The sequence below is a fragment of the Lactuca virosa genome, chromosome 4, assembly GCF_052849685.1.
Source record: "Lactuca virosa cultivar CGN04683 chromosome 4, Lactuca_virosa_CGN04683_v6, whole genome shotgun sequence".
NCBI classification, from domain to species: Eukaryota; Viridiplantae; Streptophyta; class Magnoliopsida; order Asterales; family Asteraceae; genus Lactuca; species Lactuca virosa.
In genome coordinates, this window is record NC_136429.1 from 217,369,682 (window position 1) to 217,441,770 (window position 72,089).

The 72,089-nt window shown below is 36.6% G+C and overlaps 3 protein-coding genes, 1 long non-coding RNA gene and 1 pseudogene across 5 annotated transcripts; 3 read left to right on the forward strand and 2 right to left on the reverse strand.

The window, feature by feature from the left end:
• Nucleotides 1–16,859: 16,859 nt before the first annotated feature.
• Nucleotides 16,860–23,424, forward strand: LOC145107998 (ABC transporter C family member 8-like). The gene is made up of 12 exons (XM_079044975.1): nt 16,860–17,078; nt 17,265–19,219; nt 19,299–19,619; nt 19,698–19,784; nt 19,868–20,452; nt 20,927–21,091; nt 21,193–21,487; nt 21,568–21,782; nt 21,945–22,250; nt 22,324–22,387; nt 22,461–22,700; nt 22,790–23,424. Exons 1-12 carry the CDS (start codon nt 17,054–17,056, stop codon nt 22,885–22,887), a joined length of 4,356 nt encoding a protein of 1,451 aa, XP_078901101.1. The 5' UTR covers nt 16,860–17,053; the 3' UTR covers nt 22,888–23,424.
• Nucleotides 23,425–24,901: 1,477 nt separating this feature from the next.
• On the reverse strand, nt 24,902–26,155 carry LOC145105599 (uncharacterized). The gene is made up of 3 exons (XM_079042695.1): nt 26,150–26,155; nt 25,512–26,058; nt 24,902–25,071 (listed from the first exon to the last, which is right to left on the reverse strand). The coding sequence occupies exons 1-3, from the start codon at nt 26,153–26,155 to the stop codon at nt 24,902–24,904; spliced, it is 723 nt and encodes a 240-aa protein (XP_078898821.1).
• A 2,314-nt stretch (nt 26,156–28,469) lies between these two features.
• On the forward strand, nt 28,470–30,209 carry LOC145168722 (uncharacterized). 2 transcript variants are annotated; one of them, XR_013742034.1, is made up of 5 exons: nt 28,470–28,692; nt 28,767–28,952; nt 29,410–29,531; nt 29,625–29,896; nt 29,959–30,209. It is a non-coding gene; the product is annotated as an uncharacterized LOC145168722 (long non-coding RNA). The 2 variants fall into 2 exon arrangements; XR_013742033.1 differs by having other exon boundaries at nt 29,625–30,209.
• Nucleotides 30,210–35,552: 5,343 nt separating this feature from the next.
• Nucleotides 35,553–36,631, forward strand: LOC145107999 (serine acetyltransferase 5 pseudogene; annotated as a pseudogene).
• A 6,572-nt stretch (nt 36,632–43,203) lies between these two features.
• Nucleotides 43,204–44,391, reverse strand: LOC145168723 (inorganic pyrophosphatase 2-like). Its single transcript, XM_079087446.1, has 4 exons — nt 44,204–44,391; nt 43,979–44,100; nt 43,690–43,891; nt 43,204–43,597 (listed from the first exon to the last, which is right to left on the reverse strand). Exons 1-4 carry the CDS (start codon nt 44,339–44,341, stop codon nt 43,250–43,252), a joined length of 810 nt encoding a protein of 269 aa, XP_078943572.1. The 5' UTR covers nt 44,342–44,391; the 3' UTR covers nt 43,204–43,249.
• Nucleotides 44,392–72,089: the final 27,698 nt, after the last annotated feature.

Genomic DNA, 72,089 nt, shown 5'->3' on the forward strand with positions numbered 1-72,089 from the left:
CATAGATATGAAGTATTTAATATAAATTACATGCTATGTGTGCATATTGTCTGTATACTTGTCGTCTATGTTGGGTGAAAGATTTCTATACATGTATTAAATGATTTAAACTGTATATGTATTTTATATCTACAAAATGTGTTGGGTAAAACATGGGTAGATGAAATAGTTGTTGTGTGACAAAAATAAAATGATGAGAGGTGATATAGACCATGAGATAAGGGTGAGAGGTGAACCATGAGAGAAGCCTTTTACCCAAGTGTTGGCCCCGTCATCTAGCAGAGTATGGATGACAACCACAGACTATTGTAGACAGTCCAGTGGAACACTAGCAGGCTCGCAACCTGTAGGTGTTATTTGAACTATGTATTCACCAGTTGTACTCTAAAAACCCATTGACATGTATTGCGAGTGGATTCACAGAAACGATATTGTCGATAAACGAGATAAAAACCCATTGACATGTATTGCGAGTGGATTCTCGGAAACGATATTCTCGATAAACGAGATAACCCTGGCAGCTATGGATTTAGTGTCTGATGAGCAAACCCTGGCAACTATGGATTTAGTGCCTGTTGAGTAGACCCTGGCAACGATGGATTTCGTGCCTATTCCTTAGGATAATCCTTAGGAAAGAATGAACGAGGAATAGCTAATTCTTAGGGAAAATCCTTAAGAGTAAAGAAGATAATGGGGATGGGTAACTGGGTTAATTGTTTGATGATTAAACATAATAATTATATTATTGTGGGTTGAAAACCCTATGTACTCACCAGGTTTCCCAAATTGACCCACTCAGTTTATTTGAATCACAAGTGCCGATACGAAGTTACATTACTTTGAGAGATTAAAGAGGTGTAGATCACTAGTGTAATTGAATGTAAGTTCTGTTTATGCTTATGTTTCTGTATTGACAATGACATCCCAAATGTTTTAAAATGAATAAAAATAATTTTCTTCGGAAATGCCTTGATAACATATTTATCATGTTTTACTGGGAACAAATTCTGCCACATTTTTATTAAAAGAGATACTCTGATTTTTATAAAGCATAAACAAAATCCGTCTTTTATGGCCGTGAAAATGGGGATGTCACAGATTGACCTCCTTTTGAGATGCTCTATGGGAGGAAGTGCAGGACCCCGATATGTTGGGGTGAGGTCGTCCAGCGAGTCATAGGGAGTATTGAGTTAGTACTCAAGACTACTGAGATGATTCAACAGGTTTGAGGTAGACTTCAGATATCACAGAGTCGGCAGAAGAGCTATGCCGACAAGCGCCGATCAGATCTAGACTTCCAGGTTGGGGACATGGCTCTCATGAAGGTGTCACCTTGGAAATGTGTCATCCGATTCAGGAAGATTGGCAAGTTGGGCCCCAGGTATATCGGTCCTTTCAGGGTTTTGGTCCGAGTTGACAAGGTTGCTTATCGCTTGGACCTACCCGAGGAGCTTAGTCAGATCCATAACACATTTGACGTCTCTCAGTCGCGAAAATGTTTGGTTGATGATTCCGCGGTAGTTCCATTGGAGGATATTCAGGTGGATGATCACCTAGATGATATTGAGAGACCGATTGCCATCCTTAACAGAAAGACAAAGGCTCTGCGAAACAAGACGGTGGTTCTGGTAAAGGTGCAATGGCAGCACCGCAAGGGTTCAAAATGGATGTGGGAGCACGAGGATGAGAGGAAGGAACATTATCCGGAGTTTTTCGCAGGTACGAACTTCAAGGACGACGTCTGATTCAAGTGGGGGAGAATTGTAACAATTGTATTTCAGGTATTTCCCATTTTTCCCTTAACTTAAAAACTCTTGCATTTTGGTCCGTGGCCAGTATGTTGGGCGTATGCTAGGAGTACGCTGGGTGCACTGGGTCGAAATGATGAATGTGGAGGCATCCACGCACGATGGGCGTACGTGGAGTACGCAGGGCGTATGGTCACCTGGGACAAACCCTAATTTTTAGGGTTTGTGCCATATTTAAACACCTTAAGTTGCTCTTGGACCTTCTTATGACCAGCCTCCACCTCTCCAAACCCTGAGAACGAAACCTTAATTGCCATTTGAGTGTTTTGAGCTTGGAAGTGACCCTTGAGGGTGTTTTTGGTGATCTTGAAGGAAGAAGAGCTCTTGGAAGTTGCGTTAGTGTGGTTGGAGCTTGTGGATCTAGAATCTTCACTAACTTGGAAAGCTTTTGGAGGTATAAAGCTCTTAACTTGATGGTTCATTATGATAGATATATTTAGGGCTTGTCTTTGTGCATTTTATGGTCCCTTAAGTCATGTTTGGGAGTATGAGCTACTCCAGAAGCTAGGAATGGTAGATCTTATCATTTTTGAGGTTCCTTGTGCATAAAAATGCAATCTTGATGTATGATATTGGACCATGCATGAGTTAAGGGCTCTTATTATGGGTCTTAATGGTAAAAAATGAGCATTGAGTCCCATTAAGTCATGCAAAGCCATAAGGTTGCTAACTTTACGTGTTAAGACCTTATTTTGTTGTAGATCTGATGTTTGGAGGTAAACGTATAAAGGGATTAGGACCCTAGGTTGGCTTTTGGGACTCTGGCCAGTACGTCGGGCGTACTCCTTAGTATGTTGTGCGTACTAGGTCAGCAGCCGATTTTTGGGTTAACGTACATACGCGGGGCGTACGTATCGAGTATGCGGGGCGTACGTCAAGCAGTGGGCTTCTATTTTGTTTTGGGCCTTTTTGGACGTGGACTTCCTTCGGGCTTTGGGCCTTAGTTGGATTTTGGGCTTTGTATCTGTTGGGCCATAGTTGGACGTTAGGTTTATGGGTTGGGCGATTATTGGGCCTTGGGCCACTATAGGGTTATTGGGCCAAGCTAGTTGGGCCAGTAAGGAAAAGGTAAAATAGTCTTTTATCCTAGAGGCTGAGGTTGATGGGTCGGGACCCTGATTATGAATTTTGATCTAATTTATAATTAGGGTATTGTTTGATGATATTTAGTGATGAGATTTTCCGGATCAACAATCCGAGCATTTATCTGATTTTTCAGCAGTTTGAGGTGAGTCTCATCCCAGTGTTTGGCGGGTTGAAGGCACCAATGTCGACCCATAGATTATGGTTATCTGTATGCTAGTTGTCTGTGTGACCTTGTATGTGTGTATGTATTGAATGCATGCTGGGCGGGGCCTGATGGGTGTGTTGGGCGGGGCCCATCACAAGATACAAACAGATCTGTTTTGAGCGGGGCTCGATGACGGGCGGGTCCCGATGGTTGTCGGGCATGATCCATTGTATGTTGATATATATGGTATGAGGTGTTTTGGGGAACTCATTAAGGTTCGTGCTTACGGTTTTCAGTTTATGTTTCAGGTACTTCCGGATCGAAGGGGAAGAGCTCGGGATGATCGTATCACACACACCACGATTTCCGCTTTATTTGACTCTGATGTATTGGGATGATGATGGACATACTTTGATTTTCCTTTATGGTTTTATGAACACGTTTTGGTTGATGATTTTATTATTATGAAAACAAAATTTTTGGTTTTAAATTTTGGGACGTTACACCAAAATAGAAAAAATTAAAATCACAGGTATTCAAATTGTCAATCAATGACAGAAAAGAAAAAAAAATTCATATGGACCAAATTTGCCAAGTACCTGCACCACCGACGTTAGAAATTTATATATACTTAATTTGTTAAAATTCAAACATATAATACAACTCTCCACAAAGGCTACCTTGGGATCATAAAAGTGTTGCCTTGGTCCCGAATCTAATGTATCATTTTAGAATGTGGCATTTTCACATAAATGTGTTCCGTGTATGTATGATTGCTTGATTGATTGCTATTATTGATGCCTTGTTTGATTTTGTAATGTTGGTGCATGCTTGCTTGATTGAATGATTTAAAAGAATTGTTGATTCATGATCAATTGGTAAAATTAGTAATTTATATACTTAACTTCAAAAAATCAAGCATGATTATGATGTTTTGCCTTTCAATTAGTGTCATGCTTGTCAAATGATATATTAAAATGCATGTTTGAAAGAATATCGTATTTGATCAAATTTAAGTGCTAAGTATGTGAATGATATTATTATTGATCAACTCATTATTATTTTTTGAAATCCCTTAAAGGGGGGTCAAGTATCTAAAAAAATCCTTCTAAATTTATATTTAATTTAATTATAAAATCCAGGCGTTCTATTTGAGGGAAAACTTATTTTAAGGGGTAACTTTCAGTTTTCCGTATTTTTGCTTCAGCAAAAAGGAAAAAAGTAAATGATCGTGTGACACTTATACACTTATATTTATTATTATTTGGTTTATAGCCTATTTCAGTAAAATCTTTTACCCTTTAGACGCCATAATGTTTGTCCCCATAAAAAAATGGGGAGATTGTTGTTGCATTTTATATTTGTGGCTTCCAATTGATGTCAATCTTGTTATTTGTTTTTATGATAACAAAAATTTAACGTAAATCTTTTTATAAAACTAACAATTTTACTAAGGGTAAAGGTTTAATTGTGATTATTATTATGAATAAAAAATAAACTGTTCATTTTACTAAGGGTAAAGGTTTAATTGTGATTATTATTATAAATAAAAAATAAATTGTTCATTTTACCAGGTCATTTTTTTAAAACATTGCAAAACACACACTATCCTCCTCATCTCCAATGAAGACTCCCCCACACCTTTTACTTATGCTAGCATCCATCTTACCGCCGATGACACATTTCTCTGTCCCTTTCATTCTCCTACTACGTTGTGAAAACCACCATACCCCCACACCCTTCTCCCGCCCCTTTCTTTTTGAATCATGCGGCACCATTAATCATATATGTCCATGGATGAGGTTTTACCATTGAAATATGAGTTTGAATTGATTGGAGATTTGAATCGATTTTTAGTTTGATTGTGAGTTTGAATCGATTTTGTTGCAAGTTGAAGATTATTTTAAATTGGTTACTTGGTGGTGGTGGTGAATGTTGGTTGTGGTGACAAATGGTAGTGATGGAAGGTTGAGGAGAATGGTGGCGGTAGGAGGTGGATGATGGTGGTGGCGGGAGCGGATGATGTTGGCCGCTAAAGATTGTCGCGGGAGCGGATGATGGTGGTGGTGGTGAATGTTGGTTGTGGTGACAAATAGCTCATATGAATTTATGATAAATAATGTAAAAGATAATAATAATAATAATAATAATTTAAGTGGTCATAAAAGTACAAAACGTTTTGTTCAAATTATTTTCGAAGGCATTTAAAGCCTTGTACAAGTTCTTATTTCTTCTTTGACAACAACTCAACAAGAAAAAGAACAAAATAAAACCTTTGTTGTGTATTAAGTTATACAAACATTTAATGCGTTCTAGCATTTCAAAGAAAATTTTGTGTGTCAAGCTATATGGGCTTCTAGTCTAGCGGTATCAGATGGTGTCCTCCCTTTTTAAGGTCAATGGTTCAAGTCCCGTCGTGGACATAGGTGGTATTAGGTGTTATTTTAGGAGTAGATTATATATTTGTATTTGCCGGTTCAAAAAAAAAAAACTATACAAACATTTAATTCGTTCTTTTACTTATTTAAGGCAAATTAATCTACGCTTAATCTACATCTTAGGCCTTTCGGTATGGGGTCTCACATTACGTGTGAGGTCCTACATGGCAAAGAAAATCATGCGTGAACACCACCCCAAACGTGGGTGTGTGGCTTAGTAACGGCAACATGCGAACACGTGAATTGTGATTGGTTCGTGGCTTTTTTTGACCGTTTTTTCTTTTGTGAACGTTGGAACAAATATTAAAAAAATCAAATTTAAAACTTAACCTATATATATATATATATATATATATATATATATATATATATATATAATATGAATAATTTTATGGGTTCAATTTCTTCTTCTTCATCTGATATGTTGTTGTCCGCAACACAAGATATGATGCATCAAAAAGACGAAAGTTCAAATGTCGAGAAAAAATGTAGAATTTCGATCAATCGGGATCGTATCGCGGTATACGAACTTTTGGTACGTGATTACTTTGCCCCTGATAGTTTATACGACCTATCAAAATTTGAATATCGTTTTCGTATTAATAGAAATTTATTTTTACGTATAGCTAGAGATTTGACAAACAATTATGAGTTTTTCAAATTGAGATGAGATGCTAGAGATAAACATGATTTTAGTACAATACAAAAATACACAACAACTCTTAGACAATTGGCATATGGCATAGTCGCAGACGCATCGAATGAATATTTGAAAATGTCTAAGAGGTCGGGTCGAGAATGTGCCTATCTTTTTTGTGAGTATGTTATAGAGCTTTACGGTGACATATACATGCGACATCCGACTAGGAGTGATGTCGAACAGTTGTATGCCGCACATGAAGCTAAACATGGTTTTCCAGGAATGCTTGGTAGCCTTAATTGTACACAATGACACTGGAAAAATTGTCCCAATGCATGGCGATGTGAATTCACGCGAGGTGATCATGACGTACCGACTGTTATACTAGAGACAGTTGTTTCACAGGACCTATGCTTTTGGCATGCATTCTTGGTACGGCGGGGTCAAACATCGACCTGAATGTGTGCTTGGAGCGTCTCCACTATTTAGCGACATTTTGCAGGGTAAAGCACCAAACATGTCATACGTTGTGAATGGAATTTATTATAATTATGGATATTACTATGGTGATGGGATATATCCAGAGTACGCTACGTTTGTCAAATCATACTCCTATCCGGCACGAGCATGGGATAAGGAAAAATTGACGAAGGTATTGACAGATTGTGTTATTTTACATAACATAGGCTAGGGCAATTTGTATGTATACTCCGGAAGACATACTTAATCCACCTGTAATTATACAAGTCGGCAACCCGACATACTTCACAAGACTATTGGAATTACAAATCAGTGAAACACATCACAATCTATGCCATGATTTGACTGAGCACATATGGAAAAGACAATCCCAACAACACAATGACAACAACGAGGAAAATGAAGACATTGATGATGAAAACGAGGCCGGTGACGATGAGGATGACAACGACGACGAGTAATATATTCTATGTTTTTTTAAATGTTTTTTAGTAATTTAGGTTTTAATTTTTAATGTTTTTAAGTAATTTAGGATTTAAATTTGTGTGTTGTTAGTTAATATAATGTTTTTTAAATAAATATTTATGTTTTATTTTTGTTTAAAAATTATTTTTTAATTTATTTTAATGTTTAAAAAAAATAGAAAGGAGTGGTAACCATTTCTAATGGCTAGTGATTTGGTGGTAGACATGTGGTGGAGCTGACGTGACGCATATGTGACACCACTTTTCTAGTGGGTTAGTGGTGACCATACCCCTTAGCCTTAATATCACTTATGTTTCAAATGAGATTTTAACGCTCAACCTTAAGAAGAGAGGACACACATCATACCATTTGACCAAAATCCTTTAAGCTACCCGCTACAAGCTACCCGCTACCAACTAATTTTGCCGAACACGCCCGATATAATTTTTAATTAAAATAATAAGAACTTATATAAAAAAATTAAAAAAGAATTATTAAGAACATATTCATCATTTTAGGTTGGATGTGGACCAAAACAACACAAAAATATCAACCATAGAGAGAATAATCGTACAAAGTATTTAAAATTAGACCATTAATTTAGGGGCAATTACTAATCTAGCTAAATTAAGGAAGTCATTAGCAATTTTTAGCCAAAAATTAGTAAATGTCCAAATATAGTCCACGAAACCGTAGGTTTCGAGATTCGTCTACTGTTTCGCCAATTCGTCTACTGTTTCGTGTTTTGTATAATTTTTTTTTTTCATTTTCAACATACAAAACCGTAGGTATCTCGAAACCTACGGTTTCATCTCGAAATCTACGGTTTCCCTAACCGTAGGCTACGGTTTTATGGGAAAAAATAAGGTTTTTTTTTAATCTACTACTTTGGGGGTTTTAACTACTGTTTTGTCAAAAAAGCTACGGTATTAATTTTTTTTTTTTTTTGTAATATAGAGTATAAAAAAGAGTGTTTATAATATGTAGAATAATTTTAACAATTATTTTGTTTAAATTTTAACAATTATTTTGTTTAAATTTGACTACTTTTTGGGTAAAATTGACTACTTTGTTGGTAAATTTGACTACTTTTTTGTTAAACTTGACTACTTTTTTGTTAGATTTGACTACTGTTTTGAACCTACCTTATATATATTAAGTATTTTCTATTTTTGGAAATATTTCATATCTGAGAAATTTTCTTCTCTGTAGCTTCTTTATTCTCAAAATTAAGATAATGAGTTGTAACGAGTATTTTGTATTGCTCATTATGGATGGCAGATGGGAGTTTGTTAATTCCCAATTATCATATGTTTGGCCACCGGGATACAATCCGAGAATGTTTTATTTAGGTGTTGAATTTTATGAAACCACGACGTTCACCGAATTTGTTCATTTGGTGAAGTGCAAGATGGGTCTTCCCGAATAATCAAAAGTTAGTCTGGCTTATCAACATCCAGAACAACTCTATTATTGTGGTATTGTTGATGATCGTGATATTAGAAAGCTGATCAAGGTAATAAATGCCGTTGGAGATAAATATGTGTTTGTGTATGTGGTGGTTGAAGAAGGCGTTTGGCGTAACGAAGTGGATGATAGAGGAAAGACATATGCAGCTAATTTATCAAGTGGAAAAGGGAGCAACAACCCATTAGGTAATTTTAAAAGTCCAAGTAAAAGTCAATATCATAGTGTGGCTGAAAATGTAAATGTAGTGCCAGAACCGATTATGTATGTTACACCGGAGAATTATAAGTATATCAGTGATAATGATGTTGGTACATATGTTAATGATGTTGGTGTAAATCATTACTCTAACAAAAAAAAGCAGTAGCCGTGGTGAATAAGGTTGGTAATGAATCTGGAAAACAGGAAGTTCCGTTTTTGCATGATGTTGAACTAAAAGGATATGACGAGTTTGCGGATTGTGACAAGCTGGATATATCCGGCCTAGAGAGTGATTCTAACGGAGAAGAATTTGATGACGAACCTAAGCTTATTTATTCAGATACCATGTTTCATGGTATACCCCCTTTGCCTTCGTGTCCTGTCAACGCTGATGTGAACATTCCATGTCAGATGGTGGATATAAGTGAAGAGATTAAGGTTCTAGACATTTTTGATGACAAAGAGTTGCTCAAGCTTGCAATTGGAAGACAATGCATGGAACAAGGTAAGCAGTATAAGACTAACAGATCGAGCAAAGAAAGGTTCGAGGTTGTTTGTTTGGTAAAAAATTGTTCATGGATGGTTAGGGCAAGGGAAATCCAATCGACTACTGCTTTCCAAGTCAAAAAAGTTGTTGACCAACACACATGTTGTGCAACAAACTTGGAGTCTAATCATCGACAATCAAAGAAAAAGGTACTCGGGCACTTTATCGCTGAAGTATTGGCCCGAGATTATAATAGAGTTTATCGGGGTAATGAAATTATGAGGGACATCAATTCGAAATTTCCAATCAATATCTCATACCAACAGGCATGGCGGGCAAAACAGTATTCGTTGTTGATGTTAAGAGGTACCAAAGAGGATTCATTCACCAAACTACCAGCGTATCTGCACAACTTGGTCAAGCACAATCCAGGAACTGTTACTCAGATAAGAACAGACGATGATGATCGGTTTGAGTTCGTGATTATCGCGTTGGGTTGCTCGGTAAGCAGTGATAATTTTTATAACAAATATAACATATGAATCCTAATTGGTATTTGTTAATGCAATAAAAAATAATTGTAGGTACGAGCGTTCATAAAATATTGTAGGCCGACCCTAATAATTGATGGTGGTCACCTAAAGGGTGAATTCAAAGGTACGATGTTGCTCGCAGTGACAATGGACGGTCAAAACCAAATCATGTCTATTGCTTATGCCATATGCAAAAGTGAATGTACGGAGACGTGGTCCTGGTTCCTTCGAAAACTACGTGAATGTATAGGCAACCTGGAAGACCTTACAATCATATCTGATAGGGCTCCATCCATAGCGACGTCAATTGCAAATATATTTCCTCAAGCCCATCATGGAATATGTCGTATCCATTTGTATTTCAACATTTCAGCAAAATTTGGAAGCAGCGATACAATACACGCATTATTTTGGGAGACATACAAAGCTTATACTATTAAAAAATTCGATAATGGGATGAAAAAAAATTAAAAATGTAAATAATCGTGTATGGGAATACCTACAAAACTTCAATCCAGAAAGATGGGTCAGGGCACATTTTCCTGGGTATCGGTATTTTCTTATGACATCAAATAGTGCGGAGTCGATAAATTCAATGTCAAGATTTGCAAGAAAGATGCCAATATTGATGTTGATTGAGTATTTTCGTGCAACAATGCAACAATGGAGTTTTCAGAAACGTAATATTGCAGGTACTAATATTTTATATATAATAGTACTTGAAATGTTATTTTACTATATTATGAAATTATGTCTATTTTTTTAGCTGAAACAAAAACAATACTCACCCCATGGGCTGAAACGATTATACAAGCAAATAAGAATGCTTGTAATAATTAGATGGTGTACCCTATCTCAAATAGCAGATTTGAAGTGAAAAGCTTTACTCACAAAAGTGTCATTGTTGATTTCCAACAAAGAACCTGTACATGTAGGCGGTGGCAAATAGATGGCTTACCTTGTGGCCATGTCATAAAAGTGATAACAATGAGCCGTTATGAAGATTGTTCGGAATTTGCTTTAAAAGCTTACTTTACAGAGACACTGAGGAAAACTTACAAGGAGTCTGTGAACCCCTTACCAAGTCCATCTGAGTGGGAGATCCCGGATGATTTGATGACCGTGAAGCCACCCATAATGGAGAGACATCGGCCGGGTAGGCCAAGAAACACTGGTCGTATTCCGTCGCAAGGTGAGCGTCCCATATGACAATAATGTTCTACATGCGGTCAATTTGGACACACGAAGGAACGATTGTACGGGTAGGGGATCGGGGAGCGGATCTGGTGGGAGGAAAAAATCTACACAAAAGGGCATAATGACTGATGAATTTGCATCGGGAAGCGGGTCACAGAACGAAAGCGTGTACCCTACTTTTGATTTCAACAACACATTTGATTTAAATTGTCCTTAGATTAATGTAGGAAAGTAATGAATTCCCGTATTTGTAATTTGTATTGCTTGTATTAAACTGCACTTCTGAGATTATTAATTAAATCTAGTACCCCACTTATTATCTACTTTATTCCATGAAAAATAAAAAACAAACATAAAACATTATTAGAAAAGAGATACACACGTAGGAAACATTACATAAGACATTTCACATAAAAGTGTCTTCTACATGAAATATTTGTTATTTTTAACTAGAATCCATGCATCCTCATACTCGAAGTCACTTCCCTCGTGCTCCAAAATGTAATGATCTTTAACCATTTCTAAAAGATCTTCGTCGTTGTTTGGATAACGATACCTGTTTTTAAGATGATGATACCATCGATTGAACCATGTGATTTTTTCCTTTAAATCCATCCACTTATCAACAATATCTTCTTGTGTTCGGTGTTTTCCTTCTCCCAACGAGAGGTTAAACATAGCTGTTATGCGGGTCCATTCGTCACCTTCAAAGCAATCAGGGTTAACCATGGTTACATCATCGTAAATGTTCATCCAACATCGTGTTACCACCATTACCTCTCTTATCGTCCATGGATGTGGAGTATTGGACGGAGCAGCTGCGTTGGAAGAAGTTGCTTGATTGGAGGCCATTTTTTAAATTTGTTTGTTAGTTTGTTTTAATTTTATAGTACTTAAATAAGAAAAAATACTGACATACAATTAGGTGGATTCCCATAAGTACTGTTTGAAACTACATTATGCAGGCTACAAAGTAGTAGTCAAAGTCTATGAAACCGTAGTCAAATAATGAAAGAAAGTAGTCCAATTGTCAGATACCTTACACGGAGATACTGTTTGAAACGACAAATATATTGTTCGAAAAGACAATACATTATGCAGGCTACGAAGCAGTAGTCAAAGTCTATGAAACCGTAGTCAAATAATGTGAAAGAGTATCTAATTGTCAGATACCTTATACGGAGATACTGTTTGAAACGACAAATATATTGTTCGAAAAGACAAGACATTATGCAGGCTACAAAGCAGTAGTCAAAGTCTATGAAACCGTAGACAAATAATGTGAAAGTGTAGTCCAATTGTCAGATACCTTACACGGAGATACTGTTTGAAACGACAAATATACTGTTCGAAAAGACAATACATTATGCAGGCTACGAAGCAGTAGTCAAAGTCTATGAAACTGTAGTCAAATAATGTCAAAGAGTATCCAATTGTCAGATACCTTACACGGAGATACTGTTTGAAGCGACAAATATACTGTTCGAAAAGACAATACATTATGGACCTTGCCTTTACAGCTCCTACATACATATGTATCTGCATGTGGTAAGGCCCTTACCTCCACAACCTTAGGCACACTAAGTAATTGGTAGTTGTCTCTTACAAGTGATTCGAAATAAGTTTCTCTGACAGTGACCATGAAGAAAGTTTTAACAACTTGCATGTTTACCTTTATAACCTAAGGCGAATCATCTTTTTTTTGGGTTGATGCGCCTCGTCCTGATCAACATCGAAAACATCGCAAACTTTCACCCAAGTTAACCTCCTAATATGAAACTAGCGCAATATACGAGGATATAAATAATTGCGTCGTATCGCAGCATTTCCCTGAATTACTGGGAACATCTCCCATATCCATATCTTGTAATAAATATATGTTAATTTATAAGTGTTAGCACTAACTAAAATTTTCAAAAAAATAAAAACCGATAAATTATTAAATATATTTTTTAATTACTTAAATATACCTTCAAAAGAATAACAAAACCCGATAGTGTGTACACAATCGCTTTTGTTGGATGGTTGGACATATGATCCTCAAATTTCTTAAACATACCCGACAATCTAGGGTATGTTTTAGTCCATAGATAACTCCCCCACGAGAACCTATATTATAAGAAAAAAGCATGGTTGTAAAAATCGGCCTAGGCGGTCGATTAATCGGCGCCTAGGCGCTTGGCGGCCTCTAACTGCCTACGAATAAGGGTTAGAGGGTAAAATAATCGGCTTTGGTCAATATCGGTCAAAACCGGCCCAACTCGGTCCAAATCGGACTAAATCGGTCCAACTCTGACTCCAAATCGGTCCAAATCGACTTGGCTAACTATAAAAGACCCACCAGCTCAAAGGAGCTGGCTAGCCTAAAGCTTAGCTGGGTTTGATTCTAAAAGGAGCTGGATCCCCTTTTTAAAGAATAAGTTTCCTTCATACATTATCCCACCAGCGATGTGAGAGACTTTAGACTTGTAACCTGTTATAACATTCATTGCCTTCATCTATTATCCCACCATCGATTGAAGTTGATTATGGTGCCTCTATGCTCGAAATCTCTAAGAACACATTCACGAATGAAGATGAACGACGACATTACTATTCTTCACCAATATCATCGACATATCTCGATCCAAATTCTAATCGATTAGGCCTCATCTTCTCCATCACGAATGAAGATGAACACCTTCACGAATGAAATTGAAATCTGTAAGTTCTTCAATCTCGACCCAGATTAGTAGCAATAATAGAATTTACATCTCCTCCCGTCACGAAGTTTCTCGGCTCACGATTCCGGTTCACGAAGTTTCTTGGTTCCAAAATCAACTCTTCTTCCGATTGGTGCTCCTCCCCTGCTTGACTCCGATTCCTGAAGCGATCACTGACATTTCTTTTAGCGCCGACTACCCCACAACTCTATTATCGACATCTCAATCGATCATCTGCTCCTTCACCGGTATCCCTTTAATCGATATCCCTCTAATGCACTTCTGTTTTTATTTGTGTATAAACCTTTAATCGATTTTAAAAACTGCAATTTGCATCTCGATGTGGTAATCAGTAGATGTTTTGTGATTTCGAATTGAATTCACAGACACTGTGAATTGTTGGTGTCGATAGTGCTTACTAGTTATGATTTTGGATTGGAATTACAGGTTAGTGTCTCGATTATCAGTATCAAGAACAGAATTCGAATTGTGGTTTGATGAGAAATGGAAAAATTACTAAAGCAGTCCACCTGTTCGATGAAATGCCTGAGTGAGATGTTCTTTCATATACCGCATTATTGATGGGTTTGTAAAGAGAAGCAAGATCATGCGAGGGAAACAGATGGTCCTCCATCACATAATGAGGCATTCAAAACATAAAGAAAGAGAATATTAACTCTGATTCAAGTGGAGAGGGCTCACATTTTCCAAATCTGAGTAGGTTGACAAGCATGAGTTTGTTGTAAGTGATTGTAAAATTTAATAAAGTTTAACAAGTTCTTTAATTCAAAACTTATATATTCAAGATTTGTGTGGATGTTGCAGGGTGTTGAATTGTAACATGTATTTGAATTGGCTTTATTTCACAAGAACACTAGAAAAAGAGTCAAACCATGTAGTTGAATTGTTCTTATTTACTCATATTTTTTATGATTAAAGTTATATTTATTAATATATTTTTAATAATTAATGGTCCCCGATTAATCCCCAGATTAATCCCCGCCTAGCCGATTAATCTCTTGACCCCAGTCCACCGATTAGCCTACGTCGAGCGATTTCTGCAACCTTGGAAAAAAGTATTAGTTAAACGTATAAAAATTAGTATTTTATTATAAATATTAAATTGACAAATACCTATTCCATTGATCCAGGTTCTCCACCACCCACAAAAATTCCTTGGTGACTTTATCATTAAGCTCCTTTCCCAAAAAACCTTGATTGAGGATATATAGCAAAATGGCACGGACACCGTCGTGAGCCGATATGTCATTGAACCGTTGATTCAAGATAAGGAGCTCCAAATCTTCTACAAGTAAAGAAGTGTCCGTGCGATATGGGAAGACTCTGGACCGAAATGTATTTTCACCATATCCGTGTTTATACATGGTTGAAAATTCGATCCTTGATGTAGGACACCGGCCCATGTAAAGTCCGGTCACAAGACAAAACTCCTCTGGCCCAAATGATAGTGTACGTCTAGAAAACCTAAAATATAGACGCTCAGTTGCGTCCGTTTCAGCAGTAGGACGCAACATATGCAGTAACAGCCCATGAATAAGAAGTCTGTCTCCGGACTGAGCTGGTAGGTCCAACAAGTAACCGAAGCTAGTTGTTGAAAAAAGATCGCGCATGGGTCCATTCAAGCGACTCAAAACTTCATGCAATTTATGGCATGAAGCTTTGACAAATAAGTGACCCATCATCGTTTTGTTTGGAAGCTACAAAATTAAATAAACATTAAGGTTAAATAAAGTTTTATAAAAGAAAAAAAACTGATAAACAATTAGAGAAAGCACACAATATAATACTTAATCATTTCATATATTCTGTTTACTTTGTATAAAATACCAAAGGAAATTAATTGACTACATTTTTTTGTATTTTCTATACTACTAGTATACCAAATTTAGCATTGTACTTTGAAAATGGTGTGACAATAACATATTTTATAACAAACCCGAAAGTATCAAAACACAATGTTATTTTATCAATACAGTATACTTCAAAGTATCTACACATTATAAACATAAAAATTTATTCAAATCGATAGTACATTGCTATTGTATGCTATAACTAAGACATAGAAAATAACATCATTTTTAACAACATGCAAACATTGAATCATAACATACATACAAGGGGATACAATCCTTAAAAATACGTTTAAACAATTTTTTTTTGAAGAAAAATGAAAAAAATATATATAAAACCATAGGTTTTAGGAAACCTACGATTTTTTTTCCAACAAAAAATCATAAGATACATACAAGAGGATACAAATGTTTATTAGTTATAATTTTTTTTATTAAAAAAAACCGTATTTTTTGGGAAACCTACGGTGTACAAGTGTTTACTGCACAAACTGTGCAGTAAATGCTTGTACACCGTAGGTTTCCAAATAACCTACGGTTTCCTTTTTTTTTTTTTTTTTGTTTTATAAAAAAAAATTATACGACTACAAAATACATAAAGTTACGATCCTATTGAATCGATTTAAAAAAAAACGAAAAAAAAAATTCCGTACGGTTCATACGAAACCGTAGGTGTACAAGTCGACACTGCACAATCTGTGCATTGGGCACTTGTACACCGTAAACCTACGGTTTTATATTTTATTTTTCGATTTTTTTCAAAAAAAATTTAACCACATATACAAAACCTACTCCTAATCAAAAACACGATAAAATTTTGATGAAAAGTAGACAACCCTGGTTGTTATTCGGGTGCTCCATTGAGAGAAAAAAGTTGCCAAACCAAAGAAAACAAAAGGAAAAAAGACCTAAACTGAATTTTTTTTCATTATATACTTTGGGCTAATGAGCCACGAAAAAGTAAACGGACCCATGAAACAGTAGCCCATTACCACGAAATAGTACTTTTCGGCCTAAAACAGTAGTCAACGACATTGACCGTAGTCAACCATAAGTTGACTACGGTTTTATGGGCTATTTTGGCTAAGTGGTATTTTTTGGTTATTTTTTGATAAGTAATTAACAAAAATAGCTAGATTTGTATTTTCCCCGTTAATTTATCACCAAATTTTTTTGAACAAAAACCATATATTCTGATGTGAGAACAACTATCTAAAAAGGTTATTTAAGGAGAATCTTTTATATAAACTAAAATATTTCTTTTAAAAAGATTACAATAAATTTTTTATAATAAATGCCAACGACTTATTTATTTATACAAAATTTAGAAGTTGGCTGAACACCTCCACATGTTGAGGCTGCGTATCCAAACTTCCAAACACCAGCATCGATCGTCGGCGTAATTTGTGTAATTTTACGGAGATGGAGAAGAGAAGATGAGCTCCTTATATACACACACGTATTACAGAAGCTGATAGTCAAGAATGGAGAATATCGTTCTAAATTGAGCACACATATAGATCTTCTACATCAATGGCGTCTCTGAGGAGTTTACTTGGTAACTTTTCATGTTTTGACGCCTATTGCATATCTTCTAGCATCAACTTGTTGCTAACTGTATGCAGTTTTTGAGAATTTCGTTTTTCGCTACGTATATCCTAATTTTTATATTAATTTTAGGTTTTCAAAGGCATAATTCCAAACTGCATGTGCTAATTGTTTCTGTACAACGGTGCATTTGCAGGTGGATGCATTTGTGACGATGAATGTGATTTGCAATCACCAGGAAGTCAACGAATCATCTTAGATTTGTTGAACTTGCTGTTTGTCATCGTGTTCTGTTCGATTTTATTAGTTGTTTATCTGAAGAAATGTGGAGTAGGAGAGAATCGGTACAGGAGAAGCGACTGGATTTCTGTATCAGTCGCTATCTGCTGTTTTCTAACCGGCGGTGCTTATCTTGGCCATTGTTTATGGGAAATGATTGCTAGAACTAGGAGCTTCAATTGTTCAGATTGGGTGATGAACATTGGTAGGGTACTTATATGGTTAACTTTGACAGTTTCATTGCTTGTAGAAAGATCAAAATTCATCAAAACTTTAGTCTCTGTTTGGTGGATGTTACTATTTGTGTTTATATCCACCATAGAAATCGAGAATTTAGTAGAGAAACACAGCATCTTAGTGTTGGAGGTTATAGAATGGATAGCTAGCTTCTTTCTTTTCTTCTGTGCTCTGAGAAATGGCAAAGAATTTGTCACTCAACAGGCACCAAACACCTTATTAGATCCTCTATTGGCCAACGAAACCAAGAAAGGGAACACAAATCAACTAAAAGAGCCTAGTTTTTTAAGCAAATTGGTATTTTCTTGGGTTAACCCTTTAATTTCCTTAGGTTATAGAAAGCCACTAGTTCTTGAAGACATTCCCTCTCTAGCACCTAAAGACCAAGCTATAGTTGCCTATAACCAATTCAAAACAGCATGGGACTCACTTCAGAGGGAGAAGACCTCAAATGATGCTAACCTAATTGTCAGGGCATTAAAAAGAGTTTATTGTACTGAAATGGTATTGCTAGGAATTTATGCATTGCTTAGAACTATAGCAGTCATAGTTGGTCCATTGTTACTCTATGCCTTTGTTAACTATTCCAATCAAGAGACAGAAAATTTACAATATGGACTCCTATTAGTAGGATGCCTGATTGTAGTCAAGGCAGTTGAATCTTTATCTCAAAGACACTTCTTCTTTGATGCAAAAAGAACAGGCATGAGGATGAGATCAGCTTTAATGGTGGCAGTATATGAGAAACAACTCAAGCTTTCTAGTTTAGGGAGGAAAAGACATTCTACAGGGGAAGTTGTAAACTACATTGGTGTTGATGCATATAGAATGGGTGAATTCCCTTTATGGGTTCATGTAGCTTGGACTTCTTTCATCCAACTCTTTCTAGCCATTGGTGTCCTGTTCTCTGTAGTAGGAGTTGGTGTTCTCCCTGGATTAGTTCCTCTCCTCCTGTGTGGGCTTCTAAATGTGCCATTTGCAATAGCACTTCAGAAATGTCAACTTCAGTTTATGGTTGCTCAAGACAAGAGACTAAGGTCAACATCTGAGATCCTAAACAATATGAAGATCATTAAATTACAATCATGGGAAGAGAAATTCGAGGGTTTCATTGAGTCTTGTAGAGAAACCGAATTCAAATGGCTAAGTGAATCTCAATATAAAAAGGCTTATGGTTCAATTTTGTATTGGATGTCACCAACTATCATTTCTTCAGTTATTCTATTTGGGTGTGCATTTTTCAAGAGTGCCCCTTTGAATGCTGCCACAATTTTCACAATTTTGGCAACTTTAAGAACAATGTCTGAGCCAGTCAAATACTTTCCACAAGCTCTTTCAATGTTGATCCAGAGTAAAGTTTCATTCGATAGGATCAATTCTTTTCTTGTTGAGAATGAGCTAAAAAATGAGGGGATTGGAATCATCCATTCCGACATTCAGAAACATTCAGGTACCTGTGTCAGTATACAACATGGCAATTTCAGTTGGGATCCGGAATCACCCTTTCCGACTCTAAAAAACATAAATATAGAAGTTACTAGGGGACAGAAAGTTGTAGTTTGTGGGCCAGTTGGTGCTGGAAAATCATCACTATTGTATGCTATACTCAGAGAAATAACCAAAACTTCGGGAAATGTGAGTACACAAACAACTTTTTTTAAATTTCACTATAATATGTAAATTTCTAAAGCTTATTGCTTTTTCTTGCAAGCAGGTGGATGTTTTTGGATCAATTGCTTATGTTAGTCAAGCTTCATGGATTCAAAGTGGGACAATTCGGGATAACATACTTTTTGGGAAGGCAATGGACACAATCAGATATGAGAATGCCATAAAATCATGTGCTCTAGACAAGGATATTAATGATTTCAACCATGGTGATCTAACAGAAATAGGTCAAAGGGGACTTAATATGAGTGGTGGGCAAAAACAGAGGATTCAACTCGCCCGAGCAGTCTACAGTGATGCTGACATATATCTTCTTGATGACCCTTTCAGTGCTGTAGATGCTCATACAGCAGCAACCCTTTTTAATGTTAGCTTCTACAATTTCAATTTTTTTTTTGTTATGATTGTCTTTTTGGTAATTATATTTGAATTATTTAACTTTCAGGATTGTGTTATGACAGCTTTAAGGGAGAAAACAGTCATTCTTGTCACTCATCAAGTGGAGTTTCTCTCAGAGGTTGACAATATTCTGGTAATGAGAGGGTAATCAAAGTCCTTTTTACATATTTAACGTATCTTAATACTAGTCTCATTATTTTCTGTTATTGATTTAAGGTGATGGAAGATGGTGAAATTACTCAATCGGGTCTCTACAATGACCTCATAAAGGCAGGGACAGCTTTTGAGCAGCTTGTGAATGCTCACAAGAATGTGATAACAGAATTAGAGTCTTCATCTTATGAAAAGAAAAACACCCCTTTAAAAGAAACAATTAGTTTAAATCATAGAAATGAAATTAATGAAATATCAAAGTCAACCATACAGTTGACTGAAGAAGAAGAGAAGCCAATTGGTAATATTGGGTGGAAGCCTTTCTTGGATTACATAGTTATCTCAGAAGGTGGATGCTACTTTTTCTTGAGCCTGGTGACTCAGATTGTTTTTTCTGGTCTTCAGGCTGCAGCTAGTTATTGGCTAGCTTTTGCCATTAAAATTCCTACAATCAGCAGTTTCATGTTGATTGGTGTTTATGCATTAATTTCAACCACAAGTGCCTTTTTTGTTTTTTTGAGAGCTTTATTCACTACCCTTTTGGGATTACAAGCCTCTCAAGCCTTCTTCTCAAAGTTTACACAGTCAATCTTCAAGGCACCCATGCTATTCTTTGACTCTACACCAGTTGGCCGGATTCTGACACGAGTAAGGCCTTTTGTTTTTGTCTGAATAATACAAGCAAATGCCCATTTAACCCTATTGTTTATGGGAAGTGATTTGTACACAACACTTTTTATCCATACACCACAATTTATGCTTTAGAGGGATTGTACAATATGCATAAAAACATATCATTTTTGTGTATGGATAACAAGTATTGTGTACAAATCACTTCCCATTGTTTATAGAAAGTATTTTTTTGGACAGAGTGAATTATCTGAATACGAGCAAAATGACAATTTTACCCTTTTCTGTATGGATAAAGTACTACAGACAAAATCTGTTTCTTTGGACTGAATGAACTGTCTGAATACCACCAAATGACCGTTTTACGCTTTTATTTATGTGATGCAAATATGATTCATATGCAATTAAATTATATACCAACAAAGAAGTTTAGCATTTGAACATATTCACCAAACAAAAACAAGATTTTTATATCTCAAATTACTCCTGCAGGCATCAACAGATATGAGTGTAGTGGATTTTGACATACCCTTCTCGTTTGCTTTTGTGGTAATTTCTGGTATTGAATTGCTCACCACAATCACCATCATGGCATCAGTTACATGGCAAGTCCTCATTGTAGGCATCTTTGCTACAATAGCTACAAAGTATTTCCAGGTGAATTTTTTTACCTTTTTTACTTTTACTTTTACAAAACATAAAACAAAATCCATGTAAGTACATAACATATTCAATCTTCTTGGTGTCTGTGCATACAGGGGTATTATCAACCATCTGCAAGAGAACTTATCAGAATCAATGGAACAACAAAAGCACCTGTGGTAAATTATGCATCCGAAACATCACAGGGGGTGGCTACAATAAGGGCGTTTAAAAAAGAAAAAATGTTCTTCAAAAATTATTTAAAACTTGTAGATATTGATGCAAGCACTTTCATTTTCACAAACGCGACATTGGAGTGGTTGGTGTTGAGGGCAGAAGCACTTCAAAATCTGACACTTTTTACAGCTGCTTTTTTCCTGGTTCTACTTCCAAAGGGGTATATTCCTCCAGGTATCCATGTTTCCATCATATATTAAAACTTTGTTATCATAAGTTTTAAATCAAATTAACTTATTTAAATTTTTTTTTAGGGTTAGTTGGGCTTTCACTTTCGTATGCATTGGCGCTTACGAATGCCCATGTGTTTTTAACACGATGGTATTGTAGTCTGTCCAATTATGTAATTTCAGTAGAAAGGATAAAACAATATATGCATATTCCACCAGAGCCTCCAGCAATTGTGGAGGATAATAGGCCACCACCTTCTTGGCCTTCAAAGGGTAGAATCGTCCTTCAGGATGTCAAGGTCAAGCTCACTTGCATAAAACTAACAAAATGATTCAATATAAAAATGCTTTTTTATAGCCTACATGATTTTGGCTAAAGTTGCACAGATACCATTAAGACTAGTTTCAGTTTTGGACTATTTTGCCCATCTCTAATTAATATTGTTGGGTGTGTGTTTCAGATTAGGTATCGGCCAAATGCGCCACTGGTTTTGAAAGGAATGAGTTGCACCTTCAAGGAAGGGACACGAGTAGGGATTGTTGGAAGGACAGGAAGTGGCAAAACTACCCTTATAACTGCTCTTTTTCGTTTAGTAGAACTTGATAGTGGAAGAATTTATATAGATGGTTTGGACATTTGCTCCATAGGCTTAAAGGACCTCAGAATGAAACTAAGTGTCATCCCTCAAGAACCTACTCTTTTTAAGGGTAGTATCAGAACAAACCTTGACCCCTTAGGACTTCACTCCGATCATGACATATGGGAGGTAAAAAAAATATAAATAAAATTTATATTAAATTTTCGGAAAATTTTATTATTAATTTGACTGAATCTTTCAGGCATTGGAGAAATGCCAGCTTAAGAGTACCATTAGCAGTCTCCCAAACTGTTTAGATTCATCTGGTAACAACACTGTAGAATTCAAATTCCAATTCCATCAGATTCTAATATGTATATGTTTTTTATTGTACAACAGTGAGTGATGAAGGAGAAAACTGGAGTATGGGTCAACGACAGCTGTTCTGTTTAGGAAGAGTGTTGCTTAGGCAAAACAAGATCTTAATTCTTGATGAAGCAACTGCATCTATTGATTCAGACACTGATGCCACTGTACAAAGGATTATAAGGCAAGAATTCTCAAGTTGCACTGTTGTAACAGTCGCTCATAGGATTCCAACTGTTATAGACAGTGACATGGTCATGGTCCTCTCCTCTGGTATGTTATCTTATTCTTCACAAACCCATATATCTCATAAAATGACACAATTACCCTCTACAAAAAAAATAAAGTTTCATGTATAATAGGTGAAATGATGGAATATGATGAGCCCTCGAAGCTAATGGAGTCGGATTCTTATTTCTCAAAGCTTGTTGCTGAGTACTGGTCCAGCTGCAGGAGATGATCCACGGGTAATTTCTTTTCAACTTAAAAATAAAAGTAAAACTAAAATTTCTTATTATTCGTTATATGTATGTATATGTATATATGTATATGTATGTGTATATATGTATACACATATACATATATATCTGTTAATTCATTATTCTTTATGAAGATTTGAACTTGGTACTTGGTAGTAGATGATAATAATGAAAATCTGGAAGAACAATGTGTGCAAGTTATACAAAAATTTCGAAAGGGTATTTTGGGTACTTGGTAGTAGATGTTAACCCACAAGAATAATCGTTACTGCATGATTGGGTGAAACTTATTGTTGTTCTTAAGCTTTTTTTTTTTCTCTTTAATTATTGTAGTGTGATAAAGGGTATTTTAGGTACTTTACATGTCATTCTAATCTTGTGGGTTAACATATTAATCATTTTCTTAAAGGGTAGTGATTTGTACACAATACTTTTTAGCCATACATAACAATTTATGTTTTAGATGATTGTACTGTATAACTGTATAAAGCATAATTTGATCATTTTTAGATGTTAAATGACCGTTGTTATTACTTGCTTGTTGTGTTCCTTCAAGTATAAAGGAACTAGGTTAATGTCCGTTATGTAGAATTAAAATTATGTAAATAGAATATTGAGAAATATTTTTTAACAGCAACTATTTCATTGCAATTAACTATTAAATAATAGTTCATATACTAAATTAAAAACTTGATATAAAATACTGCTATTATTTTGAACCATATGATAAAAGAGACATCATTAGAATGTTGGGTGTTGAATATTTATGGTAGTTAAATTATTAATTTATTTTGCAAAATAACATTCAAATCCTGATTCCGGTGTCATCTATTCATGGGTCACGCATGAAAAAAATTATGTATATTTTGTTTAATCTTGTTTTTAACTATTGTTATAGTTAAATGATTTTAAAACTATGTCTTTGACCACTATTGTAATAGATACACAAATAATTATTTGTATTGATAAATAATATAAAATTTAAACATCCAGATGTTTCATTATACTTATCTTGAATAGTCTAATTGGTTTTATACATTGAGCCCTTGTTTGTTTTTTAAAAGGTAAAATATCTACAGTCTTGTTCCACATTTGCAGAATATGTGGACCAGAATTTTGCAGTGTGCAAAAGATTTTAGATATGCATTTTCTTTTTTTGCAGGCTACATGACCAATAAACAATAGATATGCTTATTTGTGTCACATTCAACATCAAAACTTGTGCATACCTGAAAATTAAAATACAAGGATACATGATCACAAAAAAAGAACATTGATATTTTAGTCTATTACAATCTCTTTCGGTATGGATTGTCAAGTATGTGGCTACTGATCTTGACATTCAGGTCTCATGTACAGACCATATGTTTAAAACATATATACATCAGTTTTGGTTTGATACATACCTAATCTATGGCAAGACAATCCATACAATATATACCAAACCTCATTACATCTTAGATTGTCCTTTCATTTTTTACGATATAATAAAGACCTAACATCCACACACATGAGGCGTTGCATTCATATCAAAATTGAGCTTTGACTTTAATAGTCAAATTGGGGGAATCAAATTGTATAGGATTTTTTTTGGTAAGCACTACATAACAAATCCCAAACCACCAAAACAAGTTTTTTATAGCTTAGATTCTTTGAGAGAGGACTCAACCCACTCCCACGTCATTTTTCTTTTATTTTCTCTCACTTCTATCTTGTCCAACCCATAATACATGGAAACTTTATCTTTTCCAACCCACTTTCCACATCATTCTTTTTTATTTAATTAAATTATAAATTAAAAAATAAAATAAAACATAACATTTTTTTCATTTAAAAATTAAATTTTGCTAATTAAAAAAAATCTAAAATAATATTAAATTAAAAAACCACACTACAAATAAAAAAAATACACGATAATTATAAAACATGATAATTAAAAAAATACACTTAAAAAAGACTACATAATTTAAATCCTAAAACAACAATTAAAATTAACTAGTTATTATCTAGAGTTGGAATGTAGACATGTTTAATGTGATCAGTAAGATCGGATCGAAGCTGGAGGTGGGTTTCATCATTGCGTAATTCATGTACTATTTCTTGATCATCGACTTCGTCGGTGGGAGGATCCGACTGATACACAGGAGATATCGCAGCACCCTCATCTTTCAATATCATATTGTGTAGTATAATACAAACGTACATTATATTTTTTGTTTTCTTCATCGTCATAGACCGTGAAGACATTTTTAATATGTCCCAACGTCCTTTAAGGACCCTAAAAGCACATTCTACGTCCTTTCTTGCTGATTCTTGCGCTGCCTTGAACCGTATCTTTTTTTTTTTCTGGTTAATGGATATGGATATGCATTCACAAATACAACCCATGATGGATATATTCCATCCGCAAGATAGTAACCATGTTTGTAGTGTTCATCATTCAGATAAAATGAACAAATCGAGTCCTGTTCCATGATATTTCTCATCAAACTGTGGTGATTGGTAGAGGATGTTTAAATCATTGTTCGAACCGGCTACACCATAGAATGCATGACAAAACCATAAATCTTGTGATGTCACCGCTTCTAGTATCATTGATGTATACCGATGGTCACCCTCATGTATTGGCCTCTCAATTCCGTTGGATAATTCCTCCGATTCCAATGTGTGCAATCAATGCTACCAAGCATTCTAGGGAATCCATGTCTAGCTTCATGTGCTTCATACAAAAGTTGAATGTCAATGGATGTTGGACGGCGTAAATATTCAGCCTTATACATTTGGACAACACCATAGCAAAAGTTTTCAAGAGCTTCACGAGAAGTTCTTTCTGACATATTCAGATACTCATATAAAGAGTTTGGGTTATAACCCTTCGCTAATTGACGTATTGCTAATGTGCATTTTTGTAGCACACTGAAACTTCTCTGATTTGTTGCATCCCATGTTGTTTGAAAATAAGGATAATTCATTTCCAGGTCACCAACAAGTCGCATAAACAAACCTTTGCCCACACGAAACCTTCTACGGAATTGTGCGTGACCATAGGTTGAATCATCCTCAAAATAATGTCGGATCACCGGTCGTTCAACATCTAAACGATCTCTGTTGATTATGTTTCTCCTTTGAATGTTGCTTGAACTAACATTATTCTAAAGAATAAAATTGTGCAGTATGAGACAATACATGTAACAAATTATTGTTGATAAGTTCATCCTTAGATGATGAACTATCATCGTTAACTTCCATTACTATTTTCCGAACGTTTGGATTCATTTTGAAAAGAGAGAAAAAAGATAAGAGAGAAAATGAAACAAGCATATATATATATATATATATATATATATATATATATATATATATATATATATATATATATATATATATATATATATAATGAAACAATGGTACATATGATAATCTTAATAAAAATAAAAGAAAAAGAAAAAACATAATAATAAAAAGAAAAATTCTCCAATCAAATGATGCCGACATTATGAACTTCACGAGTTTACAACTTCCAAACATACTTAGTTGCAATTTGTCGTTTCCTTTCAAGCACCATACGCAAAATACCTCTAGTCAAATGATCATGCGATCGGAGAAAATACTTCATATCTTGGTTCTCTATCTCCCGATCTAACAGTTGAGCTTTTCATTCTTCATTAGCTTCGAGAATGTGCAATTTTTGTTCCCCGTACCGTTGTCTCTGTTCCGCCTCTGTTTCAGTTGCAGTCTTGATACCGACAATTTGGCCGAGATCAAACATTTCATTTTTTGTTGATGATGCTGAACGACTGTTGTTGGGGGGAGAATCATGGAGGATACTGTGGACCAGAAGATGATGTGTAGGCATTGGGTGGAGATGTTTTGGTTCGTTTTGAAGAAGGAGGCAGGGGAAGTCTTCACCATCTTTTGTAACCAGTGCCCATTTCGCGTTGTCTTTTAACCACCCCCAAGCTTGATGATAAGGAAAACCTTTCTGATTAATAGTCCTCTGATACTCGCTTAGTGAAGATTGTAAAACATTAGCACCAGATTTCCCACTAGCCACACTGCTCATCTTACGGTTATAGATGTCGTTGAAAGCGTTACATTTCTTTTGGAGGTCTTACCATTTTGAGTTTACTTGGTGTCGCGACCGATCTGAACCTCTAATTTGAATACTAAAATGCTCTAGAACCCTCTCCCAAAATGCATCGAACATTTGTTGATTTCTGTGTTGTTTATCTTTAGAAACATCAACATATGCCCTAGCCAAAGCTAACTCTTCGCGTTCTACCCAGTTCTTTCGCTTCTGGTGGTGTGTATAGTTGCGTTTTTTTCTCAGCAACGGGTTGCAACTCCTCGTTGGTTTGTTCGTTTCTTTCGGGAGCCGGGTTGTCACTAGAACTGTCAGATTCTATGTTCTGAGCATCACGAAACTGGAAATTCTCGGGTTGAGAAGATTCGAATTGGGTTTCTGGAACCCTTTGAGAAAACTGATTCCATGGATTATTACTCTGATTTTCTTCTGGAAGCCTAAATGTGTTGTAAGATTGTTGCACCGAAAAATATTGTTGTTGGTAGTTTTGGTTTTGTTGGTAGTTTTGATAGTTTTGGTATTGCTGATAGTTTGTATTTTGAAAATCTTGAGAAAAAAATGGAATATCTTGACTTGAACCGCCTTGTATGGCTTTGTGTTTTTGGCTAGAACTGCTTTGTCTAGCTTTGCCTCGAGAATTCATTGAAGATAATTAAATGAATTGAATGAAGTGGTAGATTTGATATTGTTTATACTTTTGGTTATATATCTGTTCAATCTTGAAATATATATGTTATATAAACAACAAAAAAATAAATAAATAAATATTATTCAAGATTCTCTGCAAAGGCATTATACAGTCAAATTCAAATTCACATTGAAGATAATTAAAGGAATTGAATAAAGTGGTAGATTTGATATTGTTTATTTGTTTTATTCAAAAAAAAACAAATGAAAAATAAAATAAAATAAATGAACTAACGCGTACATGCATGCAAAATTAAAGTAATGAATAAATGGCAAGGAATAAATGTATTGGAGGGAATCAATGCTTACATGCATTGAATGGTAGTCAACAAATTTTACTCAAAGTCTTTGGGTTCATCAAACCGATTAAATGCAATAAAAAGTTGAAGCCGTTGAACCTAGGGATGAGCATCGGAAGCGGGTACTTGCTTTCGGAACCGGAACCGCCTCGGAACTGCCGGTTCCGGAACCGGAACTGCCTTAGGCGGTTCCGGTTCCGGTTCCTAAAGTCTAGGAACTGCTTTAAGCGGTTCCGGTTCCAATTCTTATTTTTACGAAACCGATACCCGCTGGATATCCGCCGGTTCCGGTTCCAATACCGGGTACCCGGAACCGGCGGTTAACCGGAACCGGTACCGACGGGTACCCGTCTTTTTCTAAAAAAATATATATTTAATTATTTATATATTGATGATTTTTTGTTTAAAAATGAAAATAACTATTAAGTCTTTTTCTAATAATGGGACTACTTAAGTCGTTTTTAGGGTTTTGTGATTCATTCTTCCAGAAAAAACGCCGACACCAATTCTTTCCTTCACAACTTCACTCTCGTCTTCTACTCGTCACTCTCGCTGTCTCGCATATCGGAGTATCATACCTGTCGTCTTCGTCGGCTGTGGGTGGAGTGTTGTTGCCACCAGACATGATGGCAGCAAGAGGACTGTTGATTGGAATGAAGAACGAGAGGGAGAGGGAAAGCAGTAGCAGCAGGCGACAGAAGTAGGTGGTAGAGAAGGTAGCTATTTATTTCATCCCATTTTTTAAACTTCTATGTTTCTGCTCATGTCACTCGTCACTCTTTCATATCAGAGTATCATACTACAACGATTACAAGTATGTGAAGCTCCATTCGAGTTCAATCGCCGTTCATCTCGTCAAATCGTAACCCATGCTGTTCAATCGCCACTCATCTTTGTTCAGTGAGTCGCTTCTTTTTAATTGTAGACCATTCCCGCTCAATCGAAGGTTTAATATACGACAACAAGTCTTTATCAGGTCTGATTCTTACTGTTATGTAAATGTGAAGTTAATTTTGTAGATTCTTTAAATTCTGCTATATACTCCCTCCGTCCCAATATTATTGTTTACAGACAAAAAACACACATATTAAGAAAAACATTAATTACCACTAACTTTATTTAATAAAATGACAGTTTTGTCCTTACTTTGCATTTAATGTTCCATTAAATGCTTAATTGGTTAAATAATAATGAGGGGTATTTTGGTAAAAATGTTATTTATTTTTAGAAGTGGACTATTTTTTTGGGACAAACCAAAAAAGAAAGATGGACTATAATTTTGGGACGGAGGGAGTAATATGTAAATATGTGAAGTTTTACTCTGTTACTTGAAATTTTGAGTATTGAATTCGTTATTGCTTTAATATATCGATTGTAGTTATGTAATATGTAAATATGTTCATTGATCCTTCATCCTTGGTTATGTTCTATAGGACATTGACCGATCCGGTTGCACTGATTAAGTGTTTCAAATCTATCAAGAATCATGCCTTCACAACTTGTAATTACCCTAGAAGACAACCTTACTCCAGATCTTTCAGGCTAAGTAGCTAAGGTGAGTAATTCTCTCATTGTTTCTCATTTATGATTCTGTAAAAAACTTATTCTTGGTCTAATCATGTGTATGTCTGTGTTTATCTTCTGAAAGTTCTCTGCCAGTACCCACAATTTTGGGTTTTCTTTTTTTAGATCTGGTACTGGATGAGAATGGGACAGTTTCGATGCAAGAATAAAAAATACTTCAAATTGTTCTTTTAGATTTGGCTAAGATCAGGTAACACCAATTTAAGGGTCTTATTATTTCCATAAGTTTGCTCAGTATTTGTCCAATTTATGACGTTTCTTGATAGTTTCTTGATATTTGACATGTTTATTTGAACAGGTTCTAATGGAATCTCATCTTTGTGGTCTTCATCTATGGTATTGGAACCTCACATCTTAGTTTTTGTTGACAAAATCTTTATGGATTATTTCTTTTGTAGATGTAATTACAAGGTAGGATGTCCCACCACTTCAGAGAGATGCGTGAAGGTGTTGCTGTTGTTGCTGCCGCTGCTGTTGCTGATTTGTGTTGTTGCTGTTTATTGTTGATGTTTTGTTGTTACTATTGCTGTTTTTTGCTGTTACGATTGATGTTTTTGCTATTTTTATTGTTGCTGTTTTTGTTTTTATGAATTGTTTTTAATAGCTTGTTTTTTAAAAGATCAATTTTTGTAAATGTTTTGGTTTTATATCTTGTTCTTGTATTATTTGTATAGATTAATTTACATAGTTTACATGGCATGCATATAGTAACAAGTTTTAATACTCAAGAAGCCGGGTATCCGGAACCGGTACCGGTTCCGGCGGTTCCAAGAGCGGTTCCAATTTTCTAGGAACCGGTGTAGGCGGTTTCGGTTCCAATTCCAAAAACTAAAGAACCGCCGGTTCCGGGAGCGGTTCCGGTTCCGGCAAAATAGGCGGGTACCCGGTTTTGCTCATCCCTAGTTGAACCCATTCAACAAGGGGAGGTTTTCCTGATGATGGGTGTCGCCAACGGAGAGAAGAAAGTCGATCATATTTGTGGAGTTGTCGCCGGTGGAGGCGTGGACGACCAACGGAGCTTGAGGAAAGGCCGGCAAGGGTGTGTTCTCCGACGGTGTGTTGTTGAAACAAGTACGAGGCGTAAAAATAGGCTTACAAAGTTAGAAGACATTTGCAAGGATGGAAGCTTATTTTTATGTTCTATGGAAAAGAAGTCATCAAGACTTTTTATTATTATTATTATTTCTAGAGTCTTTTGAAACAAACAATTATTTTTTGAAATATTTGCCCGCCCTTAATGATAAAAAAGATCTATAAAAAAAACAAACTCTACCTGTGAATCAAGAAACTTTCTTTTATAATGTTGTTTCTCGAATAAAAACGTCTCACGGAAAATAGAAATGTATACTAAATAACATAGTGAGGTCAGTCATTACTGTTCAACAATTCATTACTCTATTCAATGTTATAATTTTTAATTAAGCAATTAAAATGTATATTTCTAGAAGATAATGAATAAAAAAAATCCAAATTAATATGATAAAAAATAAATACTATCGTGAACCATTTTAAATGACATGCTATTAACAAAATTCTTAAAATCAACATGGTTATTATAAAAGATGTCCCTTATTTATATATCATCGGTTTTTAACATATTTTTCAAAATTAAATTTCACATTTTGACTAGGGTTTGGATTTTAAAGTAAATGCTCGGTTTTGTTTTTTTTTTTTTTTGAAACTGTAAATGCATAAATATTAGATCAAAAAACCAAACCATTAGCAAAAAGCTAGGGAAAGGAATGCAAGGGAAAACAAAACAGACAATTTACAGGCATAAATCAAAACAAAACCAAACAGTCAAGAGAAACGATTGTAGCCACCAAATGGGGAACACATTCAATCAGTCCAACTCTTTCCAGTATTACCCCTGTACTTAAACCAATCAAAAGTCTGCAATAATAAGATCCAACGTTCTTGTAGGAGAAACATTGCTTTTGTTGAAAATTTTATTATTTGGGGCTAACCAAATATTCTAAAGTGAGGAGTAGAGAATCCCGATAAGTGAGAGTCTTTTTTTGGACAATTTCCCCAAGAAGGAGCAAAATCAACCAATTCCCAAACGTTTGCACATTGAACACCTTGTATCTCGCACCACCTCAGGATCCAAAACCAAATTGTTTTAGAGAAATTGCATTCCATTAGAAGATGTGAAACAAATTCATCTTCCTGCCCACATAATTGACAACACAAATGTTGGACCAAAATGCCCCTATGACCAAGAGTTGCAGCAACAGGAATTCTCCCCAAGGCAGCCTTCACGAAACATTTAACTTTGAAAGGAATGATTTTCGACCAATTTATCAAAGGCCCAATGGGCTGTGATTGTTTCGTGTCTATCAGTTATCTCAACTCAAGGTACTGATGGTCAGGTAGATTCCGTCCCTATTCAGATTGAAACGAAAATAAATAGCTGAAGAGAAATTGAAATTGAAATGAGTTGAAACAATTAAGGCGTAAAATTACTTCAAACCATAGATGTCCTTGCTCATTTTTTAGTCTCCCGTCTCCATCACCACTTGACTAGGAGTGCAATGTTTTGAGCATATAATGATCCAACTCCTAGACCACCCAATATTTTTCCCAACAACTATCTTGGACCAATCCACCCAACGAATCTTTCTTTTTTCGTCATTCCCACCCCATAGAAATCGCCGTCTCATTTTTTCCAAAGAATCTAAAATACCTTGGGGAGCCTTAAACAAGGAAAAATAATAGGTGGGGAGGCTATTAAGAACATATTTTACCAGAGTCAATCTACCACCAAAAGATAGTGTGTTTACTTTCCATAAAGAAAGTTTAGCCTGAAACTCAGAACCGGTTTCCAGTTCTTTTTATGTAGCATATTGGCACCCACCGGAACTCCGATATAAATGCTACCCTAAAAAGACATTGTTTTTAGTGAATGATGACTATGGTGTGAACATAAAGTTAGATAAGGTTATATACAAATTTTTTAGGAGACAGACAATATATACAAATTATATATGTTAGAAAGGTATTTTTGTTTGGGGGATTGAACATTTTGAGTAAGTTATTAGTAGAAGAGTAGCGATGCGTTCTAGATCAAGTGACTTAAGCTTATTTAAACACACGGAGAAAGAAATTAACCATTTCATAGACGTTGTGGTATTCAAGATAAGTTACTAGTTTATTGTACCGATAAGTGTTCATTTGGTTACTCACATCTTCCGATCTAGATCAAAGATTGTGAGTATTTTGAATGGTTTGCTTAAGAACTAACTGACAATTGGTACGAGTAGAAAATTTTGGAAAATACACAAGCAATTGAAATGAGATAATCGAATAACATCCTAGTGAACATAGTGTTCAAAAACCAATTGAAGCAAACAATTATAGTCTAGCATTTTTTGATTAGGGTTTTGATATTTTTGTGTTGTTTTCATCGCTTTTAGTGTTTTGGTTATTTTGATATTGTATAATTATAATCATATGAGGACATTACCCTAATTAGTTGAATGTCATTATAATTGCAAGTTTGGAATAGGCATGTAGGTCTTTGGATCATTTTGATATGATGAATGAAATTAAAAAGTTTCCTTTTGTATGAAAATGATTGATTTGTGGTTTGGCTTCAAAATAAATAATATGATTTTTACCATTATATAATGTATTGCAAAAAATATACCAAACATGTTACATAACACAACCAAGCTCATTAATCTCATAAATTTTTTAACTCGACGAAAACAATACAAGTATAGGGCATGTTGGAACTCAAATGGGGCTATCAAAGTTTGAACATATCGACCTCATACTAAAGATCAATTAATATCTTGTAAGTTCCAGTCGAGTTCACGACATTCCAATAAAATAGTTCCATATAACTTCCAATTGAGTTCATGACATTCCATTCTCAATGCAATTTGTACCTTTAGGGAGCATTTGGTATGTAGGATAGAATTGAATGAGTCTGGATAGTACTGAATGAGACTGAATTGCACAAGACCCAACTAATTATTTATATAAGGTTTGACAAAAATAGAATGGGACTGAATTGCACAAGACCCAACTAATTATTTATATAACGTTTGACAAAAATAGAATGAGACTGAACAAGAATGTAAAATTATTGGATTATCCTTAAATACATCAAAATTTCATAAACTATTTCCATTCTTTTAGGTCATAATACTTATAAGCATATATATCCTTAATAACTTTATTAAAAAAGAGTGGTCTCTCTTTCAAAGATTGGATTTTTTTTACTGTCAATTGCTATCGGTGAACTTTAAAAAAAATAAAAAATAAAATAAGATTGTACGTGGAGTAGATGATTATCAGTCATCATGAATAAGAATGAGAAGATATATTGCGATTGAAAAGAAAAAAAAATGTGATTAAGAGAAAATATTACAAGAGGAAGAGAAGTTGTGGAGCAAAAAAAGAAAAACACTAGAAGAAAAATAAAACAAGGAGAAGAGGCATTATTTTAAGGTGTTTTTGTCAAATATTTCTCGTTGTTCCATTCTGTTTCACATTTTTGGATGAGACTAAAATATTAACAATTAGTCTCATTTGACTTAGTCAATAACCTCTTTAGTTTTTGTCCCATTCCTACTAAAGCCCTTTGAACCATGTTGTTCCGTTTTATTCGGTTCTATTTCATCCGCTAAATGTTACCTTAGTGGTGGAGGTGGCACACATGGTGCTTAAAAAACTGCTTACTGAATTCATGAACTCCCATTTGTTGTGAAACATGGTAATCAAGACCCATCACATATGCTTAATGACTATTCGTCGAAGGCCTTTGAGTCTTGAGGTTGGTAAGGCCTCATAAATCTTTAAACCGAGAATTGAAGTACAACATTGTAACATCCCTCGTTAGGACCCATTTGTAAAATCATTTTCGAAACAAAGTTTAAACTCTTAAAGCATGCAGTATTGGTATGTTAAGGGGGATGTTATGGCTGAGGTGACAAAGAAAATGGTGTTATAACACCATAAACACCACCCCTAGTACCAGGTAAGGGCATGTTATGTTGCTTCTCGTTGTAACGATAATGCAACACCTTCATCAACCAATCAATTTTTTTTTTCCTGTCTCTCTCTCTACCTATTAACATGTTATAACATATGCATACCACTATCACTTCTAGTTGGTGTGTTGGCATGTGATGTGACAATTTTGGGTGTTATAACATTGGACCCATACCCAATGCTTTTAAAGTTCAAACAAACGTTTCAAGTTTTGATGTGCAAAAGTTTATTAGTCCCAAAATTTTAATTAAAGTTTCAAGTTCGTAACAAAGGTTAAGTTCCCCAACACTCAGAAGTGTTCCTCCCAAAAACTTATAAATAATATTTTAGTTGCAAAGGGAACGAGGTACATAATTTCACAAAGGGGATCCATGTTCAAAACTCTAGCACATACAAAACATTGTTGATACTCCATGATTTATCCCCACGTATCGGGCCTGAAGACGGGTTTGACGTTGGTCAGCCAAATATTGAGATTTACCATTCTTTTAGATTAGGAGAATTTTGGAAGCGAAAAAAGGTAAAAAGGAAATATGTCATGTCTATTCACAACATGTATCCATGACCTATACATCCGAACACCAATCGATGACATGTCTTTCCCGATGGAGGTTAGGTTCCATAAGGTTTGACCCTTCACCCATATATATTTCCCTTGATTTCTGATTATCAACCGGGATACCCCAAATCAAAAGTTCAAGATATAGTTTAGAAATTTATTAATAATAATAATTGTTTTATTAAAACATAACTTAAATAAAAAATCTAACTTTTATTACAGTTAATAATTTAAGTTAATAACTTAATATGATTAGATATTCAAAAACTCATGGATAAGGTTTAAAATGTCAATATGCTCCATACCATGGTATTTAAAATACAAAATAAAAGTATGGGCCGAAGGGCATTAAAGTAAAAGAACAATAATACCTGATTAGTGAATGGTATATGCTGTATCATTTTATACTATGACCGTACAATAATCCGGTTTGGGCCACACCCACACCCACCCACCCACATATTCACACACTTCCGCCATCTCAAGATGCCGGTTCAAGATCGGAACGCCACATCGCAGTCCACGATGTCATCATCGTCTCCACAAACCGCCGTCAACGGCGGAGAAAACGAATGCGACTGGGTCTGGAACGAAATCAAAGCTGAAGCTCGCCGCGACGCCGAATCCGAACCAGCCCTCGCCAGTTACCTCTATTCCACCATCATCTCCCACTCATCTCTCACACGCTCTCTCTCTTTCCATTTAGGAAACAAACTCTGCTCCTCCACTCTCCTCTCCACCCTCCTCTACGATCTTTTCCTCAACACCTTCTCCTCCGACCCATCTCTCCTCTCCGCTACCGTCGCCGACCTACGAGCCGCCCGTCAACGCGACCCTGCCTGCATCTCCTTCGCTCACTGCTTATTAAACTACAAAGGCTTTTTAGCGATCCAAGCCCATCGTGTGGCCCATAGACTTTGGGCTTTAAACCGGAAGCCTATAGCACTTGCGTTACACTCACGCATAGCGGATGTTTTCGCGGTGGATATCCACCCTGCCGCTAGGGTTGGGAAAGGGATTCTGTTGGATCACGCCACCGGCGTTGTGATTGGGGAAACGGCGGTGGTTGGGAACAACGTATCGATTTTGCATCATGTGACGTTAGGTGGCACCGGAAAGGTAGGTGGCGATAGGCATCCGAAGATTGGGGATGGGGTTTTGATCGGTGCTGGTGCGACGGTTTTAGGGAATGTGAAGATCGGAGAAGGGGCGAAGATTGGGGCTGGGTCACTGGTGATGATTGATGTTCCACCGAGGACGACGGCGGTTGGAAATCCGGCGAGATTGGTTGGTGGGCAAGAGCAGCCGAAGGTGCACGAGGATGTGCCTGGTGAGACGATGGATCATACGTCGTTTATCTATGTGATTTGAGGTTTGTTTTAGATTTCTGTAATCTGGTATTACTATGATTGTGATTAGGGTTTTGATTATTCATGGCTAAAATTTATAGGAACCATCGCCAAAATTCACAAGTAATGTTCTTTTCATTTTATACTTCAACATATTTCCTATCTTAAAATTTGTCATGAAATGACGATTAAATAAAAGAAAAATGGCTTTGTTGGTATGCTGTACACACAATGATTTAAAGTTTTATTTTTGGGATATCGATTAAACTAACTATGGTTACTACGTTATTTCGTAGTACCATTCAGAATTCCCGACTCTATTATTACGAAGTAAGATGACTACTTGTGTTTTGGTGATTATTGTAAATCCAAGCCTAAGCTATGTATTTTCTAATGATAACGAAATACATTAGCATATAACCGAATACATTACAATTAAAAAAGACAATAAATTAATTTGTATGTATATATGTATGAGACTTGTCATATAAATATTATCATATACTTTACAATATAAACCATAAACAGGACATACTAAAAAAAACTTAGAACAGGGCGTTTGAGTATGCCTAACTTGTTTTAACACAAAAAGCCATAAATATATGTAAATTTGTGCATACGGTACTTGGAAAAAATATATACGTATATGGTACTAAAAAAATGTTTGTGCATACAATGCTAAAAAAAAGTCTTTCGAGCACACACACTGCAAATCTGAAACAAACATTTATGTTCTGAATACATTAAACTATTTTGGAACGGTATCTGTGACGTTTTGTTTTGGGGTGCTTTATAGATGGAACTAAAAAAAACTAACTAATAACGAAATAAATTACTATATAAAACAATTATTCGCTGTCGCTTTAACAAATACACAATGAATTGAAACATTGGGTGGAGGGAGTCCCTCACAACACACATGCTTTTATATTCTCTCTCACTCTCATCTTTTTTAACCCAAAACATATGAAAATTCATTCTTCTTAATCCACATCATTGAGTACAAACTTATTATGCATATGGTATAAGTGAGAGAAGAAAAAGAGAGTGGGAGCATTGGTTCAACCTGCATCTTTTGTGACACCACAAGAGAGTGAATGATTTTCCTTATGGTACTGTCACTTCCATATACAACCTGAAAAAGTATTAGCTTTATGTCAACTCAACTATTTTATGTCATGTCTTGCTCATCCGAATAACTCTCTCTAATTTATGAGATGTTAGATTTCAGACTACATTAGTCTACGTCAAATTTTACCAACTCCATGACAAACATTATTACTTCGGAATGTCATGGTTATTTTTAAAAAATAATTTGGTTTTGTTAATTACTTCATTTACAGTGGTTAAATAAATATCCCTTTATTTATTGCAACATAATAAATATGCTTCAAATATTTCTTAATGACGATATTTATATAAAAAATATATTAAAAATAATATATATACATGTCACAATTTTATATAATTTTATATGAGTAGAAAGATAATTAGGACGATTTTAAATAATTTTATATGAGTAAAAAGATAATTAAAAAAATGATATTTAATTTTTCCATATGTTAACATACATCTGCTAATTTATTTTTAAACTATACTTTTGTCTCAAGCTGAGATTAGGGGTGTTCAAAAATATCCGTATCCGAAAAACCGATCCGAGAAATCCGAAAATCCGATCCGAAATTATCCGAAATTTCGGATATCCGGATTTTCGGATATCCGAAATTCGGATATCCGGTTTTTCGGATTCGGATACGGATAGTCATTTGAAAACTTTTCGGATATTTCGGGATATCCGATATCCGAATTTTTTTTTTTTTTATTAAGTTTGAAAAAAAATTATAGTTATTGTTTTTAAACGTTAAATAGGAACAATTAGGAAATAGTTAGTTTTAATGTATCTTTTCTCTACAATAACACTATTATTTACATGCCAAAAGATGCTCACTTAACAGTTAGATATATTAGATATATGAATAGAAAATATTATTTAAAATAAAATTGTATTTCATTACTACAGGTAAGATTCTATAGTTTCATATATATATCTACTTAACATAATGGAATTAATATATAGACTTAGAAATTATCAGTAAATGTTTATTTCACAAACTAATTATCTTGTGTTTGTTCCCATCTTTTTTGTTTAAATTAAACCTCTGTCGTTATGAAAGTAATAAGAATAACTTGACCATCGTAATGCTATAGTGCCATATAACCCATTCGTTTTAATATCTTATATCAAAATTATTTAGTATATGTATCATTCGTTTTAATATCTTATATCAAAATTATTTAATATATGTATCATTCGTTTTAATATCTTATATCTAAATTATCTAATATATGTATCATTCGTTTTAATATCTTATATCTAAATTATCTAATATATGTATCATGTACGTATGGAGACTATAATTTTCATGTTGAAAAAATTGAATAACTTGTATGGATTAAAAATATGTAGAAAAAATCCAAAAAAAAGTTTTTTTTTTTTTTTTCGGGATATCCGATTTTGCTATCCGAATCCGTATCCGAACTTTCGGATATCCGAAATTCGGATATCCGAAATTCCGGATATGGATTCGGATACTAAAATCCAATATCCGAAATTTTCGGATATCCGGTTTTGAACACCCCTAGTTGAGATACTTAGAACATATACTTTGGGATTCATGTAATTAAATGTCTTTGAGGTTTAAAGCATCTCAAAGCAATCATTAAGTTTACTATTAACATTATTTTAATATTTTTGGCAATGTTTTGAAAATCGGACCGTACATTGAACCGACCGTCTTATTGGTTTGATGGTTCAATTGGTTCGATCGATCGAACCGGTCTCAAAAACCAGATGAACCGGACGACACCATATATATATATATATATATATATATATATATATATATATATATATATATATATATATATATATATATATCACGATTTTTGAACTTAGACTATCCGGAGTGGGGGCAGTAAAGGACGCGTGATGCTGACTGGGATAATCAAGCCACGCGTGAAGACCGCCCTGATGTCCGGTGGCTTGGCTGTGATGTGACCGGTAAGACGCGCGAAGACAACCAATCAGGAAAAAGAAGCGGCAGGCAACAAATTTTTGACTTTTTTTTTGTTTCTTTTTTCTTTTTCTACTGTTCGACCCAAAAAATAAAAATAAAAATTATTTCATTTTCAATTTAAAAAAACATATACTATAACTATAAGTAATACTTATTTTACATACATTTTACACTACAAAAACACACAATCTCTTCCCATTTTTTTTTCTTCGATCTATAAATCCAAATCTAAGTATCTCACCCACTCCAAACACCCCAAACACTCCAAATGATCAATTTGCAAATTTTAGTTACATGTAATTGATAACATCTCAAATCCAATAAGTTCAGGAAAAATATGGAAACTAGGTTCTAGTTTTTTAATATTTAAGTTTTATTTTGTATGATTTTTTAGTAATTTAGGTTTATTTTTTTAACTTTTTTTTTTTTTTTTAGTAATTTAGGTTTTAAATTTCTATGTTTTTTAATTAATGTGATGTGTTTCTGATTAATAATTTCAAACATCAAACAAGTATAATGTATATCAAATGTTAGATAAATATAATCATCACCATACAAAATTAATAATAAATGAAATTCATGATAAACTAATTAAGATCATAACATAAATTTTTAAAACAATATCAATAATTTCCATTCAAAAAAATAAGTAGTAATTACATAATATTAATAATAAAAGATTAAGTGTTAGATTGAGTAATTGGATGGGTATAACCCTAATGTCATATCCATCTTAAACCCACAATTTTAAAAAAAAAATCTTATACTTAGTCTCATAACCATTTATTAACATTGTTCTTTCTGTTAGATTATTTGGCCCATAACACAAGTTTCAGTTTAGTTTTTCTCGTCGGGTTCATGTAGTTTTCCATATTATGGAATTTTTTTAACAGAATATATTATCTTAATACAATTAATTGAAAATTTTACCGTACTCCTTTGTTTGGTTTCATGCACCCTCTAACATGGAACCTTATAATCATTTTCAATTTTTCCGTTTGTAATTGGCTTCATTTCATGTCTGTTTCATTTAATCGTTACGTCCATTTTTGTATGTAATTTCATTTTGTTGTTCATTATCCATGGTCGTTTCATTGGAAATTCTATCTCTAAATCCGATTCCTTTTTTATTTTGCTACCCCCTCTGTCACAAATTAATAATTTATGTTTCCTTTTTGGTTTGTCTTAAAATAATAGTCTACTTCTAAAAATAAATATTCATTTTACCAAAATACCTCTCATCTATCATGACATTAAATGCAACAAAATGATGGAATTAAATGTAACAAAATAGTACGATTGTTATTTCATTTAATAAAGTTAGTGATAATTAATGTTTTTATTACTCTGTATGTTTTTTGTCTGTGGATAATAATTTTGGACGGAGGGAGTGTTAATTATACATTTGTAATTTTGCTCCAAATGTTTGAAGTTTAACTTCTTGTTTATCTCGTTCAAACGCATAAAATTTTGAGCCAGAATTGAGGTTTTAGGTGCTCAAGGATTTATATTTTGTTCTCGATTTTTTTTAGGGAATGAAAATAAAGAGTTATGAGGGATTAGGAAGGATAAACGTGTTCTTGGGTTTTTTTAGTGAAGAAAATGAAAAGATTTCTATGAATTAGAAATGATAAATCTAACAAATTGCCCCCTCTAAACCATTGGGCTGATTATGAGGGATAAATCTAACAAATTGTCATTATATTCATGGAAGGTTATCATCTAACCTAATAAATGAAAATCATTTTTTCACATGTCTTCTTCTCATTTATTTCACCACATGGCTTTTCAGGTTTTTTTTTTTTTTTTTCCTACTTGTCATTTTTTAGGGTTTTTCATTTTCTTATATTAAATTTCTAGAATTTACGATCATATATGGAAAGTTGTCATTATATTCATGTAAGTAGGGCTGTTCAGTATTTGGATAAAACCGAATTGTCCAATTGGACAATTTGGATTGAACTATTTGGTTTGGATATTCGGATTTTTGGATTGGTTTTCGACAAAACCGAATTATTATTTTGGCTTTCGGATTGGATATGGTTTATAAAATATGAACCGAATAGTCCAAAAAAACCGAATAACAATTTATTATATATTTATTTTTAATATATATCTATAGTTATTTATTAGTAATTTTGTAATTTATTTTTTGAAATAGGTTCAAAAAGTTTCACCTAATAAAAAATATTAATATGCGTTTTTTCTCAAAAGTTTTTTTATCTATAAAATATTAAAATATAAGATACCTTCATAATAGTTGCTTATAAATTTCAAATCGTAACTAAATAATTTGTTTTCTCTTCTTGTGTAAAATTCGGTAATATTATAATTATATTTCGTTTTAAAATGTTTTAGTTTTTAAAAACCGAATTATAAAAACCGATCCAACCGAATTGTAATTGGATCGGATCGGATCGGATTTGAATTTAGTTTGGACTATTCGGATCCATATTTTGAAAACCGAAATCAATTTGGATTCACTTGATTGGATTGGATCAAACTGATCCATCCAAACGAACACCCCTACATGTAAGGTTATCATCTAACCTAATAAATGATTTGCCACATGACTTTTTCTATTTTTTTTTCTTTTTCTTAGTTTCCACTTGTCATTTTTTAGAGTTTTTCATTTTTTACATTAAATTTCCAGAATTTACGATTATATATGGAAGGTTGTCATTATATTTATATAAGGTTATCATTATATTAATCTAACATAATATATGCAAAATCATTTTTCCACATGTTTTCTTCTTTATTTGCCACATGGTTTTTTTCTGTTTTTGTTTTTCTTATTTTTCACTTGTCATTTTTTAGGGTTTTCATTTTCTTATATTAAATTTCCAAAATTTACGGTTATATATGGAAGGTTGTCATTATATTCATATAAGGTTATCATTATATTAATTTGAGAATAAATTTGCATCAATGTTACAAACACATTGATTCCTTTTTTCAATTACTTTATTAAATGTTTAATGTTTACATGTTGATATTAAATTTTTATTTTTAATAAACCTGTATATACTATACGGGTCTCATACCTAGTATGAAATACTAATTAAAAAACTGTTGAAATTTTAGTTTTTTTATATCAGGCCTCAGGGTATATTTTTCTTTCATCTTTCATTTTTCTTCTGCAACCTCGGCAACACCATATTGTTCCATTCCTCTTACATCACTCTTCAAAATCCATAGAATGATTAACTTTTACTTTCTCTCATTTTTATTTTTATATTAAAAAAATATATTGTATACCAATATTATATTCTTTTTTTAGAAAACTAAAACCATAAATTTTAATATATTTTTTAAATAATTTTTTAGTATATATATAATTTAATTAAATACAGTAAAAACTAAACAAAAAAAAAATACAATTTTTTAGCTGTTGGCAAATCAGAGAATGAAAGATAGTGAGGGGAGTCTACCCGAAGCAGAGAAACCCTTCACCTAAACCGCATCCAATATGTGGTGTTCTCTGGTACGGTTTCTTGTCTTAATCAGTAAACCGCACAGTGAAAGGGAAGCAAACCGTGCAACCTTAAGTCTCTTTTATTTTGGCATATATAATTTTGCTATAGAATAACAATAAAAACATAGATCAATAAGTTTAGCATTAATCCGTATAAACACAAGCCAAAAAAGCATACATTATTTAAAAAGTATCAATAATCTTTAGATAGTTACGTATGGATTTCTAAGGAACATAGAGAGGTTTAGGCAAAACTTCATGTGCAATTGTCTCAAACTTGCAGTCAAACAATTGATTTGTGTTCTCATCTTCCATCAACATCATTTTCCCAATGAGTTGGAGAAGAACTCGTTCGAGGTCTTCTCCATCGGTCCATTCATGGATTTCTGCTTTTAGAAGTTTTCTGTTTTTGCATATCAAATCCCAAACAGGAAAATCTTTCCTCGGCATCATGCAATCATTTTCCCCAAGCTTTAGACTCGGGCAAAAATCACCCGCTCCATCTCCTAAATATATAATCCTTTTCTTTCCTTCTTTTGCTAACTCGGCTTGAATTCTTTCTACTATTTTACCCTGTTAGATAAATTTTCAATGAAAAATATTAAAACATAAACTTAAGTGTACGATTTAAATATTATAAAATTACCAGATAACTAAAAACCGACCTTGCACATGTTGGGAGGGCAAAGGGTGCAACCATGAGAGAAAACATGGAAATCATGGTACGGCAAAATCCTTAACTTTCTTTTATCATCGACAAAACCCGGGTTCGTATTAATCTCTGAGAAATATTCACGTATCCCAAGATGCTTAAGTATAGTTTCTATATAGAACAAATTCGCATCGCTTAACACCCTCAAATCACATCTGAAATAAATTCGTTACATATAATTAGTCATTTCCATACCAAACAATAACTATTACAAATCCAAACAAAAGAAAAAATAAAGTTACCCTAAAGCATATGCAGCTTTAATGGCAGGAACAACTCGAGGATGTATCGGGGTACGTTTAAGGACATTTTCAATATCCTCAATGCTCCTACCTTGCAAATTTAGCTCATTCATCATCTTATCCTGTTTAAAACGAATAGTTTTAGCGTTATAAATTTTTTACAGATAAAAAGAATACATATATGAAAGATTTATATGTATATTGAAAAATGAAAAACTAAAGTACCATAACGGAGTTCCATGGCATGGTGGGAAGAAGTTGGTTGAATAAATCCGTTGCACCCAACTCATCGACCACCCAATTGTCGCTATCAATGTCGATGATTGTTTTGTCGAAGTCAAAAATCACTACAATTCCTGACATTGTTGTTGAATAATGAATACACGAAAAGAATGAGGATTTTGGTATAATAGTAAACTACGAGTACATGAAAGTATTTATAGGAATTGAAAAAGTGGGATGTTTTAAGATGCCAAAGGAATATTTATCATGGGATTTGATCTGAGGCATTGGTTTGTTGTCACGTGAGGATTGAAAAGTGATCCAAGGGTGGTTGTTTGTTAAAGTAGTTTAAAAAGGAATATACTGATTTTGGGAAATGAATATACTGATTTTGGGATTTGATCTGAGGCATTGGTTTGTTGGCCAGGCAGAGTGCAGATTTTTGATTTTTGCTGCTGGAAATGGACTAGAAACATTACCCTAAACTGTTTTGGTGTTATTAAACTTGTTTTAGATGGTGTAATGATTGTTCTAATCCATTTACAATGGCTAATATCAAAATTACATTATTATATGTGTTCATATGTTCTTGAAATTTTGATATAATTATTCATGTTCTTATGAGTGCTTGATAGATCATAGGAATTACTTGTTTAATGCTGAATTCATGATCTTTATGTGTTTTAATGGAGTCGATAACTTGTCCTCAAGTTATGGATAACCAAAAGTCTCTTTGAATTAAAGCCATTAAAAGAACACATAAGTTACAAAATGAAGAGTCTTCATTTTAATAACTCATAAGTTATGAATTGAAAGGTTTTGTAAAGTTACAAAACTTGCCCTCAAGTTTTGGAACATGTAAAGACATCTAGTAAACTTTAGTTCCAACCTCTAGAATTTTAAAAGTAAAAATTCAACCCTTATACTTTATAATATTATAAGTTAATAATATATATATATATATATATATGTATGTATATATATATATATATATATATATATATATATATATATATATATATATATATATATATGTATAAGATCAAAGTCGTTTTACCGTTAGTAGGCCTCATTCACGAAGTCGGTTTATAAGGGGAGTATAAGGTTGTTGGCTATAAAATGACAACTTAATGGGTGTCCGCTCTCACCTACCGCTTCCTTGACTGGTGGAGGGTCGTTAGCCGAACGGGTAGGACAATGACTTAAAATTCTCATTAAAAGTATAATGACTATTATAAAGTAACTAAATGTTTTTATAAATTCCTAATCTTAGTTACTTCAGGAAAATGTGAATAAGGTGCTAACCCATGAAATTACACTTTGCACTTTGATTAATTCGTTAGTGGAGTGTGTGTGGTTAACCGACACACTAACTTGGACTTAACAAGGTAGGCAAAGGGTGACTTAAGGTTTTTCATAGGTCGGTGGAGCGCGTGTGGTTAACCGACACATCGATTAAGTGAAAAAACATTAAGGGTACCTAGTAATTTGCATGGTTACTTCACACCTTGTTTTGTGATCCTCGGTATCCCAGTCACAAAAATGAAGGGCACACTCGAGATTGAAACATGCCATTGAACAGTTCAATGAATCTCAAAAGAATCGAGGAGTTTATAAAAACCAAATAAAACCTAATAAATTAAATATTTCGTTTTTCATGGTGGAAATTGGTGAATCGTCATTCACCTACCTTTCAAATATGTTATTACTTAGATTACGGCATCCCTCTTCTAAGTATAATATATTGTGATTGGATCCTAGCCTTAATATTACATTTGGGTGTTTTATTAAGGACTATCTTATATCTAAACTAAACTTATATTTTCTTCTTTTCAGATGTCTTCAAACATTGCTGCTTCTGGATCAAACCCTACTGGCTCCTTCTCTCTCATGAACCTATGTGGGAGAGTCATCTTTGATGGATCCAACTTTACAGATTGGATCAAAAACATCAGGATGGTCACTCGGTATGAGAGGAAAGAATATGTTCTCGACAAGGAGCTTAAGGTGCCTGAGCTAACTGCTACTCCTGAGGAGCTTGCTGAATATGAGGCACATGAAAGAGATGCTACCAAAGTGGCATGCATCATGATGGCCACTATGACGGCCGAGCTCCAAAAGTTCTATGAGGACTACTATCCTTTTGAGATGCACTAGGATTTGATGGACCGCTACCATCAAAGTGCTCGTCAAGAGCGATATGAAATCATCTCCTCCATGATAACAACCAGGATGAAGGATGGTGAACCCATCACGGGCCACATGCAGAAAATGCAAAGGTATGTGGACCGTTTGCTGAAACTTAATGTGAAATTTCCCGAGGAGTTAGCAATAGATATCATTTTGCACTCCTTACCTTCGTGTTATGATCAATTTGTTGGATTAGATGTCTAAGCCCATAACTATTATTGGTATGTACTTGACCCGAGAGTAGCATGGTCCATTTGGGTTGCATATCATCAGGACAATTTGTTAGGATGGACTTTTGAGAGAAGGTTATTTATGGTTTATTAATATATTATAAGTTATAATATATTAATATGAAATCATATGTTTTAATTAGTATCGATCAAGAATTAATTTGGAATTAATTTAGTGATCAAAAGAGACTAATTAAATCTATGGGGACTAATAATGATAATTAGTTATATTTATATGTGTTGGGCTTATGATCCATGTTGGATCAAGTTTATATATGGATACATAAAGAGTTGGGCCACATGAACCATGGATCATAAAACCCATGGGTATGGATTATGGGTTATACCCATGACCCTTGGAATCCTACATATAAATAGGTTACTCCATAGCCAAAATCACCACTTCTTTTCTTAGAGAAATATGGAGGTGTTTTGGTGCATGGAATTCTCTCTCAAGAGCCACCTTTGTCCTAGGTGTGTTGTGGTTCCATTTGAGGCATTTCATACTATTGGTGCTAAGCTCTTAAGGCCAAATACATCAAGACTTCAAGCCACATAAAAGGTATGTTTCCCTAACTAGTATATTATATGGTTTATGTCAAATGCATGCTAGTTATAGGTTTAATGCCTTGGAAACCATTTGCATGTATAATAGAGAAAACATAGATCCAAGGTATTTAGGGTTGTATGTGCACCATAGGATGTTGTAGTATACTAAAACCCAACAGTGGTATCAGAGTCATGGGTTGTTTTCTATTATATTTGATGCAAATGTATTTTTTTTTCAAGTTGAAGGAAAAAAAAAGAAAAAAAAACATGAAGTTTGTCAAATTTTATGATAATTAGTTGCTTTTATGAAAAACTAATTATTTATAAAATTTGAGTCACTTTACTACAAGAGTTGAATTAGGTCAATTTATTAAAAGATAGAATGATATGATTATTTTATTTGTTTTAAAAGTTTGATCTAAATGGTTTTAAGGAGTTACAAATTTTGTCATAAAATTTTGGAACTAAAAAGTTTTTTTTAAAGTTATGATCTTAAGAGTTTTGAAACTTCCATAAGTTATGGATGTGAAATGTCTCATTTATTAACTCTTTAGGTTATGAATTCCAAGAGTCTTCAAAGGATAATTGTCAAAGTTTCAAGATTTGTATTAGTTTATATGATTATCTAATTTCTTGAAAATTGTTGATGTGAATTATCTTTACTTATGAGTTTAATCTAGATCATAGAAAAATTATTTGATTATTGTGTTAATTGGAATATTTGATCTTAATGGTTTTTATGAACTCCATAACTTGTCCTCAAGTTATGGAAAGTGAAGAGTTTTTCTTTTTAAAGTGTCATTAAGTCTCATAGGTTATGAAAATAGAAGAGTCACTATTTTTAATGTCATCATTAAATGATTTAATGTCTTCCATAACTTGTCCTCAAGTTATGGAACTTGAATTTTTTTTTTCATTAAACCTTAATTAAACTCATAAGTTGTGAAAAATCCAAGAGTTTTGAAAGGTTTCAAAACTTGTCCTCAAGTTTTGGAATTTGGAAAGTTACCCCCCATGTATACTTTAATTCCAAACTAGACCTTAGAATTTTAAAAGTTTAAAATTCAACCCTTATACTATTATTATAATTTTAATTATATAGATATGTATAAGATAAAGTCGTCTTACCATTAGTAGGCCTCATTCACGAAGCCGGTCTATAAGGGGGGTATAAGGTTACTGCTTATAAAATGGCAGTTTAATGGGTGTCCACTCTCACTCACCGCTTCCTTGACCGGTGGAGGGTCGTTAGCCGAACAGGTAGGACAAGGAATATAATTCTCCCTTCATTATAAGTATAATGATAAATACTAAGTAACTAAACACTTATAAATTCCCAATCTTAGTTACTTAGGAAAATGTGAATAAGGTGCTAATCCATGAAATTACACTTTGCACTTTGTTTAAGCTGTTAGTGGAGCGTGTGTGGTTAACCGGCACACTAACCTGGACTTAACAAGGTAGGCAAAGGGTAACTTAATGTTTATCATAGTATCGTTGGAGCGTGTGTGGTTAACCGGCACATCGATTGAGGGGTAAATATTAAGGGTACCAAGTATATTTGCATGGTTACTTCACACCTTGTTTTGTGATCCTCGGCATCCCAGTCACAAAACCTGAAGGGCACACTCGAGATTGAAACATGCCATTGAAAAGTTCAATGAATCTCAAAAGAATCTAGGAGTTTCAAAACCAATTAAAACTTAATAATACATTTCGTTTATTTTGGTGGAAATTGGTGAATCGTCATTCACCTACCTTCAAATATTTTATAGCTTGGATTACGGCATCCCTCTTCCAAGTTATAAAAGAGTTTGTTGGGTCCTAGCCTTAATATATCATATTGGGTGTTATATTAAGGACTTAAATCAACTTTACGTGAATTTCTCCCATTGTTGATGTCTGGTTTAGACAACAATGATCTTCCCAAACCAAGCTTTCCTAATGAATATGACTTCCCGAGTTTGGCTCATGGAAGTCATACTTCTCTTCCTCCACCTCCTCCAATTATTCTCCCTTACCCACAAGTTCAAGGTCACTCAAGCCCTAATGGCAAGCAAGGTCTATGTGTGATCACATCTTAGAGATGAAGTCACATATTGACAAGCCGGGAGAGTTGGGTGTGAAAGTCTTGAGAAAGTTGGATGTTCAATCACTTTCTAAGTCACATAGTGAGTTCCTTTGAGACTACTATGAAACAGACTATGACATGAACCTTAATGATCATATCTATTTTCTTGGTGCTGCTGAATCAGCAATGATTTGGAACGATAGTAAAGCAAATTTGATTAGAAGATTAACTTCCAAAAAAATTTATGGACAGTGACAATGGTGACACTGGAAATCCAGAAAAAGCATTCTCTTCCCAATGGAAAGGGATTGGCCATAGTCAACCCGGTTGACCAAATGGTAAAGAGAAAGGCTAAGTCTGAGATAGTCCCATTACCAAAGGGTCCATATGTTTATTTTGCCAAAGGAAGGGGCGTTGATTGCAAAGCTGCCAAATTTACCTAAGGATGTTAAAGTCAATAAGTTTGACTCTACATCAGGTAGAGCCCATTATCTAACTCTGTTAAGTTCTATTCTGAGATCCTCATTACATGATGTGACTGGGTCACATGTTGATGTTTTAAGAATCAAGGAATAGAGAGAAATCTTAAAGGAAGTATATGCTGATTCTGATCGCGAAGGTGGATTTCGATCGCATCAGAATTTTGAGCAGTTGTTTAAGAAGTTATGATATATTGCTAAGGAATAGATAACAACAATTTTCCATGTGGATTGTAAGGATAAGTTTTTCCGCAAAGTTTTAAAATAAAAGAAAATTGTTTAATTTTATTTATTTGAAGTATCCTTACAATGGCATTTGTGGAAAATTGTTGCTTATATGATTCCACTGACAACAATATTGGAAAATGGATTTGATTCTTTCATTTGTGGTAGTGTCTAAATTTACCAAATCAGGAAAGTTCCTCATCACCCAAGTTTCAATTGGACCGAAACTTGGAATCATGCAAGTTGAATAGTATGATGAATGAGAACTTTCAAGCATTGGAAAATCAAGACTAATTACTTGTGCACATGGATGTGTGAGTCAAGTGAAGGACTAAAGGGATCGAGTACACATTCTTGTGCACTGGTCATGTCCACCACAAAGCTCGTTAAGACTATTTGATTTACTAAAGTTTAGTAAATATGGTTATACTTACAAGTTTAAGTATAATTCTGAAACATTGGAAAAGTCTCAATGTATGGCAGAACGAATGGGAAGAATCAAATTAGGCAGAAAGATAAAAGTTTCTCAAATCTGAAAAGATGGGAGAGTACTTTAGTATCATGTTTGTGATCATCTTAATGATTTAGAAATAATATCACAATTAGTCCTCTAAAGGTCATCTTATTGCATTCTTATGACTAAGAAGAGGAGTCATGAATTGTTGAAATGGTTAGATCAGGAAGATGAGTCATACTTCGTTCCAAAACAATTCTTAGAGTCATACTCCAAGATTGTAACTTGAGTGACATATCTTAAAGAAAGGTTTAAAACACTTGTCAAATGTAAGAGTAAAAGTGTCCTACTCTTGTACATTTGAAATTGGTAAGTTGTGATGTTTTGGATAAAACAAAGACCAACTAAGGCCAATTATGTGAAGTGTTTGTCTTGATAAAGAATGCGCACTATCTCTTGAATATTTGGCAAGATAGTCTTATATGTCAAGAGGATAGTGGGAGTCTTAAAGATCCTAAAAAGAATTTCAAGAACTAATCAAGAATAAAACCTGAGGTTCTTCACTAGCACACGACTTGAGGTTTATAACCTATCGTGTTGACATATTCTGTGCCCATTCCAGTTAAAGTTGGCTTTGCATAGGAGTTCTGAAAGTTCTCAATTGGTTGCATAACAACTTGGAAGCAATGGCAGGCCCTGTACTGCCAGGTGGCAAGAAGTTAAGATTGCATAAGTTCAGTCCATATGAGTTTGGATTTGTCATTATCCTTGTCTTGTGACTATGGTTTTGACGATTCACATGGATACGAACACATACACCATAAAATCTAAGGGTCATAAGGTTTCTCTCCGATTCATGAAAATGATGGTGAGGAAACACTTCCACCAAGTAGATTTGAAGCAGATGGCAAAAGGTCTAAACAATTGAGACTATGATTACGACATCCCTTTTCATAGTTCTGAAATTGTTTAGACACACATGCATGCTATCTAAGGAAAGGTGTATGATTTTGATAAAGTTTTATCAAAGCATCTCGTATCAGAAATCTGAACTTTGGTAAGAAAGTCAATAAAGTATTGATTTCTAGAAGTCCAGCTGATTTCTGAGTACATGTCAAAGCTAGTGGGAGCATAAGTGTTATGATAATAATCATCATGTTAGTGGGAGCATGATAATTATTGTTAGTGTTGCAAGTTAGCAATGTTAATTATAGAAAACAAAAGTTTCAATTCGTGAGGCTGCAGGGATTGAAAAAGTTGTTTTGCTATAATTAAGGGAGAGGATATACTTCATTTCAGTTCTGAAGGCTTAGATTGAGACTTAGTTTCCATGGAGTTGTCTCCATAGGTGGAAGTTATCTGTGTAAGATTAGAAAACTTAATGCAAGAAGCATGTCCAAAGCAATGTACTTTGAATATGAGACTTAGTTTCCATGGAGTTGATCTCCATTGGAATACCTTATAATGACTGTTGACAAGTCTTTGTGACTTTGTACATATTCATTACAGGAGGGTCAGTGCATATAAGTTTAAAATCTAAACAAATTTCGATAAATGATAGGAATTTGAAATTCTCACATTTTTCGATAAAGATTTGGATGTATGAAATTAGAATCATTGAAATTATGTTCAATTGGTTTATTTCACAAAGTAAGGATCATAGACAAACATAGAGTGCATACTTGGTGTATGGCAAAGCTATTGTTTAAGAAAAACATAGTGTACATGCTTGGAGCATGGGACAACTAGTGTTTTTAATTCAAGTATAAAGTTGATAAAACCGAAACAATGAATAATGAGTAATCAGTATGGTGATAAATAAAAGTGTTTATTTATATTCATAGGGTTTGATACCATATTTGATTCATTTATTCTTGTGTTTCACTTTGCATGTTTTGACTTCCAGAATAACTAAGTCGCTCTTCCTGAATGATTAAGTTATTCAAACCATCCACAGTCGGTCATATGTTGGAAGTAGATATGAATCAAGACTGTCATGGGTTGGTTTGTAGAGGTCCAAGTTGGTGGACAAAGTGCTGCTACAACACTCATGAGTGCTCATAAGTTCTGAGTATTGGATTCAACCTGCACTCATTTGAATCACTTCATGGATTTTATCACGAGTGATCATGAGACGATAATACCTTATATTCTTCAAACCTAGAGATATGAGTTGTTACTATGAGTTGGTTATACATTGATTGCACGAAACACATTTGGTAACTCGATGTTATAAAACGTGCCTTTGTGTATGATTCAACAAGTAGTAGAACAAGCCATATGAGTTGAAGTTTATCCATTCCTTTTACCTTCGGGATAAAAGCGATATCTGTGGTCCCCTCGATGATTTAGCGATGACACATGTGAGTGCTTGGCCAAGGCAGGACTGATTTGATTTGTTCAATCAGTCAGTCATCATAAATTGAAAATCGGGAAACAACAAATGGACATAGAGAATGATTATAATCCATGTCTCAGTCCATATGATATCTAGAATGGAGGAATATATGATCCCTTATCTAATGGACACGTCATTGATTTGTTCAGAGTTCGACAGTGGCTTTAAGAGCTACGATTGCTAGTCGGGTTATGAAGTCGTACTTGCAATAATAGTTTTAGACTTATCCAAGTGGGAGACTGTTGGATTAGATGTCTAAGCCCATAACTATTATTGGTATGTACTTGACCCGAGAGTAGCATGGTCCATTTGGGTTGCATATCATCAGGACAATTTGTTAGGATGGACTTTTGAGAGAAGGTTATTTATGGTTTATTAATATATTATAAGTTATAATATATTAATATGAAATCATATGTTTTAATTAGTATCGATCAAGATTTAATTTGGAATTAATTTAGTGATCAAAAGAGACTAATTAAATCTATGGGGACTAATTATGATAATTAGTTATATTTATATGTGTTGGGCTTATGATCTATGTTGGACCAAGTTTATGTATGGATACATAAAGAGTTGGGCCACATGAACCATGGATCATAAAACCCATGGGTATGGATTATGGGTTATACCCATGAGCCTTGGAATCCTACATATAAATAGGTTACTCCATAGCCAAAATCACCACTTCTTTTCTTAGAGAAATATGGAGGTGTTTTGGTGCATGGAATTCTCTCTCAAGAGCCACCTTTGTCCTAGGTGTGTTGTGATTCCATTTGAGGCATTTCATACTATTGGTGCTAAGCTCTTAAGGCTAAATACATCAAGACTTCAAGCCACATAAAAGGTATGTTTCCCTAACTAGTATATTATATGGTTTATGTCAAATGCATGCTAGTTATAGGTTTAATGCCTTGGAAACCATTTGCATGTATAATAGAGAAAACATAGATCCAAGGTATTTAGGGTTGTATGTGCACCATAGGATGTTGTAGTATACTAAAACCCAACACAATTCCGCATGACATACCACATGAATAAGGAGGAAGTTACCCTCACCAAACTTCAAGGACTCCTAAAGACCGCAGAATCAGGTCTTAAAGGTAAGTCGGTTGTTACCACTCTTACTCCTACTCCAAACTCCGCACATGTCCTGGCAATCGGGAAAGGTAGAGGGAAAAAGAGGAAGAACCCTTCGAAGGGTACCAAGGGTAAGACCCTTGATGGCTCCTCTTCAAGTGGAACCAAGAAAGGTTTTGTCACTCGTTCTTCTGACCCAAAAGAGGCTGAATGCTTCTATTGCCATGAAAAAGCACACTGGAAGCGGAACTGCCCAAAGTACCAGCAAGATTTGAAGGATGAGAAAGTAAAACCCAACCATGCAGGTATTTACACTATATTATCTAATAACTCACCCTATTCTAACTCTTGGGTCCTTGATACCGGCTGTGGTATTCATATTTGTTCTGATTTGCAGGGACTAAGAAGAAGTGAGAATGTGGAGCATGGAAAGATAAACTTGATCATGGGGAATAGGAAAGTTTCACCTGTCACCAAGATTGGAGTTTATAATTTGTTGCTAAGTAGTGGGTTTACTTTAGATTTTAATAAATGTTGTTATTCGCCTAAAATGGCAAGAAATGTTATTTCCTTTCATGCTTTGTACAAACAAGGGTTTACCTTTTCTTTTGATAATGAAATTGGTGGAATAAATGCTTTCTTTAATAATGTGTTGTATTTTAAAGCATTACCTTGTGATGGTGTGTATGAAGCTGTGACTGTTGTAGATAACTTAGGAAATAATGTGTTGTGTATTGATTCTACTAATGATAATAACTTGGATAAAGCATCATTATGGCATTGTCGTCTTGGACATGTAAGCAAGAAACGCATAGGCCAACTCCAAAAGGTTGGAGTCTTTGAGTCATTTAACCTAAAGTCAGATGATAGTTGTGAATCATGCTTACTTGGAAAATTAACAAAGTCACCCTTCACAGGTTCTTGTGCTAGGGGTGAAGGTTTGTTGGATCTTGTACACACAGATGTGTGTGGACCCTTCAAAACAGCCACAAGGGATGCTAATCGTTATTATGTGACTTTTACAGATGATTATAGTAGATATGGATATGTCTACTTAATCAAGCATAAGTCAGAGACTTTCGATAGGTTTAAAGAGTTTAAACAGGAAGTAGAGAATCAATTGGGCAGGAACATTAAGATGCTTCGATCCGATCGTGGTGGTGAGTATCTTAGTACAGAGTTCCTCGACTATCTTAAGGAATGTGGGGTTGTCTCACAATTGACACCTCCCAGGACACCACAGTTGAATGGTGTAGCTGAGAGGCGTAATCGAACCTTGTTGGACATGGTTCGTTCCATGATGAGTCGAGCTTCGCTACCAATCTCATTCTGGGGGTATGCCTTAGAGACTGCCACCCATATCCTTAATCTGGTCCCTACAAAGAAGGTTGCCAAAACACCTCACGAGATGTGGACTGGAAAAGTTCCTAATCTAGCCCACATCAAGATTTGGGGTTGCGAAGCTTTCGTGAGACGCGAGACTCACAATAAGCTCGAACCTCGAAGTGAGAGGTGTATTTTCATCGGCTACCCACATAAATCCTTTGGTTACCTCTTATACAGACCTAGTGAGAATGTGGTCTTTGTAGCAAGGAGGGGTGTCTTTCGAGAGAGAGAGAGAGAGTTCATAAGCCAAGGAAACAGTGGGAGGCAAATTGACCTTGAAGAAATTCAGGAGTCAAGTGGTGAAGGAAACTCAAACCCTAGCAGTCAACTTGAGGAGGAAACTCCTGTTGATCCAATTGACAAGTCTGTACCTCTGCGACGTTCTACAAGGGTTAGGAATGCACCTGAGCACTACTATGGTTTCCATATTACTGCGGAAGGCGAGACACTTATTAGTGATGAGACACTGGTATGTCTGGATGAACCTAACAGCTACACAGAAGCCATGGCAGGCCCTGAGGCTGCTAAATGGAAATAGGCAATGGACAACGAGATACAGTCCATGTATGACAATCAAGTTTGGAACTTGGTTGACAATGTACCAGGTCGTAAGACAGTTGGGTGCAAATGGATCTTCAAGAAGAAGACCGACATGGATGGTAATGTACACACTTATAAGGAGCGACTGGTGGCAAAGGGCTTTTCTCAAACTCCGGGAGTTGATTATGATGAGACCTTTTCACCAGTAGCTAAGATTAAGTATATTAGGGTATTGTTAGCCAATGCTGCATTTCATGACTATGAAATATGGCAAATGGATGTCAAAACCGCTTTCCTTAATGGAAAGTTGGCTGAGGATGTTTTCATGTGTCATCCAGAGGGTTTTATCAGTACAGAATACCCTAATAGAGTGTGTAAGCTTGAGAAATCCATCTATGGATTAAAACAATCACCTCGCAGATGGAATCTTTGTTTCGATGAGAAAGTCAAAGAATTTGGCTTTTCGAGGAGTGAAGATGAATCTTGTGTATATGTCAAGGCTACTGGGAGTATAGTTAGCTTTTTGGTACTGTATGTGGATGACATACTACTCATAGGGAATAATATCCCAACTCTGCAGGAAGTTTAGTCCTGGCTTGGGAAGTGTTTCGCTATGAAATACCTAGGAGAAGCTGCCTATATTCTAGGGATAAGGATTCTGGGAGACCGGAGTAAAAGACTAATTGGACTTAGGCAGAGTACCTACTTGGATAAGGTGCTGAATAGGTTCAGAATGCAAGACTCCAAGAAAGGAGAGTTACCCGTCCAGAGTAACGCTAGATTGAGTAAGACTCAGAGCCGGAGTACCGAGGCTGAGATAGCATAAATGAGTCGAGTACCTTATGCTTCCGCTGTAGGATCGATCATGTATGCTATGACTTGTACTCGTCCTGATGTGGCCTTTGCCTTGAGCATGGTCAGCAGATATCAGGGGAACCCTGACAAGGCTCACTGGACTGCGGTAAAGAATATCCTCAAGTACCTGCGGAGGACTAAGGACTGGGTCCTTACCCTCGGTGGGAGTGATGACTTGAGAGTTGTAGGGTATAGTGATGCTAGCTTCCAGACTGATAGGGATAATTTCTGCTCTCAGTCGGGCTGGGTCTTTACCTTAAACGGAGGAGCAATTACTTGGAAAAGTTCCAAGCAGGAGACAATGGCTGATTCAACTTGCGAATCAGAGTATATAGCGGCAAGCGAGACAGCAATGGAGGCTATATGGCTAAAGAACTTCATTGGAGACCTTGGAGTTGTACCAGCTATAAAGGAGCCTATGGAAATTTTCTGTGATAGTGAAAGTGCAGTTGCCTTAGCCAAGGAACCAAGGGATCACGGGAGATCCAAACACATTGACAGAAAATACCATTTCATCAGACATCGTATAGAAGAAGGACTCCTCGTGGCAAGGAGGGTATCATCGGAAGAGAACCCAGCAGATCCCCTCACGAAGGGACTGGGTAGGGTTAAGCAACTTCAGCATGCAAGGAGCATAGGGCTGAAGGATGATATTAGTTTTAGTAGTTAGATAATTTTGAAATTTGTAAACTGTAATTGAAATTTGATGATGAATAAAAGTTGTGTTTATTTATGAGTAAAGTGTTGCTAACTTTTGTCAATCGTTTACTATTATTTCTTTTGCATGTTTTGACTTCCAGAATATTTATGTTGTGTTTTACATATTATTCAAATCATCCACTGTCGGTCATATGTTGGAAGTAGATATGAATTAAGACTGTCATGAGTTGGTTGTAGAGGTCTAAGATGTTGGACATGGCCTCAACACTCATGAGTGCTCATAAGTTCTGAGTATTGGATTCAACCCACACTCGCTGGTATCACTTCATGGAATTTATCTCGAGTGATCGCGAGACGGTAATATCATATAAGTCTTCAAACCTAGAGATATGACTTGTTGTCTATGAGTTAGTTATACATTGATCGTACGAAAAACGCATTGGTAACTCGATGTTATAAAACGTACTGTTGTGTGTGATTCAACAAGTAGTAGAACAAGCATATGAGTCGAAGTTTATCTGTTCCTTCTTGGATTAGAAGCGATATCTGGGCCCCTCGATGATTTTGTTTTGGCCTATGTACCGCGCCCGGTCAGAACTAAGTTGATGTGTTCAATTAAGTTCTATGTCAAACAAATTGGGAATCGAGAAACAAACTTGTGACATCCCCATTTTCACGGCCAGAAAAGACCGATTTTATTTATGCTTTATAAAAATCAGAGTACCTCTTTTAATAAAAATGTTGTGGAATTTGTTCCTAGTAAAACATGATAAATACGTTATCAAAGCATTTCTGAAGAAAAGTATTTTTATTCATTTTAAAACATTTGGGATGTCATCGTCAATACAGAAACATAAGCATAAACAGAACTTACATTCATTATCATTAGTGATTTATATCTCCTTAATCTCGTAGTGTAATGTGACTTCATATCAACACCTGTGATATAAATAATCTGAGTGGGTCAGGTTGGGAAACCTGGTGAGTACATATGGTTTTCAACCCACAATAAATAATTTTATTAACTTTATCAAACCAAACAAACCCGATTACCCCTTCCCGTTATCCTCACTTTACGTCCCTAAAACATCTAACACAAGGGACCTAGTCTAAGGGACTTTCATCGGGGTGACAACACATGCTTCGGGGGTTCCTCAGCAATTCATGTCAAATAAGGCAACCATGTGGGGGATGGAGTACTGCTGGTGAGCACACAGTTCAAATAAACACCTATAGGTTGCGAGCCTGCTAGCGTTCCACTGGACTGTCTAGAATAGTCCGTGGTTGTCATCTATACTCCGCTAGATGACTGGATCATCAATAACATCTATATCGAGGCCTCTCATTATTTTATTTGGTCACACAGGAACTATTACATCTACCCATGTTTTACCCAACACGTTTTGTAGATATAAAATATATATACAATTTAAATCATTTAAAACGTGTATAAAAATATTTCACCCAGCATAGACAGCAAGTATTCAGACAATATGCACACATAGCACGTAATTTATATTAAATACTTCATATCTATGTGTAAGATGAAAGGGACCATGCACTCACTTGAAAAGTTGGTGATTCCGAACTCAGACAGCGCTTCGCTTCTTAAAAATAATTTCCTTCGACGAAACCTAGTATTATTACCACTAGAGTTTAGTATATTATTCGCCGAGACTAATTAATAGTCTAGCTATTATTACTATTATATAAGCGTTAAAAAAATACTTATATAACCCATAATAATATCCCAAGTACTTATTATAAGTTCCTAATAACGTTACTATATAAATAAAAGCTATATTAAAAATAGCGTAGGTGTAGCTCACTTACAGCGGGTTTTATAGAAAATCGGGCTTTGCTTGGAGCAGCGTTCCCGAGCCGAAAAGCTCTTCTTCTCGGAGCCGTCGAGCACTCCGGGGCTTCCGCCTCGTGCTAGGGAGGTTCCCTAGGCTTTTCGGGGGGTTTCGGGGCTAGAGAGAGGTTCTAGAGAGAGAGTAAAGAGAAGAAAGAATGGGAAAGGTGTGAAGAAAATAAGGGTGGGAGAGGTTCTGTTTATAGGTTGGAAAATGGCTGAACTTGGTGCCACATGTCACCATCTAGTGGCAAGACTTGGGGAGAAAGCAATGGCCAAGATTGTGCCACATCACCCATTTTCGCACAGCACACTTCCGACTTCTAAAATCCGTAACTTTCACATACGACCTCCGTTTTTGACATTTTTTATATCCACACGTAGGTAAAAATAAGATCTACAACTTTCATTTTGACTCCGTCGGCTAATTCTCGACCGATCTTAAATTTAATAGTACGAGGAGATTATACTGTTAAATGTCCGCGTAAAATTCATAACTTCTACATACGGACTCTGTTTTCGTCTGTCTTTTTACCGTTGAGTTCCTATTAATGAGATCCTCAATTCTCATTTAGGTCGCGTAGGCCAAAAACCGCTCGATCTAAAATTCGAGTTTCGGGCTGTGCACTGCTATGCCAAATCTTAGAAAATTCATAACTTCCTCATACGAAGTCAGATTTGGGCGTTCTTTTTTTGTATGTTCTCGGTTTAACGTATACTACAAATTTTGTTTATATTTCTAAGGCTAAAAAGTCCTCCATCGTAAATTCACTATTTACGTCTCCCGGTGTCGTGCCGGTTTTGCCGTAAAACTTCGACGGACCATAACTTCTTCGTTATAACTCGGATTTCAACGTTCTTTATATGTACGGAACCCTTGAGATGTGTTCTACAACTTGGTTAAGTCTATTTATTCTAAATAATCTTTTGTCAAAAAGTCATTTTCGACCCCTATTATCTCTAAATTGACTAGCCCGGATCTACAGGCGTTACAAAACTGCTAGACAATAAGCAAGACATTGTTCCATGTATTTGCCCGGCTGATATCTAGAATAGAGGATTATATGATCACTTATCTTAAATGGCGTATCATCATCTTCTCAGTTCCTAGTGACCTTGAAAAGAGCTACGATTGCTGATCGGTTCCTGAAGTCATACTTGCAGTTATAGTTATTAGACTTATCCAAGTGGGAGACTGTTGGATAAGGTGTCTAAGTCCATAACTATTTCTGGTATGTACTTGACCTGAACCGACATGGTCCATTTGGGTTGCATGACATCATGCATTTGGATAGACTAAATGAGAGAAATAACACTTGTGGTTTATTAATATATTATAAGGTCTAATATATTAATAATATTATTTAATTAGTATTGATCAAGAATTAATCTAGAATTAATTAAGTGATCAAAAGGAGACTAATTAAATATATGGTTGATTATGTAAATTATCCATAACTTTTATAGTGGGCTAAAAAGCTCCATGGGTTATCAAGTTGGACTAAGGTCCATAGGATGCTCCATGGATGCTCCATGGGAGTTACAAACCCATGAGTCATGGAAATGAAGAGCCATGTTACATTAGGGTTTACATGGTGTAACCCTAAATGTAACACACTATATAAAGAACATGTTATCTACCAAAATCGGCTACACAAGTAGTTGCAAGAGGGATAGGCCGATTTTCAAGTGTTCTACATTCTCTCAAAGTCATTCCAAAGCATTTGGTGTTGTGTGAAACATTTGAGGCATCACACTTGGGGTGCTAGGCTCTCAAGGTTTTCAAGGAATCAAATCAACTACAAGGTATGTAATTCTAGCCATATTTTATGTTTAAAGCTCCCCATGTATGCTAGATAGGTTTATGAACCTTGGAAAAAGTATTTTGCATGTATTTTAGACAAACATAGATCCAAGGTTTTCTAGGGTTGCATGTACACTTAGGAGTGTTAGAATGCTCAAAACCCATCAATATGTTAGTTGTAGTAGTTGTGAAATAGTCCCCGGTTACCGGTTGAGAGATACCGAACGGGTCGTCAGAACCCAAGCATGCCTAGCAGTGTGTTATATTACTATGTGGTAGTAGTATGGGTGAAATAGTCCCCGGCTACTGGTTGAAAGATACCGAAGGGGAGGTCATCTCCCGGTTACCGGTTGAAAGATACCGAAGGGGAGGTCAGCTCCCGGTTACCGGTTGAAAGATACCGAAGGGAAGCTCCGCTTCCAGTTATGGCAGGCAGATACCAGTTGAAAGATACCGAGGGATTGGCATTATGTGTTATGGTATGTGGTATGATGGGGGAACTCACTAAGCTTCGTGATTATAGTTTAATGTTTTGTTTTCAGGTACCTCTTCCTCGAAGGGGAAGGAGCCGGCACGGTAGCAGCGCATTGCACACACACAAGATTTCCGCATTATGAGATTCTTGGGATTGCACTCTGACATTGTTACTATTTTACGATATGGTTTTGAGACATATGATTATGGTTTTATGAAATGATATGATTCGATGTTGTAATTCAGTAAAAAAATTTATAAGTTACTTAATTAAAAACAAAATTTTTGGTCTTAAAAATTGGGATGTTACAAGTTGGTATCAGAGCCTTGCTTTGAGGGATTCGAACACACCTTCGGGAGTGTCTAGACTCAAATCGAGGAATTAAAAGATTTTTACAAGAAAATAATTTTTCTAAAATTTAAAATAGAAGGTTTTGAGAAAGAACAAGGTGTGTGATGCATGCAACCGGTCGAGCTCAAGTAAGTTTTTCCCAAGATACCCATACATGTTATGTTATGATATGATATGATTATGATAACTGCATGCTAGATTAGGGGTAAGGATCTAGGAAGGATGCCTTATATGCCTATTATATGTGTATGAGAATTGTATGCTAGATCAGGACTAAGGATCTAGGAAGATGCCTTATGTGCCTGCTATATGTGTTTATTGAGTTATATGCTAGAACTGATTAGTCAGCAATATGATGGCCTGAATGGAATATGATTGGTACGGTTACTCAATACCCAAATGCTGCTTGCTTTGTGATTTTGGGAGTTCTAGTTATTTTTAACTAGCTAGTAAACGAATACGATCTGAAACATCCCAAAAATGCAACCCGAATTTTTTTTGTTTTAATATTACTAAAAACCCACAATATCAAATGCCATACAATAAAACCATGAATCGTATGTCTCAAAATGCCATAGTAAAAGTATCAAATCAAACCAATGTCACTATCATATCAAACATCTGAACAAACTCCCAGGATAAAAATGTGGTCTGTGCCATGCCATCATCCCGAGCTCTTTCCCTTGCTAGCGGAAGTACCTGAAACCAAAACTGAAACTGTAAGCACGAAGCTTAGTGAGCTCCCCCAAACTACCACATACCATATAAACATATACACACATATTGGGCCTTGCCCACTGCATCAGACCGAAGTCAAGAAACTGCATCGGACCGAAGTCCAGAACTAACCAGGGCCTTGCCCTCTGCATCGGACCAAAGTCCGGAAACTGCATCGGACCGAAGTCCGGAACTAACCAGGGCCTTGCCTTCTGCATCAGACCGAAGTCCGGAAACTGCATCGGACCGAAGTCCGGAACTAACCAGGGCCTTGCCCTCTGCATCGGACCGAAGTCCGGAAACTGACTGAAAATAGCATAGCATAATCGTAACTACTAGCATGAACACATATACTGCATACTGCATCAGACCGAATTCCGGAACACATAACACAAAGACATGCTTGAATCACAAAGACCTCAAGCACAATGAACTACTGCATCAGACCAAAGTCCGGAACTACTGCTAACTAAACGGGCCGGCATTGTGGCCGTAGACCCGTTCCTACTGGAAAGGAAACTCACCTCGTAACGCTGGCAGCTGAGATGCTAAATCTAAAACTAGCTGACTGCTGCTCCGGAACTCCCCGGCTACAAATTCCATAGACACTAAATCAGATACTGATAACTGTTCTTAGGGTAAAATGACTAATTTACCCCTGGTCAAAGACAACCTCCTGGTCAAGGTCAACTTCCAGTTGACCAGACTCGCCGAGTTGGGCCACCAACTTGCCGAGTCCCTAACACCTCTTCTAATCCTCTATTCGCCTCAACTCGTCGAGTTTGGCAACAACTCGACGAGTTCTCCTTCCGCTTCATCCGACTCGCCGAGTTGTATGAACAACTCGTCGAGTTCTCCTTCATCATAAGAACACGTCCAGACAATGACTCGCCGAGTTGGATGAACAACTCGGCGAGTCTGTTCTTGAGGCAAGAAGATTGCCTTGGACTCGCCGAGTCACGGCATGGACTCGCCGAGTCTCTTGCATGCATTATTATACAGCCGATTCTAGTTGATTTCAGTGCATCCAATTCATAGATCTGGGATTCTAGGGCTGGTTTTGCACGTAACGTTTCCAACTTTACATGCATACACATGAGAATGGGGCTAAAACACCAAAATCATCCTACACTAAGCACTTAGGGTTTGGAACAAGGCTATAATTGCATAAAGGTAGCTATATTGAGTTCCTAGAGCTCAATAACATCCAAATCTATGGTCTCCATCCTAAGGAGAGCTCAAATATCGAGTTTGAATCATATAAAGCTCCAAAAGAGACATAATCAAGCATAAAAGAGGGTTTAATGGAAGAATAAGCAAGGTAATAACTTTATTACCAGAATATGAAGCAGATGGAAACTAGCTCTTGGACCTCCTTTCTCTTCTATTGATCTTCTTTCCTTCCTTCTCTTCTATAACTCCCAATCTATCACAAAACACTCAAGCTCAACAATGGGGACTAGGGTTTTACAGAGAAATGCTCTAAAGGTGCTGGAGGCTGGGGTGGGAGGCTATAATGACGTTTAAATAGGGTACAAACCCTGGGATTTAGGGTTTCATCCAGACTCGCAGACTCGCCGAGTCGGGAATAACCGACTCGTCGAGTCGGCACGCCCAAACCACGTGCAGACCCGCTGCTAGTCGACGAGTTAGGGATACTGACTCGTCGAGTAGCTTCTAAAACAAGAAGAATAATAATTAAAAATGCGTACCAGGAACGGGGCGTTACACGATCAGTTACATATTGCGAGGACTAAATAATTTCAGAAGGTGAGGTCCAGCCCCATTGTGCAACTCTTGTTTGAGTCCAACCGTTCTAGGGTAGGACCTCTCATTCGAAGAATTATCTGGTCTTGGTGATATGTAATGGTATTTGCAAGCTAGTTAGGTACAGGTATCATGGATTCCTTATGCAACTGATGGTGGAGAGTAGGTCGGAGAGTTACCCTAGGGTAAGCCTAGGATGAGATTATTGCAGAGAATAGTAGCAGTAGAAGGGACTTGGTAAAGTCAAGGCTGTCCTTGAGGAAAGTACGGATAGATGTGGAAGGTAGTGTAGGCCCGTACTACTAAAAGTAGAGGATCCGTACTCGAGTCAAAGAGGGCTGAGATAGAACCAGGGAACTTGTAGGATGTGTGAGAACTCTCGAGGTTATGTATATGTAACGCCCCTCACTGAGGCGGCTGCCGCAACAGCTGTATCGGCGGCAGGGTTGGGAGCCGGCCGGGTCTTCCAGTATCGGGACTTCGACAACACTAAGCCCCCTACTTTTGATGGGACTCAGGACCCCATCAAAGCCATGAGGTGGCTGTCTGACGTGGAGGGATGTTTCTTTACATGCTTATGTCCTACTGACCAGAAGGTCAGATGTGACCTGAACTTGCTGAGGTCTGGGGCAAAGGACTGGTGGAGGTTGATGACTGGGTCGTATTCAGACGAGCAGAGAGCTGCTGTTACTTGGGAGCAGTTCAGGGATATGTTCCACGCTCGCTACATTCCTCGATTCGAGCGGGAACGGTTAGCTCAGGAGTTTTTGGAGTTGAGACAGGATCGGGAGATGGTAACGGAGATCACCCGTATGTTCACCGAGAGGGCGATGTTCTGCCCGGAGTTTGCTTCTGAGCAAGCTCAGATGACTCGTTATCTGAGCATGCTCAATACGGATATTCGACAGTTTGTGGCGACTCAGCGTTGTGATATGCTACTGGAGTTACAGGAGGCTGCCAGGCAGCGGGAGCTTGAGATTGAGTTACAGCTGAGAGAGCAGGGTCGGTCCCCGGCACAGGCACAACCGGAGCCAAAGCGGTCTAAGACCGCTGGTTCCAGGACAGGGGGACATCAGGGCCGCACTTGTGGCAAGTGCGGAAAGGGGCACACAGGGGTTTGTAGGTCTGGTAGCAGATGCCTCAAATGCGGCCAGGAGGGGAGTTATGTGAGGGATTGTTGTCAGATGGCCCCAGTTCAGGATATGAGGATCTGCTACCACTGTCATTAGGTTGGTCACGTGAAGACCAACTGTCCGCAGCTCGCAGCCAGGCCGGCGCAGGCTCCAGCGCCGGCTACGTTGAGGATTACTGACGAGAGTCAGGGTCGAGCAGTGCCCCCGAGAGCCCAGGGGCGTGCTTTCCAGCTTACAGCGGAGGAGGCCAGGGCAGCACCAGATGTGGTTGCTGGTATGTTTCTATCCTTTGTCCAATTTATTATATATGTTGTATACTTATCTGTTGTACCTGTGGTTAGGTACGTTTCTAGTGAACTCCTTGCCTGCACTGGTTTTATTTGACTCGGGGGCGAGTCCGTCTTTTGTATCTCAGACTTTTAGTAGGGAGTGCAGAGTGCCGGTAGGCGAGCTAGAGTGTCCGTTGCGAGTTTCTATCCCCAACGAACACGGGGTTTCTGCTTCTTCGATCTACCGAGGGTGCGAGATGGAGATCTTCGGGGTATGCGTGATTGTGGGGATGGACTGACTCAGTCATTTCGGTGCCATGATTGATTGCGAGGGTCAGCGGGTAGTGGTTCGAACCCCAAGTGGGGGATAGTTGATTATATATGGAGAGGGCACCAGATCGGGGTCAGGGTTTTGTTCATCCGCCAGGGCCCGACAGTATATTCAGCACGGGGGTGCGGGTTACCTAGCGTATGTATTGGATACGCGAGCCAGGGATCAGATTTCGGTTTCCGATGTTTCGGTGGTCAGGGAGTTTGGAAATGTATTTCCGGAGGAGTTGCCAGGGATACCTCCGGAGAGGCAGGTCGAGTTCAGGATCGACCTGGTGCCTGGTGCGGCCCCTATCGCTAAGGCGCCGTACCGATTGGCACCTCCAGAGATGCAGGAGATGTCGTCTCAGCTACAGGAACTGCTGGGCAAGCAGTTCATTCGACCTAGCAGTTCTCCATGGGGAGCACCGATTCTTTTTGTCCGGAAGAAGGACGGTTCGTACCGGATGTGCATTGATTACCGGGAGTTGAATAAGTTAACGGTAAAGAACTGTTACCCACTCCCGAGGATAGACGATCTCTTCGATCAGTTGCAGGGCGCATCTTGGTTTTCCAAGATAGACATGAGGTCTGGGTATCATCAGGTCAGGGTCAGAGAGGAGAATGTGGAGAAGACCGCGTTCCGAACTCGTTACGGACATTAGGAGTTCGTGGTGATGCCATTTGGGCTCACCAACGCGCCAGAATTGTTCATGGACCTGATGAATCGGGTCTGTAGACCGATGCTCGACCGCTCGGTCATAGTGTTTATAGACGATATCTTGGTATATTCCAAGACCCAAGAGCAGCATGAGGAGCATCTACGGGAGTTATTGGGAGTTCTGAGACGAGAACGGCTGTACGCCAAGTTCTCAAAGTGTGAGTTTTGGCTACGAGAGGTCCAGTTCCTCGGACACCTCGTTAACCAGGAGGGGATTTTGGTCGATCCGGCCAAAATCGAGGCGGTTATGCAGTGGGAGGTTCCGAAATCTCCCTCAGACATCAGGAGCTTTTTGGGATTGGCAGGGTACTACCGGAGATTCATACAAGACTTCTCCAAGATTGCAGTACCCCTCACTCGTTTGACGAGGAAGGGGGTGGATTTCCGGTGGGACCCTGACCAACAGAGGGCGTTTGAGACCTTTCGACAGCGGCTGTGCGAGGCCCCAGTCTTCACACTCCCGAAGGGAGTTGAGGATTTTGTGGTGTTCTGTGATGCATCCATCACAGGTTTAGGGGCGGTCCTCATGCAGAGAGGACGAGTGTGTCACACCCCCAAACCAGACGGCGGAAACGTCCGGGGGTGGAGGACTTCAATTGTGGTATCACAACACATGCATCATAGTAATCAAAGTACAAACAACCATTGTATTTAAAAAGTATAAGTATTTACATGTGTTCAATCATTGTATATTGAACCAAAATAGTTATACAAAAGAAGATATGGCTCAAAGTAGCTCCATCTTCTCAAAAAGCTCGGGGAGTACCTGTGTATTATTTCCCTGAGAATACAAGTAATTTGAAAAGAGAGTATCAACATAAAGTTGAGTGAGTGCATAAGTGTTTATGTTTCAAAGGATGTCTCTGTATCTTGTATATGTAAACTGTTCCAGAAAATCCTATATTTCTATTGTATATGAAAAGTAGTTTTATTTCCATAAAACCGTTCTCTTTGTATCAATGTTTTGTATTTATATTCCTTTATGAAAAACTTGTAACTGAGAGTGTGCCTGGCTTCACCAGCTGTTATTGAAAACTATATTGAACCATTGTAGTTTGTATTCTGTAAACTAGTACTTTGAAGGTGTACTTACGTTTAGTTGATTATACACTAACGTATTGTTAATATCTTTTTAATGAGTTATTATAACCATACTATGACAGAATGTCCTGAAACAAACGCTTTGTGGGCGTTTAAACTGTTGATAACAATTGCCACTCATTGGCGTGTATGCCTGACTGTAGCTAGCAGCCTGAGTGCGGGGTTGTCAATCCCGATATAGATCTAGACACAACTTGTTTCGATCCCCGGGCTGGAGATTCTGGTTATAATGTCAGGACTTTACCTTGGTTGTCTAAAATGAATTAAACAACCTGAGTTGAATGTCTCATAAAAACATATAAACGTTACATGTATATTAGTCATGAAAACCCAATCATTCTGAAATAAATGATTGACAGTATGTTCTTGAATTAGTATTCCGAACATGTATTTGACAAGTGTAAACCTTTGATTTGTTCTGAATCAAAACCCTTGTTTCTTGTAAAACAGTGTATTCTAGTATGCTTGAATCATGAATTATTGTTCTATGTATCATAAATTATACCTATTATAATTTATATGTACTTTCTGAATCGGTATTTAACTGTTTTTAGCATGTAACCCCTTGCTCAACATGTTACAAAGGTATTTGAACTGATGAAATAACTTTTATATTTATATACATACACAATTTTATATATAAGTAAAATTTAAACGACACTCGGACAAATAACCGGTACTATAAGCCCACATCCAAACAAGGAAAAGGACCCAGAATGAGTTATCAGTCCTAAGCCTTTTAAATCTTATATATATACATACATACATATATATATATATATATATATATATATATATATATATATATATATATATATATATATATATATATATATATATAATATGAATTTTGGGGAAAAATATAAGATTATAAAAGAGTTTAATGTTTTGAGTATTTTTGATGATTTAATGTCGTTTTATCATGATTTGGAATCATGATTTTATAACACAAAGTTCTTGTGTTATGCTTGTATTCCCCCCCCCCCCCCCTTAAAACAGTAGAAATTATGAAAATACGGGGGTATGAACTCACTTGATAGGTGGTGATTCGGACAGCGTTTCGTTTCCCGGAAAGGAGTTTATTTGACGAAAAACCAGCTTAAATCGGGCAGAGTTTCGACTGGAGAGAGGTTAACTTCTCGGGAATCTTGGGGCTTCGAGGCTTGCTTAGGGTTTGAAATAGGATACCGGGGCTTTAGGGGTTGTATATAAGTTTGTGGAAGTGAAAAACATGAAAATGTGTGAAATTTGGGGTGAAAAGTGTAAGTTTTTCGGAAGCCTTCGCATGCCTTATATAGGCCGAAGCCTCGGATCCGAGGCTATGCGAGACTGGCGCGTGTTCGGACAGGTGGCGAAGGAAGGAGGATGCTTCGGACAGGTGGCTCGCAGGTGTTAGCTTCGGACTGGACCGAACTTCGGTCCAATGGGGAGTTGCCACGAGGGTCCGAGGGGTGTCCGGGGGTGTCTCATGCGAGGGTGTCGGCTGCTTAGTGGACCTCGGCTGCGGTCCAATCAGAATGCGACACGGTGAACTGCGGTCCAATCAGAAGGTGATATGTGGAGGCTCGCATGCGAGGGTGACGTGGCCGAAGGTCAGCCTTGCGAAATTGCCTGGTTTTCAATATTTCTTGATTTTTGTGCCAAAAACTTGCGAAAATCATAACTTTCGCATACGAGCTCCGTTTTCGACGTTCTTTATACGCACGCATAGGTAAAATTATACTCTACGACTTTCGTTTAGACTTCATCGGCTGATTTTCACTTTATTTTTAATATTATTATTTTTAACAGACCGGGACAGGAAATCCGTTAAAAATTCATAACTTCTTCATCCGACGTCCGTTTTTGTCTGTCTTTTTACCATTGTACTACTATTGACGAGACCTTCAATTCTCGTTTAGGTTGTTTCGGCTAAAATCACTCGATCTTTATTTCAAGTTTTTAGCTGTACACTGCTATACTGAAACTTAGAAAAATCGTAACTTCCTCATACGAAGTCAGATTTTTCCGTTCTTTTTATGAAAGTTCTAGGTTTAACATAAACTACAACTTTCATTTATATTGTTAAGGCTAAAAAGCCTTTTATTGAAAATTCAGTTTTTACACTGAACAGTGTTTTGCTGGTTTTGTCGCGGATCTTCGATTGGTCATAACTTCTTCGTTATAACTCGGATTTTAGTGTTCTTTATGTTTTTGGAAACCTTGTTACAATCTCTATCACTTGGTTCATCCCAATCGAGATTGTTTAATAATTTATTTTTGAGGGTCAATTATGTAAATATACACAGTATGCTAAAATTTCTCTTTATTATTTTAAAAAGAACTACAAATTGACCTACATTATTACATAGGTTTGAAATAACGGTTTGTTTCAGAGTGATAGCTTATGCATCGCGACAGTTGAAGTCGTATGAGACGAGATACCCTACGCATGATTTGGAGCTGGGGGCGGTGGTGTTCGCCATCAAGATATGGAGACATTACCTTTATGGGGTCCGCTGTACCATTTACACGGATCACAAGAGCTTGAGACATATCATGGATCAGCCGAACCTGAACATGAGGCAGCGCAGGTGGCTGGATGTAGTCGAGGACTACGATTGCGAGATCCTTTACCACCCTGGTAAAGCGAATGTGGTTGCGGATGCTTTGAGCCGCAAGTTAGCTGGGCCTTCCACCCCAGCGATATGTATGAGGATAGCGGTGGATTCTCCGCTTGTGAGTTTGATCAGAGATGCCCAGGTCGAGGGCATGCGACCAGAGAACTGGAAACTGGAGAGGATCAGGGGTGAGAACACCTGGTTTGTGCAGGATAGCCGGGGATTATTGACCCGATACGGTAGGGTTTGGGTTCCGATGTCTGGTGGGGTCAGGCAGACGGTCATGGAGGAGGCTCATAAGTCTCATTTTTCTATTTACCCTGGGGCCACCAAGATGTATCGAGACCTGAGTTTGAGTTACTGGTGGCCATGTATGAAGTGAGAAGTCGCTTGGTATGTCGAGAGGTGCTTGACCTGCAGGATGGTCAAGGCCGAACACCAGAGGCCGCATGGTAAGCTGCAGCCTCTAGAGATTCCCATGTGGAAATAGGAACAGATCACGATGGATTTCATTGCCAAGTTGCCGAGGACGGCGAAGGGATTTGATGCTATATGGGTCATCGTGGATCGATTGACCAAGAGTGCCCATTTCTTGGCTATTCGGGAGAGCTTGTCGGCCGAGCAGTTGGCCGATATGTACGTTCGCGAGATCGTGGCTCGCCATGGGATTCCGGTCTCCATTGTTTCCGACCGAGATGTTCGGTTTACCTCCCGTTTCTGGCAGAAGTTCCACGAGGAGCTGGGCACACGGTTGCACGTCAGCACAACATTCCACCCACAGACTGACGGTCAGAGCGAGCGGACCATTCAGACCCTCGAGGACATGTTAAGGGCATGTGTCATTGACTTTGGTGGGAGCTGGGATTCCCACCTACCTCTTACGGAGTTCGCCTACAACAACAACTATCATTCCAGCATTGGCGCCCTGCCATTCGAGTTGTTGTACGGGCGGAGATGTCGCACGCCGGTTTGTTGGGGTAAGGTTGGTCACAGGGTGATGGGTCGGACGGAGGTGGTCTTGCAGACTACCGAGAATATTCAACAGATTAGGTAGCGACTACATACCGCTCAGAGTCGGCAGAAGAGTTACGCCGACCGGCGCCGATCCGAGTTAGAGTTTCAGGTCGGTGACATGATACTCCTGAAGGTCTCGCCCTGGAAGGGTGTGATCCGCTTCAGGAAGAGGGGAAAATTGGGTCCCCGATATATTGGGCCGTTCAGGATCATTGCCAGGGTTGGCAAGGTGGCTTACAGACTAGAGCTGCCAGAGGAGCTTAGTCGGATCCACAACACTTTCCACCTTTCGCAGCTGCGAAAGTGCATCATGGATCAGGAGGCGGTGGTGTCGCTGGATGATATTCAGGTCGATGAGCGCCTGAATTACGTGGAGAGGCCCGTGGCCATACTGGAGAGAAAGATGAAGATACGGGAGCATTATCCGGAAGGGGTCCGAGTGGACGTGGGAGCCAGAAGCAGAGATACGGGAGCATTATCCGGAACTGTTTGCCATAGCAGACTTCGAGGACGAAGTCTAGTTCAAGTGGGGGAGAATTGTAACGCCCCGATTCTCAGGTATCGATTTTATATAAGAATTTCCTTGTTTTCAAGGTCTACTCGACGAGTTGGTTGCCCTACTCATCGAGTAGCAGCGGGTTGGGCCGCGTGTTTTA

What these genes read in the sequence shown, in the direction of transcription:
- LOC145107998 (XM_079044975.1), top strand. Translation starts at nt 17,054, where the DNA reads ATGGCGTCTCTGAGGAGTTTACTTG. An exon ending in GTCTCTGAGGAGTTTACTTG is followed by an intron (nt 17,079 to 17,264) that starts GTAACTTTTCAT and finishes GTGCATTTGCAG; the next exon opens with GTGGATGCATTTGTGACGAT. An exon ending in CAGCAGCAACCCTTTTTAAT is followed by an intron (nt 19,620 to 19,697) that starts GTTAGCTTCTAC and finishes TTTAACTTTCAG; the next exon opens with GATTGTGTTATGACAGCTTT.
- LOC145105599 (XM_079042695.1), bottom strand. An exon ending in ATACATGAGGGTGACCATCG is followed by an intron (nt 25,072 to 25,511) that starts GTATACATCAAT and finishes TGATATTGAAAG; the next exon opens with ATGAGGGTGCTGCGATATCT.
- LOC145168723 (XM_079087446.1), bottom strand. Translation starts at nt 44,341, where the DNA reads ATGTCAGGAATTGTAGTGATTTTTGACTTCGACAAAACAATCATCGAC. An exon ending in AAAGCTGCATATGCTTTAGG is followed by an intron (nt 43,892 to 43,978) that starts GTAACTTTATTT and finishes AATTTATTTCAG; the next exon opens with ATGTGATTTGAGGGTGTTAA. An exon ending in GCCCTCCCAACATGTGCAAG is followed by an intron (nt 43,598 to 43,689) that starts GTCGGTTTTTAG and finishes TTTATCTAACAG; the next exon opens with GGTAAAATAGTAGAAAGAAT.